The 72,089-nt window shown below is 38.4% G+C and overlaps 1 protein-coding gene across 1 annotated transcript; it reads left to right on the forward strand.

Moving 5' to 3' along the window:
• The first annotated feature begins 12,919 nt into the window (after nt 1-12,919).
• Nucleotides 12,920-47,832, forward strand: FZD6 (frizzled class receptor 6). Its single transcript, XM_053559345.1, has 7 exons — nt 12,920-13,043; nt 13,973-14,307; nt 33,641-33,837; nt 39,943-40,960; nt 43,633-43,781; nt 44,959-45,387; nt 46,356-47,832. The coding sequence occupies exons 2-7, from the start codon at nt 14,131-14,133 to the stop codon at nt 46,522-46,524; spliced, it is 2,139 nt and encodes a 712-aa protein (XP_053415320.1). The 5' UTR covers nt 12,920-13,043; nt 13,973-14,130; the 3' UTR covers nt 46,525-47,832.
• The last annotated feature ends 24,257 nt before the right edge of the window (nt 47,833-72,089 follow it).

Consider the following 72,089-nt stretch of genomic DNA (forward strand, 5'->3'; position numbering starts at 1 on the left):
TGCAAACAGCAAGAGGATTTTATTCCAGCATGCTGGGGCTTGACTCGCAACTCTTTTAGGAGCCGAGGAGTCAAGCCCTGAACAGCAGGTTTTACATGCTTATAAAGGCAAAAACCATAAAGTAGGGAGGGGTAGCAGACATAGCAGGGGCTTTAGGGAGGGGTAGCAGACATAGGGGCTTTTCCAGATAAGAAGAACTCTGGTTCATTACTCATCTGTCTTAAGACAAGATCAGCAGTTAAACATTTGCTTAGCTTTTTTCTTTCAGAACCAGTTACCGATTATCTGCTTCAGCTCGGGGCTATTTCCTAGGACAGTTACAAAAGGTCACATTCTTATGGTAGGGGGCGAGGGGTGCTGCTACATATCTGGTCCCCCCCCCTTTTTGGATTTGGTAGTACTTTCCTTCACTATTAGCCATATTATAATACCTCTTGCTGTCTGATGTAAAAGGGCAGACTGTGCACAGGGACTAGAGTTATAGGCACAAAACCTGGTAGTTTTAAGTATTTCCTGATGATCTTCACAGGGCTTGGAGCCTGGGATGTCACCAAAACCTTTTCTTACTGTCTCTTTCTGGGGACTTTCACTACAAAGCTTGGAACTTACAACCTATGCTTAGGGGAAGTATTTTTAAAAACTCATTACCAAAAATATGGGAGCAAGTAGAAGAAACACCACTTTTTCAAAACAGAACCAGTTCTCCGAGTTTCCATCCCATCCAAAATTGGAAGTATGTGTAAATTGGGTTTAGAAAAACATATGGTATGTGCTTATCCAAAAGGCTTAGGCAGGGAATCAAATGCTAAATAAAATGATAAAAACAGATTTAGTAATCATGCCTAATGTCCAAGACAGGTCAGTTTTTTTTCTCTTAGATTATAGTTTTTCTACAGCTCAAGATAATTATAAAATGTCTAAAATCACTGTTTTTCTTATTGAATATAAAACACTGCCAATACTCAAACCAGTCCACAGGAAAAAAGCCAAAGAATGTGTCTATTCCAACATTTTCTGCACAGTCTGGTAGTGTAGAGCTCTCTGCTATGAGACCTCTTAAATGGGAGCTCCATTTGCCAAACTGGATGAAACATACTCCAAATATATATGCTTTTCTAAAAATTTCTTCTGCCTTGTCTAATTTTCCTAATAGAGTAGGTAGTATTACTCATTTCCCTACCATTGTATTGCTGCTGTTGTTGTTTTCCAGACATCTCTTGGGCCCTGGTGCAGTGCCTCCCCCAACACACAAAGTATAATTTAGTAATTAGTGGCTTAATAAATGTGGGACAGTGGGAAGTCCCTATCACCCCATCCACTGCCTAGGATTTGACCACTGCTTCTAGGAAAGTAGTGTAACTGCCTATGTATTTGCATACAGACCTTCCTTTTATTTCACTCATTGTCTGACCAATGTTTTAGGACACTCCTGTAATCTCAACTCCGTCTTACCTATAGCTTTTTAAAGCCCTGATAGGGCCCCCAATCACTCCCACTTCTTCAAAGTAACCACCGGGCTCTCAAAAGCAAGATACCACTTTTTTTTTTGAGACAGATCTCACTTTGTCACACTGGATAAAGTGCTGTAGCATCACAGCGTGCAGCAACCTCAAACTCTTAGCCTCAAGCAATTTTCTTGCCTCAGCCTCCCAAGTAGCTGGGACTACAGGCACCTGCCACAACACCTGGCTGTTTTTAGAGACAGGGTGGAGGGAGGGTCTTGCTCTGGCTCAGGCTGTTCTCGAACCTGTGAGCTCAGGCAATCTACCTGCCTTGGCCTCCCAGATTGCTAGGATTACAGGTGTGAGCCACTGCGCCCGGCCATGATTCTACTCTTATTCTGGGAAGTTTTCATTAGAACTTGTTTCCCTCCCTGCCTCATTTCCTTCCTTTGTTTCTTTTTTTTAATACACTTTAATTTTTAGAGAAGTTTTATGTTCACAGCAAAACCAAACATAAAATGTGGAGATTTCCCACATCCCATCTGACCTCACTTATATACAGTCTCCCACTGTCAACACCTCCCACTACAGTGGTGCATTTGTTATAATTGATGAACTAAAATTGACACATCATTATAACCCAAAGTCCATAGTTTACATTCTGCGAGTTTTGACAAAATGTACAAAGACATGTATCCACCACTGTTACAGTATCCAATTAAGTAGTTTCATTGCCCTAAAAATCCTCTGTACTTGGCTACTTATCCCCTGGCTCCTAACCCCTGGTAGCCACCCATCTTTTTATGCTTTCCATCATTTTGTCCGTGAATAGTTTTGCATATTTCCAGAAACTCACATAGCGAAAATCATACTGTAGATATTGGACTGTCTTCTTTTATTTAATAATATGTATTTACATTTCCTCTGTGTCTTTTCATGGCATGATGGCTCATCTCTTTTTTAACAAATAAAATTCTATTGTCTGGAGGTATCCCGGTTTATCCATTCATCTACTGAAGGACATCTTGGTTACGTACAAGTTTTGGCCATAAATACCCATGTACAGGTTTTAGTGTTAATAATAAGTTTTCACTTCCTTTGGGTAAATACCAAAAGTGCAATTGCTGGATTACTATTATGATAATATGTCTACTTTTGTATGAAACCACCAAACTGTCTTTCAGTGTGGCTATACTATTTTGCATTCCCACCAGCAATAAAGGGGAGTCCCTGTTGCTGCACACCCCGACCTGCCATTGGTGTTGTTGATATTTTATATTTTGGCCATTGTAATAGATGTGTAGTTGTAGCTCATTGTTTTTACCTTTACATTTCTACTTCATTTTCCCCTTTTGCTCCTGTATATACACTAAACTAAAATTTTCCCATTTTCCTTCAAAGTGTTTTTACAAAAGTAATGCATACTTGATGTGAAAAGTAAGAGTCCCTTTTGCACACCAGACTGCCTTAGTTTCCACTTATTCCGGTCATCCACATGGGACCCAAAGTTAACATTTTCTTACACTGCCTTGGAAAGAGATCTTTTCTCTCTCCTATCTCTACCCTCCCACCATATCCAGGTCTTGCACAATTCAAGCCTAGCCCTGACAATTGTGGGGTTTTTTGACCAAGTAAATTAATTTATGAAAACATCCTGTGACTTTCATATTTGTCTCATAACTACAGTAAGCCCATACAATGACTTGTATAATCTTAGATGTCTCCAGTTGTTGAACTTCTCATGTAATTCTCTTATTGCCATTTATGCTATCATAGATTTGGTAAATCAAATTAAAATATAATATTTATTCTATTTGGAGTTTTTACTAAAATGGAAATATCTTATTCAGAAGATTCCTATTCAAGCCATTTTTTAAGTAAAATATTATCTTTAAGAGTATACTCTATTTAATTTGAGCAAAAGTATAGTAACTTCAGCCATGTTTTACAGCTTTAGCCATGTTTTACAGCTAAAAATGAAAATGATCATCCAAAATTATATTTTAAAAGAGACAAAAATTGACCCACATTTTTATTATGGTTTTAGTTGTTCATTAATACAATTACTTGAAGGCTGAATCCATGTTGAGGATAACTCAATTCTACTTTCACACATTGCAGTGTGGGGAAGTCCAACTGCAGGGGAGAATAATGAAGAAGGCCCCAGAGTGAAAAGAATTCTTCACCATTAATGGAGATTGTGAAAGGCCAGGCCAAGGAATAGGAGAGAAATGTCCTTTTCCCAAGAGCTCTCCCTATGGAAGCAAGTCTCTCTAGATTGGAGGAATGGATGGAGGGGCAGACACTGAGGGGCTTACCTTGGTTCAAAGATCTCTGTAATGAACATGCATGCACATGGACTGCCCAGTGTTCCATCTCCCCCCAAATAAATAAAAAGCTTTAAGTTTTGTCAAATTTGTATATACAAAAGTTGAGTAGTTCTACAAGGCTTATTATTAATCAAAAAATAGCATCCCCCTCTTCCTAATGGAAATCAATTAAACTCTTCTAAATGTTATTAACTGCCTCAAAACTCACCTGAATTCATCCATTTCTTTGATCTCTATTTTCCACTTTTCAAGTGGAGTGAATTTTGGCCGTGAGGTTCTTAATGGTACACAATTTTAGGGATTTTTTTTTTTTTTTAACATAGCCCAAGTCATAGAAGCCTATAGGAACACTTTTAAAGAAAAAGAACATAAGATTTCAAAATATCAAATGAGAGCCTCGGAAAGGTCCCTGAAACTTAAACTTTAATAGTCATAGTAAATTTGCCGCTGCCTTCTAATGCAAACATACAAGATCCATTGCATTAAGTATTCCATCGCTCCCTCTGGACTGTCTCCCAATCCACATACCATGTCAGAAACACCAATTCTTTCAATAATTTTACATTCAAGTAGTTCCCAAAGCCCATTTCATCTATAATTTTTTTGACCTGCAAAATAGTAATATTTCTTTAATTCCACTTTCTCTAAAAATTTAGTCCAATGTTTTCTTTCCTTCACTTATCAGCCTATAATACATACTCATAGCATGTGTGATTTTAATTTTGCATTTCTTTCCCCCCAGATATACTGAGGTAGAATTGACAAATAAAAATTGTGTATTTTCAAGGTATACATGTGATGATTTGAGGTACATATGCATTGTGAAATGACTACTACAGTCAAGTTAATTAACACAATCATCAACTTGTGTGCATGTTGTGGAGGGTGAGGACATAAAATCTATTATCTTAGCAAATTTCAAGTATACAGTACACTATTATTAACTACAGCCAACATTTCTACACTAGGCCCCTAGAATGCATTCATCTTATAACTGAAATTTGTACCGTTTGGTTAACATCTGCACATTTCCCTCATACCCCAGGCCTTGGCATGGTTGAACTTGGAGGACATTATTCTAAATGAAACAAGCCAGACAAAAAAGAAAAACTCTGTATAATCTCACTTACATGTGTAATCAAAAAAGTCAAACTCATTGAAGCAGAGAGTAGAAAAGAATGCATACAACTTAATAGCAAAAACAAATAAACAAACAAACCCAAGTAATACAAATTAAAAAATGGGTGGGCGGTGCCTGTGGCTCAAAGGATTAGGGCGCCGGCCCCGTATACTGGAGGTGGCAGGTTCAAACCAAACCCTGGCCAAAAGTTGCAAAAAAAAAAAAAAAAAAGAAAGAAAGAAAGAAACCACTTTCTTTGCTGATCCGTAAGAAGCAGCTCCTTATCCATTCAAGTTTGACCATGAGTTTGCAGCAATTCAGGCACATCTTCAGACTCTACTTCTAATTCTAGTTCTCTCGTTATTTCCACACCTATGATTACTTTCTCCACTGAAGTCTTGGACACTTCAAAGTTACCCATGAGGGTTGGAATCAACTTCTTCCAAACTCAGCAAGGCATGGTGGCTTACACCTATAATCTCAACACTCCGAGAGGCTGAGGCAGGTGGATTCCTTGAGCTCAGGAGTTCGAGACCAGCCTGAGCAAGAGAGAGACCCTGTCTCTAATAAAAATATAAAAACTAGCCAGGCATAGTGGCACACACCTGCAGTCTTAGCTACTTGGGAGGCTGAGGCAAGAGGATTGTTTAAGGGCAAGAGTTTGAGGTGGCTGTGAGCTATGATGATGCCAGGGCACTCTACCCAGGGCAAAAAAGTGAGAGATATGCCACTCATCCTTTCATTTCCTTGCCACCTTACGGTTACTAACTGGCCTAATTTCAATATTGTTTTGCCTCAGAATAGGGAGGCATAAGAAGGAGAGCGATGGGGAAGTGGCCAATGGAGCAGTCAGAATACACTCAACATTTGTTGATTACATTCCCGCCTTCCATGTGCACCATTCTTGGTGCCCCCCCAAACAATTTAATAGTAACATCAAAGATCACTAATCACTGATCACCATAACAGATATAGTAATAATGCAAAAGTTTAAAATATTGTGAAAATCACCAAAATGTGACCCTGAGACACAAAGTGAGCACAGATTGTTGGAGAAATGGCACCAATAGACTTGTTTAATGCAGGATTGCCACAAACCTTCTCCATTTATAAAAAACATAGTACCTGGGAAGCATAATAAAACAATGAACAATAAAATGCAGTATGCCTATACTAATTTACATTGCCACCAACAGTTTGGCAAGTTTCCCTTTTGTACACATTTTTGCCAATACTTATCTCTTATCTTGTGATAAAAAACATCTTTAAAAAGTGGTATCTTGGCTCGGCACCTGTGGTTCAAGCGGCTAAGGTGCCAGCCACATACACCTCAGCTGGCGGGTTCAAATCCAGCCCCAGCCTGCCAAACAACGACAGCTGCAACAAAAAAATAGCCAGGCATTGTGGCTGGCACCTATAGTCCCAGCTACTTGGGAGGCAGAGACAGGAGACTCACTTGAGCCCAGGAGTTGAAGGTTGCTGTGAGCTGTGATGCGACAGCACTCTACCCAGGGTGACAGCTTGAAGCTCTGTCTCAAAAGACAAAACAAAACAAAGAAAGTGGTATCTTATTGTGGTTTTGATTTGCATTTCCTAATTAGCTATGTTAAATACCTTTCCATTTACCTGTTGGCCATTTATATGTATTCTTTGGAAAAATGTCTGTTCAGGTATTTTGCCCATTTTTTATTGGGTTATTTGGGTTGGTTTGCTTGAGTGCTTGCTTGTTTTTGCTGTTAAGTTGTAGGAGTTATTTTAGATATTAGCTCTTTATCAGAAAGACAATTTCCAAATATTTTCTCACACTTTGTCGATCGCCTTTCTAGTCTGTTGTTTCTTTTGCTGTGCAGAAGATTTTTAGTTTGGTATAGTCCCACTTATTTATTTTTTCTTTTGTTCCCTATGCCTTTGGTGTCATGTTCAAAAATATCATTGCCAAGACCACGTCAAGGAACTTTTTCCCTGTTTTCTTCTAAGATTTTTACAGTTTCAGGTCTTACATTTAAGTCTTTAATCCATTTGAAATTAATTTTTACTGTACTCCTACTACCATGGAAGACTGAGCTGGGAGGACTGCTTGAGACCAGGAGTTAGAGATCAGCTTGATCAACGTAACAAGACCGCTCTTGAAAAAAAGAAATTTAATTTGTATATGGTATAAGGATCCAATTTCCTTCTTTTGCATGTGTATATTCCGTTTTTCCACATCATTTATTGAAAAAGCTATCCTTTTCCCTTTGTATTAATATATTCTTGGTATCATTGTCAAGTTTCGTTGACTGCACATGGGAGGGCTTATTTCTAGGCTTTTCCCTATTTTGGTCTATGTATCTGGTTTTATACCAGTATCTTCCTATTTTGATTGCAATCACTTTGCAATTCAGTTTGAAATCAGGAAGTGTGATGCCTCCAACTTCAGTCCTTCTTCTCAACATTGCTTTGGCTCTTCAGGGTCTTTTGTGGTTCCACATAACTTTTAGGATTATTTTTTCTATTTCTGTGAAAAATGCCATTGGGCTTTTGATATAAATTGCATTGAATCTGTAGATTGTTTTGGGTAGTATGAACATTTTAACAATATTAATTCTTCCAACCCATGAAATTATCTCATTTGCTTTTAATGCACTTGTTTTTTTTAAAGACTCATGGCATCATTAGCAGCTCACAATGCAGAATTTGATGTAAAATTAGTTTTTCATGTCTAAATCACTAAATTTCTGGCAAGAAGCCATTTTCTAGATGCTAAAGCTTTGGGAAGAAAATTCTATTTCTAATATTTGACTTAACATGGCCACTTTTCTAGTAAAAAGGATAAGATATTAAATACAAAAGATGACCAGATGGTAAGTATTGAAGCCAGTAGAAAGGAAACTCAGCAGGATAAATGTAACATAAAATAAAATATTAGTAGAGCTGAGGCTGTTTTTCTTTAGCATTGTGAATCTCTTTATTTGCAATGACAATTCTTATACATCAAACTGTCATTAAAATATGTGGCTCTTTTCTGCAGTGTCATGTTACTAACTGCACTGAAATTTTTATTTTTCCAGTAATACTGGAGATAACAATTAGAAGGTCTATTATTTCTGGCCAACCATAATAGATACAACCACAATGAACACAACCCAAAAGTTAATTGCTAGTCTACAACACTGCAGCAATTAGCTTTTAGAGCAGGGAGTAAAAGGTAATGTACCTCAAGTGAAAGTTAGTTTTTAAGTATAGACTATCCTTCATATCAAATTCATAGACTCCTCTAAAGGCAATTTGTGATCAAATTCACCAGTGTCAGTTGGAGGGACTGGAGTCATGAATAGAGCTTTCAAGAGCTAGGAAAAAAATAATTTGACTGAGGACTTGAGGAGCAAAGGGGCCCGTGCTGCCTCCCAAATCCTCTCTTTCCTTCTTTTCTCAAGTATGCCTCTGCTCACCCCCGCCTCCTGCAGCTGAGGTCCCTGACTGCTGCTTGCTCCTCGAGCCCCTAATGCCTCAGCATCAGGTCAGTGGTACGGGCCTACCCCAGTATGTGGGCAAGGCCCAATAAGAGTAGAAAGGAGGACCCCATACTGTATGTCCACAGAGTTAAAAGTCATATGTATATCAAACTAACCAACTGTTACATATGCTCTATCCTCCTACCTTGAAAAAAAGTCCTATGTGAAAACAAAAAATTTTAATGTGCAAAGCTATGTTTTAATAAGTAGGCAAAATATCATAGATGATTTGAATCAAGTCAATTACAACTGCATGTGTCTCTGCATAGTCTAATGATGATGGGCTGGAGATGTTTGGATAAACAATAAAATAAAAACTCACATATGTTTAGTCCATAAAATCTGTTTTCTTCCTTTCATGTCAGCAAAATCATTTAATTACATTATTATAGTCAAGATTTTCATATAATCAGTATTCTATGAAGAATATGGCAAATTATGTAACTTTCCTAAGGTATTACAGCTTACAGCTCTTCGGATTTTCAATTTAATTTTAACTTGGAGAAACTTTGCTCTGCTTAGGCAGCAGCAACGGAAGTTGTCAACAAAATTCGTAAAGTAATGTTTATTTTTAAAAATGAGAAATTGGGATTTCTAGTCTGGCATGTAAGGAGCTTAGAAGATGCTACTCTGTCCTAACAAGTAATTAAGTTAAACAAACTAAAAATCAACAACTCTTCTCAGATCTGTTAGAGAAGTGAGGCCACAGGGCAAGCACTGCCCCCAAATTAGAGAGACAAATAGGCAGAAAAAAAAAAGAGAGAGAAAGAGAGAGAGAGAGAATTACAACTTATCAGAGCAGAAACCCAGGAGCAGAAATCTCCAGAGTAGGAAAACCAGAACGATGACTGATGAATTCCTGGAGGCTCAGTGTGGACTCATCTGAGAGTTTAAAATTCCAGGAGGCCTGGTCCTCAGAGGACACACCCACATTTTTGTGAATTTTACTTCTAGGAGGTCTTCTAGGTTCTCTAAATAAAGATTAGAGAAAAATCTCCTCCTACATCTAGCAGGAAGAAAAGTCAGCATTTTGGAATTATCAAAACATTCTATTCTTCCTAAAAAGACCTGCGCTCAAAAGAAACTACTTTACCAGAGCCTAACTAACTTGGGGGAAGGGAAATATCCAACCCCAGTCCTCTCCAGCTATCCTATCCCTCTTTAGGGGGGTTAAAACTTTGTAAAGTTCATAGCAGGTGAACAGGCTCACTAAAACTGAGGCATAATCATAGGTTTACAGTATGTTCCCTCTCCGGCCACACTCCTAACACCACTCACTAAAGCCCTATTTACCCCCACATATTATACCCAATACATCACATCTGGCTTTCAACAAACAATTACAAGACACACTATAAAGCAAAAACACAGTTTGAAGAGACAGAGTAAGCATCAGAATCAGACTTAGAAATGGCAGGGGAGGAATTATCATACCAGGAGCATAAAGTAACTATGACTGATGTGTGAAAGGTTCCGGACCCAAGAATAAAAATCATTCTGAGACGTGAGATGAAAGGAAAACAGAGATCCAATTCATGCAGTTAAAGTGGCCTTTATTCCCTAGAGTACAGGTGGAGTGAGATTCCTGACTGGGGAGCAATCCACACTCGGGCTATGGAGGACAGGGATTTAAAGGGTTAGGGTAGCCACAATTGGTGGCATTCCTATTTCCTGGGAGGGACATGAGTTTGACCCTTCCTGGGTGGGTCATGAACCTGACCCTGCCTGGGCGGGGCAAGTTTACTTGGGCAGTTTACTCCCGATTCTATCTATATGCAAATGACTATAAAGTGAAAAGTAGACAACATGAAAAAACAGATGAGTAATGTAAGAAGAAAGATGGAAAATCTAAGGATTAACAAATAATAATTATTAGAGATCAAAACCACTGTAACAGAAATGAAGAATGCCTTTGATGGGTTATTAATAGACTGGGCATCGTTGAGTAAAGAATCTCTGAACATGTCAATAGAAACTTCCAAACTGAAAAGCAAAGAGAAAAAAGACTGAAAAAATGGAATATAATACACAAGAACTGTGGAACATAATATACTGTTGTGACAACTACAAAAGTATAATATATATAAGTATATAATAGGAATACTAGAAATAGAAGAAAGAAAGGCAAGAAGAAATACTTGAAGCAACAACTGAGAATTTCCTCAAATTAATGTCACACATCAACGATGTTTGACTAATTCTCTGAAATCTCTTCAAGAAGTTAGAAGCAGAGGGAATACTTCCTAGCAGCACTTCCCAAATGCCAAAAGCAGACAAAAACATTACAAGAAAACTACAGAACTGATATCTCTTGTCAACAAAGATGTAAAACATCCATAACAAAGTGTTAGCAAATGAAATCCAACAATATATAGAAAGAATTGTACACCAGGATTCATCCCAGCTATGCAACATTGGTCCAACATTTGAAAATCAATTCATGCAACCCATCTCTAAAGAAAACATTTTTCTTCTAAGAAAAATCACACAATCACATCAAGAGATATGGAAAAGGCATTTGACAAAATCCAACACCCATTTATGATAAAAACTCTCAGCAAAGTAGAAACAGTGAAGAACTTCCTCACTTTCCAAAGAACATCTACAAAAAACCTACAGGTAACATCATAACTTAATGGTGAGAAACTTAACTATTGAGGAATAAAGATAAGAATTACATCCAATTTCTTCTCAGAAACCAGGCAAACAAGAAGAGAGTAGAGTGAAATATTTAAAGTGTTAAGAGAAAAACCTACCAACCAAGAATTCTGTACCTTGCAAAATTATCCTTCAAAAGTCAAAGTGAAAGTTTGCTTCCTCAGCTTTTAGTTTACCACTATTTCCAACCATCACCTCAGAGGAAAAATAGAGACAGGAAATGGATAAAACTGCCACTGCCAGATAGTTGCATATTTTACAAATGAATGATGAGACTAAGGTAAAGAGGGGCTAAGTAGTTTGCTTAAGTTCACCCATGTAGCAAGTGTTAGAGCTAGGCTTTGAACCCAGAGGTTTTGAATTCCAAAGTTTGTGTTCTTAATCTCATACCATTAGGGTCAACTTTTTATATTGAAAGACAAGTGATGATATAGATAATTGCCTAAATGTTCCAATCTACCCTGACTCTCAAAAAAAAAAATCGTTCTAGTTCATCACTGCTCACCATGCAATTAAATGAAATTAAAAATAAAATAGACTTTATTTCTGTATAAATCCAGTTATGCTATTTTCCATGCAAATCATGTAACCTGTTTGTTTGAATGTCAAGAAGTATCATTTTAAAATGTCACTGCCTGGTATTCAAGCCCGGTCATAGAAAGATTCATAAAGTTTTTGAGAATTGGAGAGAAATCATCTTCCTCTGTAGAAACTTGGAAATTTAAGGAGAAAATATTCTTTCTACACAGAAACTTCCTATATAGAAATGTATTCTGCAATACATAAATTGTCCACCTCTTACTGATGTTAATATTTATTCATCACTACCTCTCCCCCAACATGGGTCCTAAGCTTTTGATAAAATCAGGAAGGAATTCCCCTCTCTAAATTCACCCCCTTCCCCCACAGATTTCAATACTCTTACTCAGATTATTCAGCGGTGTCATTCATTTCAGGTACTGAAATCTGACGTTTATTTTCTTCAACACGATGATTTATCTAATAAGAATATATCCATTTAAAAGTTAGTGTGCATTTTTCAAATGCAACAAGAAACTCGTGTTTCTACAAGTTCATTTGCTTCTCTTTATAATTCTGTCTACCTCATAGGAAGATCCTACAGATTAGATGTAAATGCATGTAAAGAACTTGGTGCTATCTGACTTACAGCCCAGGCTCAATAAATGTTAACCAACGATCTTCGTAGCTATTATCATTGCTACACTGTGAAGAAACTCAATCTCTGAAAGATTAGGGAATTTATCTGAGATGTGTGGCAGAGGCGATACTAAAAACTAGTTTGACTTCCAAAGCAATTCAACTTTCTGTTAAGAGTTTGCAACAGTGAAACTGTAGGACCCGCCAGGACTGAAATCCCTAGATGACCCGACTCCCAGAATTAATAAAAGGATTTTATTGTTTTAGAACAGTTGTAAAGGGAGTTATCCCCTTTCTAACTCAGATCTTGGGCAACAATTTTCAGAGCAAACTGGCCCCGTTTTAGCCTTCTTGGTTCCTGAAATCCGCAACTAAGTGGGTTCTTTCTTTCTAAATGGAGCTTTAATTTGAACATCACCAAGAGCTTCAAAAAAATCCTTGTAGGGTGAAGCCCTTTTGACCCCGAGAGAGGGACCGGTCACAGCCCTGTGCCTCAGGCACCTTAACAGACGGCAAAGTGGCGGAGATCTCCAGGCTACACGGCCAGATTTCGGCACCCCGCCACGGGTCACTGGGCCGGGTCCTGGGTGGCCCCGAAGCCAGGCTGGGCCGAGGCAGCACGGGCGGGGCCCGGGCCGAGAGCCAGTCCCGCCGCCGCCGCCGCCGCCGCGAGCCCGGACCTGCCCGCCCGACCTGGCGGCGCAGTCTCGCGGGATCCCTTAGCTCTCGCTCCCCGTGCGGCGGCGGCGACGGCTTGAGTCCGAGACACTCCGGGAGCCGCCTGAGGTCGCGGGGGAGACGGGGACGGCGAGGGAAAAGTGGCCCTCGACCGCCGTCCAAGGTGAGCCTCCGCCGGCCCCGACGGGCGAGCGTCCGGGTGGGTCCAGGGCAGTGGGGCGGGCCTGGAGGAGAAGGCGGCCGGCCCGGGCCGCGCCGGCAGCGGCAGGTGCGGGGAAGGTGGCGGCGGGACCGTCCGCACCAGCCACAGTTCCCTTCGCAGTGGGAGCCAGCTACTGAAAGGCGGTGCCGAGCCGGCCGGGGGCGCTGCTGCGGGCGGGAGGCCTGGGGCAGGTGCTCGGGTGTTAGGCGCTGGGAGACTGGGGGCGGGGAGGGGCGAGGGGCAGAAATTCGGGGCCCACAGCATTCTTCCCGCCGAGGACCTCCGTCGCCTTCCCGGGACAAATTGGCTTATTTTCTCTTTCGACGGTATCTATTCCTTCTAGCCCGTGAAAACTACTGTTTTGTCCTCCAATGGAGGAATCCTAAAGGTCTCCCTCTAGTTTGGCCTTTTGAAAAACAGGAAAAGAATATCCGCAGAAGACTGCTCCAGAAACTGGCGCTCTAGAGTCTTTTAGAGGTTCAAGAACTCTTTAGATCTTAAGGAATTTCCCAGGGCCCCAGTGTTCTGTGCTAAATAAGCTTTCCAGCAGAGGCCCTTAAGTTGTAAGATTCTACTAATCCTTTTAAACTTATTCCTAACCACCGGGATTCCTTTCTTCCTCCATTATTTTCATCCTTTGCTCCCTTTTTACCGTGTGTTCCTTTCAGCACCTGCCTCCAATCATCAGTTCCCTAGAGATGAGATTTCTCCAGCAAGTCATATATATTCTATTCCAGGCAGGAATAGAAAAATTATCTCTCTAGGACAGAATTTTTTATCGTTTTTCCAGTGTTATCTCCCTAGGATGAAAATCTTAACTTTGCATTTTGACGGCCGGATTTGACTTTATGAGAAATGTTGCTGATACACCCTCTTGATTGTTTTTACAGTAATTGACCCGGGACTCATTTGCAGGAAAGCAGCTTCCTTCAGAATGATAAAATAATGAAATGAGGAATTTGAACATTTTATCTTTGGATGAGGATCTTCTGAGCATGAAAAGAGGGATTAATCCAAGCCATGTGGTAAAATCAGGAATTTGAAGACCATGGAAGTGTTTACATTTTTGTTGACATGTATTTTTATACCCCTCATAAGAGGGCACAGTCTCTTTACCTGTGAGCCAGTTACTGTTCCCAGATGTATGAAAATGGCTTACAATATGACATTTTTCCCTAATCTCATGGGTCATTATGATCAGAGTATTGCTGCTGTGGAAATGGAGGTGAGTAGTGCTTCATACTTTTATTGATATAGATTATGCTGTGTTCTAGAATAAACTATTAATATCACTTTTATTTTTAAACAGCAGGGGATTTCTTCAAGTTGTGTACAATTCATATTTTGAAAAATCGTTTTTTCATTGTATTAAAATTGGCAAATCATTCTTTATCTGGACGAGGAAGCCATTTCTGTACTGGAGCAGAATATGAGAGATTCACAAGATGCAAATAGTTTGGTATCATCAGGGGCATGGGAATCTTAGCAATTGAAAAATCCTGTTGAAAATTAAATCCTCCCCCACTACTGACTTATGTTTTGTGGACACTTAGGGCCCTACTTATTGGGTTTGCTTAAGATAGGATTTGTTTTATAATGAAGTATGGTTACAAATGATTGCTAAATATCTTGTATCTAGAAAAAATTTTACTTTCCTGAGTCAAGTATGACAGTTCCTCTAGAAACTGAAATTCTGATTTTTTTTTTAATTCACTGAACATATAATCTATATAGCCTCTTCTAAAAGTTAAGAAATCTACATGTTTTTAATAGTAGTTGTAAGATTTTCACTTGGCACAATTCTGAAGCAAATTATTGGAATACTTGGAGTCTGTAGACAGGGTTGTACTAAAAAGTGACTTTGTTTTTTAAGCATAACAATTATTCTTTATAAGATAGTTGTTAAAAGAAACCACTTGTCAGGGGAGGAGTACAGTGACATTAAAGATTGCCTTAGGTGCCTCAGTTACCTGACTCTGGTTTAGAGATATGCAAATTACTAGGGAGGTGTGGGAAGAAGGAGCTACCTGTGGAGACAGCAGCCTGCCTTCCCAGATTTGTCAGGCTGATAAATCTCTTGAAGAAGACAAGTGTGTCATTTTTTGTAGCTTTTCTCCAGAAAAACTGTTCGATAAAGACTTTTTTCCCTCACATTATTGCTGAGAGATGAAACTACTACAAACGTAATATAGACGCTGTTTTTAAAACGGATTAGGTTTGATTTTGCAGCTTTGAAAGTCTTCCTTTGTTATTTAGTTGAATAGCTGTCTGACTACCTCATTGTCGACTCCTGTTTAGAATAGAAGCACTTTTTAGTACTAAGCAGTTGTGGATATTGCTAGTTATACAGGGTTTTAACCCTGTGTAGTTGCACACGATTTTAATTGCACACGAACTTTATGGCCACCCTGTCTATATATTATTGTAGTTTTTCAGCAGTTTTTCAAACCAGGACAAGATTGAACACTGAACAAATGATGCGGTGACACTCATTGTTTAATTAGAACCATTTTGATGGTTTAAGCTGATTAAAATATACAGTGGGAATATTGTCAAGCAGTAATTATATCTTCCACATTTTCTCTGATACGTGTTTTATAATTCATGTTTTAATAGTGTTCTTAAATGTTTTTAAAAATTGGGTTTCCTTTCTATGTAGTAGCTACATTTTAAGTCTGAATGCTAATAGTGACCTTATAAATTTACATTATTTAGACTCAAGTTCTTTATTCATAAAGATAGGTAAGAAATGCATCCCTGCTATTAAATTTCTGTAATTGTAAGAGGGTAACAACTAGCTTTGTTCCACGGATATCTTTTAAAAATCAATTGTTTCTGGCTAAATGAAAAAAAATAATAAATATTTTTTATTTACCTAGCTTCTTTCCCAGGTAGTTTTGTGTGTGGATATTATCTTGAAGGTTTTGTGTTCTTACCTCTTTTATTTGATTGCTAACATTACCAATCTCTTCATTATATTATCTTCTTTATCCACTAAACTTTCTCATGGCCTTTATCGGTGAAGTTCTTATTATATACTCACGCTTGAGTTGTTTAAGGATACACAAGAGAAGGCCATCAATCAGTTGCTTAATACCAGCATTACCCTAAGTCTATAATAAGGAGAAAGAGAAGGAAGGGGAAATGAAAAGCCAAAATAACACCAACCTGGGTCAGACTTTTAATATCTATCTACCTACCTATCTATCTCTGTCTATATAGTGTTGTGCATTTCCCACTACTCCAATCCTATTTGTTCTATGGTTTGGCAGCATTCTTTATTCCTGGATTGAATATCCAAAATCCTATAATTAGAGAATTGTAAGCGACCCTAAAGGTCATGCAGAGTTTCTTAACTTCTTTTGTGCCACTAACCCCTTCTCAGAATAAAATGTTTGAAAAATTCAACAAATTAAATGGGTAAGATTACAAAGGAAACCGTTGATACTGAAATGTACTTCTAGGTGTTGCTCAGTTTAAGAACCCCTGAACCCTTCCTTACATAGGTGAAGAAACTAAAGTCTTGACAAGCTATGATTTGTCCAAGCTTTAAGAACTATGATCTGACAGTCTTGTCTATGTGGACCATCACGTAGACAGAGAAAACTTTTTCTTTTTCTTTTTTTTTTTTGGAGTTTATGGCCGGGGCTGGGTTTGAACCCGCCACCTCCCGGCATATACCTCCGGCCTATACTCCTTTGAGCCACAGGCGCCACCCTTGGTGATCTTTTTAACCTTTGTTTAGCTCTACCTCCGTTCTTTTCCTCTCCTTGGTGCCTTGAATACAAAGTTTTGTTAGATCAAAAATAAAATCAGTAACCTTCAATCTCTCTCTTCTAGTGATGCCAAAGTACTTTTTTTAAGTGAAAATCCATGCAGTTCACCTTGGGGTTAAATTCTTCACCATTTCCCTAAAGCTGGAGAAATAAAGACCTGATTCTAGAGTAGCACCCAAGGCTCTTTATGTGGGACACAGCCTTCCTGTCCAGCCTCACATCTTGTCCCTTCCCACATTGCACACTCTGTGTCAGCCAGCTGACCTGTTTATAGAACTAATATCACTATTACTCTTTTACTTCTATACCTCTGCATATAGTATATTCTCTGGCAGGCCCTTCACTATCTTTGCACACCTGTTCAATTCCTACAGGTCTTAGTTAAAGCAATAACTATTTTTAGTGAAACTTTCTTTCAGCCTTTTCCCATGCATATTCAATCAGTTCACTCTCTACATCAGGCATCCTCAAACTTTTTAAACAGGGGGCCAGTTCACTGTCCCTCAGACCATGGGAGGGCCGGACTATAGTTTAAAAAGAAAACTATAAACAAATTCCTGTGCACACTGCACATATCTTATTTTGAAGTAAAAAAACAAAACGGGAACAAATACAATTCACACCGCCTCGTGTGGCCCGCGGGCCGCAGTTTGAGGACCCCTGCTCTACATTCTTGTAGTTCTTAATGTATACAACTCATGCTGTATTTTTGAAACTTGTTGAAGGTAGGGATGGTGTTCATTCATCTCTATCCCTCATGCTTAGTACAGTGCCTCTGAGCATGATCGATGTTCAATAAAAGCTAAATAAAGAAAAAGGTGTTTCTTATACATTAGCAAAGAGAATTTTCTCTTCCAGTTTTTACGTTCCATTTCTATCTTTTACAGTGTCCAAGTGAAAGACATCGTAATACTTTTAGGTGACGTTCAGGTCATTCTCTTGTTCTAGCTGAGTAGAAATGTATCAGTTGACATCCTCAATTTTCTTTCCCATATTAGCTCTATGCTTATTTGTTTTTGTTTTTTTAAAGAGACCACCTTGGTAAGTTTGTTTATTTATTTTTTTATTTTGCAGTTTTTGGCCAGGGCTGGGTTTGAACCTGCCACCTCCGGCATATGGGGCCTGCGCCCTGCTCCGTTGAGCCACAGACACTGCCCTCTACGCTTATTTGTTAGAATGTGCTTAAATGATTTGATTTTTTACCATTTCTATTTGTTTATATCAAATGAAGGAACTCATCTTTTGATTAGACCACTGGATTATAAACTATACCTGTCCTATTTTTTTCTAACATTGTACTTTAGTACTTAAGTTTATAGTCAAGTACTAAATTAAGCTGTGTGTACCTTGGCTTTTACTATAAGTGTGTTTTATAGCCTCTCTAAAGAACAGATTGGGTTTTATACTTATAAACTAACTGTTTTTGGTTCCTGCTAGTCCCTGTTGAGTTTCTAGTGTTCGCTGGAGTGTTAGGAGCAGGGGCTGAAGAATTGTCTGATGATTATGGTAACCAGTTGTATTTTTTTAGCCACCTAGAATTCCATATAAGTCCAGAAATCTCACCCCTCTTCTGTGTCTCAGTTTTTATTTTGTGACAGACTGTTTTACAGAATTTAGGTATTTGTGGTCATTGTCAATCTGTGATCATATGAGATGATTTAGAACAGTGGTTCTCAAAATTTATCTCATAGACCAGCAGCTTATGAATTTGTTAGAAATGTAAATTTATGGACCCCTCACCCCATCTGGCTGAACCATGGTCGCAGAAGATAGAGCCCAGCTGTATTTTATTTAACGAGCTGTCTGGGTGTTTCTTAGAATGTTAAAGTTTAAGACCTACTGGTTTAAAGCAGAGATTGCAAACTTTTTATGTAAAGGGCCGAATATTTTTGGCTTTGCAGACCATACAGTCTCTGTTACAGCTTTTGAACTCTACAAAAGTGGAGTTTTATGTAGCACAAAAGCCATCATAGACAATATGTCAACAAATGAGTGTGGCTGTTGTTTCAGTAAAACTTTATTTACCAAAACAGGCAGTGGGCCATATTGGGCCCACAGACTGTCATTTGCTTAACCTTGGTTTAAAGTACTTAAAAGTGATTTAAGGATAGTATAGCACATAATAAAAATTATTGTGCATTCTTATTAATATGTTACCTGAGTTACTATGTATATGTTATTTACTTTTCATATACATTTTTAAACTCAAATTTATATAAGCCAAAAGGATCTAACTGGGATAGCCCGGTTTTTTTAGTTTTGTTTCAGAGATTGCTTAAAATAAGGGACTTCTATTTTTACCTTATTTTATTATATGTATTATCTGAACCTGAAGTTATTTGTATTTCGAAGAAGTAATTTACAATTCTGAATAGTAGCTTGGCTTTGTAATGAAAAGGATGTTGTACAGTCTAACTCTTCCAAAAAAGGAAGGGCTTCTGGTTTTCCATTGGGTTCCTTTTGTTTCATACATACATGCCTAGATCATTTTCCTCAAATTGTGAGGTTGATGTCCCTTGAGAGACTGATCTAGGGAAAATGGAAACAGAAATAGTGTGTTTTTCTTTTTGAATTGCCTTCATTGAGATCTAGGCAAAGGCAAAGTCATATATTGTGTTTGGAACAGCATGTGGTTGTTCCACTTTTAAACTGTCTAAACGGAAGTGAGCAAAAAAAAAAAAAAAAAACCTTTTCCTTTCCACCTGTTAATTTGTACTGTTAAAATGTCTCTATTCAATTAAAAATAAGGGAATGGAGAAAAACTGGATAAATAGACTATTTAAGAAAAATTCCATTTCTGTTATGCAACATTTTTAAAGTTGCAAATTTAAAAGTTTTTAAACATTTTCATTTTTGGCTTTTAAAAGAGTTCAGTGAACCCCTCTTGCTAGTACCTTCCCTCTCTATTCTCTGCCTTTTATATCTCATACATGGGAAAGAAAATTCTTAGTGTGATTAACTTCTTTATTTTTTAAGGAAGACAATTTGAAAGTAAGATATTAATCTTATAAAATGAAATACATACTGAAAAGCGTTCCAAGTCAGTTGTGTATATAATGACTACTATTGTGTTTTAAATGTAGAAACCACAAGTTTAAACCCTCCTTTGTGATGCTGTGTTGAAGTATTATAGTAGAGAAAGTGCCTTGACTGCTTCCAGATTTGTAGAATAAGGACAGACCTGTATTTGAACAGAAAGGATAACATTTCTCTTGGGAGACTGCTGATAGGCACAAACTTCCTATTCCATTCTTTGGTGTTGCACAGTCTGGGATATTATTAGTTAGGCCCTCAGGAGAGCCTGTCCACAAAGGGACATGGTTCTTTAGACCGTAGGAAGACTTGTGTTGTGATTATTTCCTTTCCTTGAAAATGTGGCATATAGATAATGAAGCTTTATTACTTTAGTTTGTGCATTTGTAATGTGTTCATTAATATTTGCTGAATATCTAGCTTTCCCAAAATTACAGTTTTTAAAATCATAGGTTTTTCTTTGTTTCATTATATAGGTACATAATAATTATATATCTTTACTGGTACATGTGATGGTTTGATACAGGTATACAATGTGAATTAATCAAATCAGGGTGATTGGGATATTCATCATCTCCGGCATTTATAGTTTCTTTGTGTTAGGAACATTATAGTCCCTCTCTTTTAGGTATTTTAAAGTATACCCTAACATATTGTTGACTATAGTTGCTTTGTTGTGCTAGGAAATGTTGCTCATTCTAATTGTATTTTGCACCTATTAACCATATTCACTTTTTCCCTCTCTCCTATCTTTCCCAGCCTTTGGTAACCAACATTCTACCATCTGTCTCCATGAGATCAATTGCTTTTAATATTTTGTCCCCACATATGAGTGAGAACATGCAAGATTTGTCTTTTTTGTGTTGTTCCCCCACACACACCCCTCCGTGGCTATGTAATATCCCGTTGTATATATGTATCACAATTTCTTTACCCATTCACCCATTGTTCAACACTTAGGCAGATTGGAAATCTTGGCTGTTAGGGGTAGTGCTGCAATAAACATGGGAGTGCATGTGTCTTTTCCATATACTGAATTACCCTCCTTTGGGTATATATATAGCAGTGAGATTGGTGGGTCATACTGGTAGCTCTGTTTTTAGTTTTTTTGAGGAAACTCCATACTGTTTTCCATAGTAGTTGCACTAATTTACATTCCTATCAGTATGAGGGTTCCCTTTTCTCCACATCCTCACCAGCCTTTGTTATTGCCTGTATTTTGGATGAAAGCCATTTTAACTGGGGTAAGATGATATAGTAGTTTTCATTTATTTGCATTTCTCTGATGACTAATGACATTGAGCATATACCTATTGGCCATTTGTTTGTCTTCTTTTGAGAAATGTCTATTCAGATTCTTTGCCCATTTCTTAATAGGATTATTTGATTTTTTTCTATTGAGTTGTTGGAGCTCCTTATATGTTCTAGTTATCTAATCCCTTGTCAGATGGAGAGTTTACAGATATTTTCTGTCATTTTGTGGGTTGTCTTTTTACTTTGTTGGTTGTTTCCTCTGTCGTGCAGAAGCTTTTTAGCTTGATGTGATCCCATTTGTCCAATTTTGCTTTGATTGCCTGTGCTTTGGGGGGTATTACTTAAGAAGTCCTTGACGAGACCAATGCCCTGAAGCATTTCCTAGTCTTTTCTTTTAGTAGTTTCATAGTTTTGCATCTTAGATTTAAGTCTTTAAGCCATTTTGATTTGATTTTTGTGTATGGTAAGAGGTAAGGGTCTGGTTTCAATCTTTTGCATGTGTATGTCCAATTTTCGCAGCACACTTTATTGACGAGATTGTCTTTGGCAACTTCATTGAAGATAAGTTCACTGTAGATTTGTGGATTTATTTCTGGGTTCTCTATCCTTTTCTGTTGGTCTTTGTGCCTGTTTTTATGGCAGTACCACCACGCTGTTTTAGTTACAATAGCTCTGTAGTATAAATTGAAGTCAGGTAATGTCATTCCTCTAATTTTGTTCTTTTTGTTCTGGATGGCTTTGGCAATTCTGGGTCTTTTGTGGTTCCATTTAAAGTTTAGGATTTTTTTTTCTATTTCCATGAAGAATGCCATTGTATTTTGATGGGGGTTGCACTGAATCTGTAGATTGCTTTGGGTAGTATGGACATATTAACAATACTGATTCTTCTAATCCATGAGTATAGAATAGCTTCCCATATTTTTGTATCTTCTATTTCTTTCATCAGAGTTTTACAGTTTTCATTATGGAGATCTTTCACTTCTTTGATTGTTTGTTGCTAGGTATTTTATTTGTAGCTATTACTTTCTTGGTTTCTTTTTCAGATTGTTTAATGTTGGCACATAGAAATACTATTCATTTTTGTATGTTGATTTTGTATCCTGCAAGTGTATTGAATTTGTTTATCAGTTCTAATAGGTTTTCTGTGGAGTTTGTAGGTTAAAGTTGTAAGTTTTAAATTAAAAGATTGATTCTTTCCTATAGAGATCCTTTGGAGTATCTGCCAGTTAGTATATACATTTGTCTAATTTCCAAAGGAATGCTCTTTTGGAAAAATAGTTAAAAATTTCTTATACTCCTTGCCAAAACATAGTTTAAAAATAAGTTTTCCTTTATGGAAATAATACAAATTCCTGCTTTTTATTCTCTTGTATTCCAGACTTCACTTTACATTTTTAAGAGAAGCTGATTGCCTGAGATTGATCATGTTTGTGAAAATAAGCAGTGAATTTTGCACCACTTCTTATACAGTGGTCCAATGGCATTCTTAAAGAATTTACTCTAGACCACTTTTGATATTTGCTCTGCAAAGGCAACTGAAGATGTTTATGGAGTCTTTCAGACTTTAGTGAGTCTTGTTTCACTTTGTTTTTTTAATCACTTTTTAGATTTCATGACTTTCAGGGAGTTAGTTACTGTGTACGTTGGCATGAGTAGAAAGCACAAGGTCTGAGCTCAGAATCAGATAGATGCCTGGCAGTCATTTGTTCTTAGTCACTGATAAAGCAGCTTACTTCCATGTCCCAATGAGATTCTGGTTCATGCTTCAGAAAAGTGACAAATGTTTACATATTCTGTATTTTTAGTACTAAGGGAAGCAACCACAGCCAAGGTATTATTATAGGACCACTCTGCTTAGGCTTAGCTTTAATATTTATTTTAAAAAATCAAATACCTTCTTCTTTTGATGTCTCCCAATTAAAATTCTAGCCCAGACATCCTCTTCAGGATCTTACAGTGCCATCAGTCCAAGGCCCACGTCATGGTTCCTTCTAATATCATATCATTATAGCATGGGGAGCTTGCTGGTTCTTTTGCTGTATGTTACTGAGACCAACAAGTGTTTATTTCTTCAACAACTATTTGAGTATCTAAACAATTACGTATTTGAGGCATGATTCAGGTAATAGGCATACAATAATGAACCAAACATAACTCCGTGCCCTCATGGAATTTATATTCTGGTGGAAGAAATGTAAGACAGCCCATCTATTTTTGTCATTTTACTTTTAAGTTCTATATAGTTTTGGCAAAAACTTACTTTCTTAGGTTTCTTTTTTGCCTTTGTCTACTCATTTCCAGAAAACACTTTTAGACCTATTTTAATATTATTTTCTCTTATATAGCTCTTTAATTATTTTAACTCTGAAAAAGGAGCTTACTTGCCTTGTGTCTTGACTGATTTTCTTCTTTTTCTGTGCACTTCCCACCTCACATCGGGTACCTAGACTTGTTAAGCAGAAAAGGAATTGATTAGAAGAGTCACAGGTGACTCATAGAAGCAACAGGTAAGCTGGAATTCAAGCTCAGGCTTGTAAGGAAATTAAGCTGCAGGCAAGACCCTGACACAGGAGTGGTCTACATAGGAGTGTTGTGAGCAGAGCATTTCAGCAAGGACAAATCTTGGGTGGAAGGGATCCAGGGCACTTAACCTGACACTAAATGGATGATCCCCTTGGGAGTTTGGCTTAAGGTTGGTTGCTGCTCTGCTTCTGGTTAACTCCTCAGCAGGAGCCAGATCAATCTTAGGTAGGAGAGGTCTGGGTTGTTGAACCTGGCACTCCTTTCTGCCATCATGCCCCTGTGCTTCTGAGTCTATTGAGCAAATGCTGGTGTTACTAGAAAAAAGGCTTATTGACACCCACACAGTGGATTATCTAGTCCACATATTTAAGAGCTCCCTCTGTATTGGGATCTTTTGGTTGCATTCACATGTATCAAAAATATTTTCACACTATGGGCTCATTTCGGAACAGTCTTGCCATGTACTGCTTTTTCAGATTTCTGATCTCCAATTCTCCAGTCTTGCTCCTTTACAAGTTCCTGTCTGGCTGTACCATTAGCTATAGCCTATGAATCAGTATAACTTCTTACCTCAGACCATCTTTCTATAGGACAGTGATTAGGCTGGGTGCCCATAGCTCAGTGGTTAGAGAGCTGGCCATATGCTCTGGGGCTGGTGGGTTCGAACCCGGCCCAGGCCTGCTAAACAAACAAACAAAATAGCCAGGCATTGTGGCGGGCACCTGTAGTCCCAGCTACTAGGGACACTGAGGCAAGAGAATCACTTGAGTCCAAGAGTTTGAGGTTGCTGTGAGCTATGACACCATGGCACTTTACCAAGGGTGATGAAGTGAGACTTTGTCTCAGTTTAAAGAAGAAAAAAAAGACATAGCAATTAAAGTTCTGCCTACTGGGGCCACCTCTGAGTGGAGTTATAACATTACAGGCTTGGCTAGGACCAGCCTGTTGAAACTAGGCTGTAATCACTTCCTCAGGAGTCATTTGGTCAGCAGGAACTCTCCATCAAGCCATGGGTGTGTTTTAAGGAAAGGACAGCAGTATGGCAGAGGTAGGCGTTCTAAGAATGTCAGCAATACGCTCATGCCGCTTTCCAGTCTTTAAGGAATGCTGTTGGGTAAACTTGCCTTCCTGAGTAGGTGAGTTTGATAACTCAGTTCATGAGAGGTAGTTTGGGTTGATGATCTCTAGATGTTCTGTCCTTATATTCAGTCTCTACCTAGAGCTAGTAGCAAAACCAAAGGGAGAGGTCCCCTTTACCTTTTTATGTAGGGTTCATGTCCTCATTTGTACTTGTGTTTTACTGTGGCACCTGAGATACAAGTCTAAGGCCTCATCAGCTTTATGTACTCAATATGATGGGGTACTGTGATACCTTGTGAAATGCTGATATGATTAGGGTCTCTGACAGCAAAATTGAGGTACAGATCTGAAAGGCAGTGGTTCTCAAACTTTGGTATGCATCCTAATCTGAAGGGATTGTTAAAACACAGATCACTTGAACACCAGAGTTCCTAAATTAAGAGGGCTGGGATGAGATAGAGAATTTGCATTTCTAACAAGTTTCCTTAAGGAATGCTGATGCTGCTGTTTCAGGGACCACTATTTGAGAACCACTGCTGTAAGGCAAGTTGGTGAAAATGTGCTGTTCCTGCTGGATAAAAGCAAATTGCTTTTGGAGAAAAAAGAATTGACCAGATTAGAGCTGCATATGAGGACCAGGGTTGAACTGATTTGCTGCTGCAAAGAGACTGCATATTGAAAAGTACTTTGATTAAAGTTGCTTAAGACAATTTTCTTTTGTTGTTGTTGCAGTTTGACCAGGGCTAGGTTCGAACCCACCACCCTTGGTATATGGACCCGGAGTCCTACTCACTGAGCCACAGGCACCGCCCTGCTTAAGACAGTTTATTAAGAACATGTTCAGTTGCACTGGAAAGTTAAAGTGGAAAAGTGGTAGGAATTTTGGAGATTCACTAATCTCCGAAAATGCCCTTGGTCTACAGTAGTGCTTTTGAATAGTAGGGATAGAGCATGAGACTGTTTCTTTTCTTTTTTTCTGAGATGGAGTCTCACTTTGTCACCTTGGGTAGAGTGCTGTCACGTATAGCTCACAGCAACCTCAAGAGATCCTCTTGCCTCAGCCTCACAAGTAACTGGGACTATAGGTGCCTGCTACAATGCCTGGCTAAGACTGAAAAAGGAAATCTCTCAGATGAGGAGGGTATGCCTTGAGGGCAGCAGGTTCCTAACACCATGTGAATACTCTGAACTTTGCCACACATCCCCACTTCAGAACTTTGGGTCCTACTGCTTTTTAGACACCAACTCTCTTCTATGAAAGGGAAGTGAATTAAACTGATACAATTTAGTAATGTGCAGGATCAAACTTTGGTTTTCAACTTCTTGAGCCTGTGGGTTTTACTTCACACTTTGAGTTAAGAATTCAGAAAGACCTTTTATTCTCTTTCCAAATCACATAGTGCCGTTAGATGACCTTATCCCACAATGTTTGAATAATTCATGCTCTTCATATTAATTTTTGGTTGTCTGGAAGTAGCTACTCATTTTATCTCTCCATAACCTTGTCTTCACTAGATACATCATTCCAAGATATACTTAGAATCTACATGATTGCAAGGATAACTCACTTTGCTGTTTTGCTACTATATGCAGTTTTATATTCTCTAAAGATTTCTATCTCTAAATACTAACAGGATACTTACTGGTTTGGGCCAGAAACCCAGTTCTAGAAGTCTTCCCATTTTGCTTAGGTCACTTGCAACCCATTCTTTGTGAAATTTCCTGTGATATCACTGGACACTCCTGAACCGCTGTCAAAGGATGCTTATTTTGGCACTTCAAGGATTATTCAAATATTCTGACTATATCTGTTCTTTTACACAACCCTCTCCCCAGGAATCATTACCTGGAGTATACAAATGGCTAAGCTTCGAATAGGTGCCTATGTTTTTGTTGCCAGGTTACACCCCTCCATGCCTCCTTAACTTCTGTAGCATGTCACTTACTTTGGGATTCTGCAGAATAGGACTCGTAGGCAGACGAAAATAGTACATATTCACTACAGAGCTCAATGCAAGACAGTTACCTACCAAGGAGAAAATTTCATTATAGTACTTACAGTTGTTTTGAAATGTGTTTCCATCTCAGCTACTCAAGTCTGTGTTATTCTCTTCATGAACTTTTCAGCCTTAAGAGTGATTAGAGATCATCCAATAGTTTATTGTTCTCATTTATTGATGGATACCGAGACTCAGAGGCAGAAAGTTATCTGACGGAAGTGCCATAGGTAGTTAATTAAATAAATAGAATTAAACTATTAGAATTAAATAGTAGTTAAAATTTAGTTAGAATTAAAATGCTGGCATTATTTCCACAAAAGATTATATAAAATACTCAATGTATTTTGGTTCTCATTATCCATGTATGTTACTGTTTGGCTTGGGCTATTTTTCAAAATAGAGGTATGAATTGCCTTCTTAATTGTCCTCTTCTTCTGGTACTCATATAGTTCTATTTCTAGGGATTTCTGCCAGGGACTGACCATTTTCTTAGAGGACCTTACTTTTTATTTCTCTGAGTACTAAAAACTGTAATTAACCATTTTGATTATTTTTGAATGGTAGAATCTCAAAAGCATTGTAGACACTTTGTGGCTAGTTGTTAGACAATTCTTTTGAGAATAAAACTTGAAAATGAGGAATTTATAATGAGATCATAAAGGCAATGGGTTACTAAAAGATTTGAAGAAAGTGTGATACTAACTGGGAGAAAAGAGAATAGGACAGTGCCTTTGGCTCAGTGAGTAGGGCGCCAGCCCCATATACCCAGGGTGGCAGGTTTAAACCCAGCCCCGGCCAGACTGCAACAACAAAAAAATTAATTATTTAATTAAAAAATAGCTGGGCATTGTGGTGGGTGCCTGTAGTCCTAGCTACTGGGGAGGCTGAGGCAAGAGAATTACCTAAGCCCAAGAGCTGGAGGTGCTGTGAGCTGTGATGCTACAGCACTCTACCAAGGGTGATGTAGTGAGACTCTGTCTCAAAAAAAAACAGATAGAACAGGCCAGGAAGTTTGAATATTTACTCAGTTCACAGATTTACACTTTAATTTATGGGTTTAATTTACAAGTTTGGCACTTACTGTGTTTAATACTAGTTTAACAATGTGATAGAAGTCAAAATATAAAATTAAGGATATAAGAAATGTCACAGTGAGTTAGATTAGCAGTCTTTCCATCTGAAGGTTTGGTTTCTGGGAACGGTAACCTAGAACATTTTGTACAAGAACATAAAAGATTCCTGTCAAGATTTTACTTCAAAAGATTAGGGAAATATGTTCATCCTATTTGTGTTCTCAACTGGTAAGTATAATGAATTCAATAATAGGCTGACTACATATTATATTTTATTTATGTTTTTAGAGATGGGATTTCACTGTGTTGCAGAGGCTTATGTCAAACTCCTGGACTCAGCCTCTTGAAGTTCTGGGATTATAGGCATGAGCTGCCACACCCAGCTGACTACCCATTATTTAAAATGCATTATTTGTTGTAAAATTATTTGCTCCAAAATTGCCTGCTTGAGGAGGTACATGCATCTGGAATTTGGTAAACAAAGCTTGAGGTTTTATAGTCTTTGATAGATGTCCTATGAACTTTTTTTTTTTTTCAAAATGAAGAGTTTCTTTCATGTAGAAGAGTCCTGGTCCTCGTCTGACATCCTTTCTCCCTTTATCCTCATCAGCATTTAGGAAATGGTGATTTTCAGGAAGAATTTGATAGCAGCATAGTATAAAGGTGAATGAGGACATACTCTGGAGTATGAGTCATAGGGACCCAGGTTCACATCCTGCTCTGCTTCTTACTACTATTGTGACTATACAAGTTGCTTAATCTCTCAGAGCTTCATTTACCTCTTCTGCAAGGTAGAGATGAGAACAGGGTTCTTGTAAAGGAACATAGTGCATGAAAGTGTATGAAAAAGTGCAGTGGCTAGCTTATGGTACATGCTGAATAAATTAATGCTCTGATTTATTATGAGTAGTTATAATATTGGTACAGGTAGCATTTGATCAGGAATAAGGCCACCTAGATTCTAATTCTGAGTAGATTTTGGAATTTCAGTAAGAAATTGGGCTTGGATTTGGTCAGTGGTTTTCAAACTGTGATCTCTGGAGGTGCTTTGAAGTCACGGTAGTGAAGGGGAGCTGTGCACGGTATCTCAGCAGGGAGGGCTTCCTTCTCTACCAGAGAGCCTATGCCTTTATTTATTTTATGTATTGAGCTTCTTTGTAACCTCTGCTCTAAAGAAAATGTTGCTTGGCAAAATGCACATATGTGAGTGCACAGGCACACACATAACTTTGAAAGTAATTAAAGCTTCTTGCAGGTCCTTCCCAGATCTAAAATTCTTTAAGTCCATTGGGCTGTAACAAAACTTGGAAGTTGGTGGCCCACACTGGATCTAACCTGAAGATGTTTGTTTGTCCTGCACAGTGTTTTAAATGTATATATTAAAGTGCCAGAAAAGATTTCACATAAAAATCTAGGTTCAATTCTTCTGAAAAATTGCTATACGTAACAGATCTGTGTCCACATTTGCAAATAATAGTTTGCTGGAGTTGAATAGCAGCTGTTACACAACTACTTCCTATTGTCTTATACCCCTTTGAATCTACCTCTCTGGCCTTTAAAAGTATTTGAGTTTTCAACATTCAATTTATTCTTTATGTGTAGAGGAACGTCAGCATTATTGGATTAAGCAGTGTTGGCACTGGAGAAGAATTAAAAGAAGGGAAGTGACATGTTCTATTTGCTCTGTAAGAAAGTTTTCATAGAGCAAAGAACATGTGTTACTTTCATTTTACGTGCCCTTGAATTGAGTAATTAATTCTAATAGTTCTTACATTCTGACCATCAGTTTATAATGGCTATTGCAAAATGGCTTCTGAGTTAGAATAAATTCAGTGTATTTTAATTCTTTCCCTGAAAGAATCTGATTACCACTCAAAAAATTTAGGAGGCAGATTTTGGGGGGGGGCACTCAACAAAGAAGTAAATGCTGCCAGTTACCCATAGCTCCCCTTCTCTCACCTTAGTCCCAGAGGAAGATTCGTACACAGTCTGGGTATTCTCCCTCTCAAGATAGAGGAAATTTTGAAATGTACTATGCTCTTTTTTCTCCAACATTTTCCAGTTAAATGGCAAAGGGTCAGGTCTAGAGGCATCATTCAAAAAGAGAGATCTGTACAGACTACCAACCGTGGCAGCCTGTGCTCCCTCAGTCACTTTGCCCCATCAGGACAGGATGAACTTTCCATTGGCCCAGCATCCTGCAAAGCTCCCTCTAATTGTTGGGTGTAGGTTCTGTGTGTGCCCTTTAAATAGGACTTGTTAATTGTGGTGCTCTAATCAAATCTTATATTTACTTATTAATTTTTTTGCCTGCTTGACCTTTCATTTATTAAGAAAGATGTATTGATATGTCTCATTTTTACCATGGAATTATACATCTTCTGGCAGTTTTGTTGCTTTTTGCTTTATATATTTTTGGGTGATTCTATGTAGTCTGTACAGTGCTCAGCAATACATTTTAAAGCATAGTTGTTGCAGTTTATTCAGAATCTGAATGTGTTCTGGCAGGAGATATTTAGTTGGCCATACTGCTGAAAGAAGACCTCATTCCTTCTTCCAGAAATTTCTGAAAATTTCTAGTTTACTCATGAGAACGTTTTTAAAAATGCATCTATGGATTTCTTTTTAAATTTTAAAGTGCTTTTTCTCATTTCCATGGCATCTGGAAAGGAAGGAGATGCTAATATATATAAATTCAGCACATTGCCCTAGAATCAGAGTTTTCTTCTCTTACTCTTTACATAATTTCTATCTGTTATTTCAATGACTATTCTTAAACTGGTGACTTTCTAATCCGTATCTTAACCTGAAGTCTCTTACCTCCATAACTCTTATTTATTTAACCGTCTAGTAGTAGATACCCACACTCAGATGTCACACAGGCTCTCCACACTGTCCATCAGCTAGTGAATGGATAAAAAGAGACTACCAAGCAATTAAAAGGAATGAACTACTGATATGTGGAATAATATGTATGAATCTCAAAATAATAATATTGATTGAAAGAAGCAAGACAAAAAAATAAAACATGATTCCACTTACATAAAATTATGGAAAATACCATTCTGTAGTGACAGAAAGCAGACTGGTGGTTGCCAGGGAGTGGGAGGTTACTAAGGAGATGAGGAAGAGTGTGGAAGAAAGGGAAGAATTACAAAGGAACAAGAGGAAATTTCTGTTTAGTTTTTCCTGTTATCCTGATAGTTGATCATTCATTTCTCTTACTCTGTCACTTCTCCTGGCCTCCTAAAACAATTTTTGGTTAAATCAATAGTCAATGCTAGAATTATTAAGAATATCAAATATTGTGCACTGCTGAGTGAAGTGGTATGTTTTAATTATATTTATTTTTGTAATACTACTCTCCTCCTAACAATTAGTGCAATATTTGCATTTTTCCCCATTTACTTCGTTTTTTATCTACTTACAGCTTTTTCCAATGTGCTAACAGACTTATCAGACATCTAGGAACAATTTTCCCGGATGATCAAAATATCATATAATATGTAAATTCCAATTCCCTACTTCCATTCTCCTGGACACCTATTTCTTTCAGCCATTTGTCCTTCTATCAAATATGCTCTGATTGCTTTCTGACCTAGATTCAGTTGTGATGCTGACAATTTTTCTTGCTATTCTTCAGTGTTGAGTCAATTAATTCCAGGATCCTTTATCATTTTACTGCATAGTTTATTCATATATTCCTTCAGTATATCAGGAATATTGTATCTTCTAGTTGCTTCCTGAAAAGAGATGCATGAAAGTAATTTTTTTATTCCTTGCAGAGCCCAAAATATTATTTTATCCTCAACTAAATGTTTTGCTAGGTATAGAATTCTAGGTTGAAAGTTATTTTCTTTCATTAACTGAGTGTGGTGGTGGGCATCTCACCTCAGGAGGCTGAGGCAGGAGGTCTTCACTTGAGCCAGGAGCTCAAGGCTGCATTGAGTTATGATTGCAACACTACACTTTTCCAATCCTTAAGGAAAAAAAAAAAGATTAATTACTTTAAAAAATTTTTCCTTCAGAATTTTATAGTTACTTCTTCATTGTCTTATAGCCTCCGATAGTATCACATATTCACATTTTAATTTCTTTGCACACATCCAGAGTTTTTTCTCCCTCTGCAAAAAGGGAGAAATTTTCTGAATTTTTTCTAAAATTATCTAAATGCTCTGAAAAAAATTTTTTTATTAGATCATAGCTGTGTACATTGATATATTCATGGGGGCATCGTTCTGAAATTTTTTATTGACATCACATGTCATTTTGTTCATTCAGTGTTCTGGAGGGTCATTCATTATTCTATAAATATGTTTAGAAAAATCACTATATAGCAGACACTGTTTTAGGCACTGAAGATATAATAGTGAATAAATAAACAAAGTTCCTTCCCTCATGGGATTTAGTGAACAAATGACAAAGTTCCTTCCCTCATGCAATTTACATTCTAGTGGCAAAGGCAGAAATTAAATAAACTAATGTGTAATGAAATGTCAGATAGTGATAAGGGCTTAAAAGAAATACAAACCGGAAGAACAGGATAGAGACTGAGAATAATTTTTAGATAAGGTGGGCAGAAAATGCCTCTCTGAGGTGATAGTTGAATGGAGAGTCAAATAAATGAAGTCATAATCCATGTGGCTGTCTGGGAGAGGAGCTAGGAGAACAACAAATGCAAAGATTCTGAGGCAGAAATACATATGGAATGATGAGAAGCAAAAGGCCATTTTAGTAGCAATGGTGTGAAAAAGAGAAAGTAGTATTAATAGAAAAGAAAATTGGAGACATAGTCAGAGGCTAAGAAATTTAAGGCTTCCTAGGAGTTGGTAAAGTCTTTGAATTTATTTTATTAAAGAGTTCAAACAAGGATAAACTTGTATTTTAAAGAATCTCATTGGATAGAGTATAGATTGATATGGGAAATTGACTGTAAGATTAGCAAGCATGGGAAATAGTTAGATCTGTTTGGAGACCATTCCAGTAGACTAGGTGAAAGATAGTGGCTTAGACTGAGTGGTAATAGTGGGAAATGTCAGATTTGTAGGATGTTTTGAGGGGAAAGCCAATAGGATTTGCTGATGGATTGGAAATGGGGTGGAAGAGAGGAGAGTGAAGAATGAATCTTGAGATTCTTGGCCTGAAGGCCTAGTGATGATAGCTTCATTTACTGAAATGGGGAAGACTGAGGGAGTGTTTGGGGATAGGAATGCAGCGAAACTGAATTGTGTTTTAGATACGTTGGGTTTGAGATGCCTGTTGACAACCAACTGTATTTGTCCAGGAAGCTGATGTTCATTCAAGTCTATAGGTTCACAAGAGTGATGAGGCCGGACAAGTTTCTTCTGGATAGTGAGTGTAGATAGAGAAGAGGTCTGGGGCCTGAGCTCTGGAGCATGTCAATATTTAGAATTGGGAAATAGAAGAGGATCAAAAAGTAATAGCCAGTGAGACAGGTAGAAATCCAGGAGAATTCATATCCTAGAAGACAAGAGGAAAAAATACCTCGAGGAAGATAAGATCTACTGTGTCAGTTGTTTTGTTAAAAGTTGAGTAGAAAGAAGACAGAATATATATATCATCAGCTATGACAGTATGGATTTCATTGGGACTCTGACAAATGGTTTCATGGAGTAATCCATAGCTTCTGGAAAAATGTATTATGGAATGAAATAATAGTATTCCACTATGTATGAAGTCTGGTAGAAGGTGATTTAAAGATTATTTTAGAGTGTAAGTGAAAAAGCATTAAATGAATTAATTTTATTCATTTGTTATTAAAATGTTTTCTAACCTTAACTTTCTGTTTTTCTTAATAGCATTTTCTTCCTCTTGCAAATCTGGAATGTTCACCAAATGTTGAAACTTTCCTTTGCAAAGCTTTTGTACCAACCTGCACAGAACAAATTCATGTGGTTCCACCTTGTCGTAAATTTTGTGAGAAAGTATATTCTGATTGCAAAAAAATAATTGACACTTTTGGGATCCAATGGCCTGAGGAACTTGAATGTGACAGGTAAATTATGTTTTTCACAGAAAACTACTAAAGGCATTTTGATATTGGTATTAGCTGTTCAGAGTGTTAGCAACAGGCTTTCATTACTTAGTAATTCAGTAAATGTTTGTTGCATACTTAATATGTGCTGGGCACTGTGGTGGTAAATTATTGCAGACACAAATGTGAACAAAAAGCAGACTTAGTTCTTGCTCTCAGGGGACTCACAGTAAGGTGGGAAGGAAATAAACTAATGAAAAAATAAGTGTAAAATCACAAGTGTGATAGATACAATAAAAGAGAAGTCTGGTGCCTTTGACCTAAATGTGGGGAGAGGGAAGGAAATGGTTCTTGAGCTAAAATGAAGGGTAAGACAAAGGTAAGTAGGCAAGGAGGGGGAGGGGGGAGCATTTTGGGTAGCAGAAATAGCTTGTTTGGAGACCCTATGGCATGAGGGCACGTAGCATATTCAGAGAATTAAAAAGCCAGCGTGGCTGGAGTGATGACAGTTAGAAAAAATGTAGTGCAAGGCAAGAAAGGAGAGAGAAGCAGCAGGCAGACCATTCAGGGCTCATCTTGCATGTTTTCATGCTAAAAGTGATGAGACAGTCTTCAGGCATTTTAAGAAAGGAATGGGTGGCCCCATCCTACCAGCTTCTGTGTAGCATGGCCCTGGTGTCACAGTGTACAGAGGATGGGGTGGGGCTCCTTAGCAGTTCCTTTAGGAATCCAGGCCGCTTCCATCTGTAGCTCTGAGAGCCATGTAGATGGGAGAGGGATGATGCAGACCCACACCTTTTCCTGACTACCTCAAACTGGAAGTATCATACCTTTACCCTTTTCTCCTCCTGGCAAGATGTCAGTCTTGTGGTTACAACTGAACTAAGAGGGAAAATAGGAAACTTGTGTCCAGAAGGGAAGAAGGTATTCAAGTCAGAGTATGTGTCGGGTGCTGCAAGTTGGAATGAGCATTATTACTTACTGTTTCACTGGGGTGATTGAGGCAAAGGACAGATTGCAGCTGGTAAAGGGTAAGTGGAAACTGAAGCAAGACATAGAGTTCTCAGGAAATTTGGCTCTAATAGAAGAACCTTTATGAGTTTAATGGGAGAGCACCGAATGCTTTTAAAATTCCTGGGAAGAAGGAAGAGGCAAGCAATTGTGGGGTAGAAGAGATTATCAGTTTTCTGAGAAGGAGGTAGGATCCCAAGCACAGATAAAAATATTGGCTATGGATAGAAGGAGCTTCTATTGTCACAGTAGGAAAGAGGATGGATTGCTGTGGATATAGATAGGTTTGTAAGGTTGGTAAGGGTTGTTACAAGAATTCCTATCCCGTGGTTTTTATTTCCATTGCAAGGTACTAAGAGTCACGGTCCTCTGATGAGTCCAGGGAACAAGGGTGTAAGTCTGAAAGAAGTGGTTATGAAGAGTGGGACATTTTGGGTAAATGAAGTGAGTCTGAATTTGTCTCATTGGGACCTTCTCCAGGAGTGGTGGGATACTTGGTGCTAAGCAGAGAAAGCAGATCTTTGCTTCTATGGTTGGGGTTTTGTCACATGGATTCAGCGCAAATATAAAGGAGCATTATAAAATAAAGGGTAACAATGAGAAGAGTGTTACAAACAGTAGCCTATGAAAGTGTCAGTAGATGAGGACTGAAATGCAGAAAGGACAGGACTGATGCAGGGAAACAAGCTGGAGGAGAGTCCAGTGAGGTTTCTAAAAAAGGCAGAGGCTGCGCACAGTGGCTCACAGCAGCCTTGGCAACAATAGCAAGAGCTGGTCTCTAATAAGAAGAAAATCAGGCGTGATGGTGAACGCCCTGTATTCCCAGCTACCCAGGAGGTAGAGGCACAAAGATTTACTTAAGCTCAGGAATTCAAGATTACAGTGAGCTTTGATGGAGCCACTGCACTCTGGCTGGGGCAATAGAGCAAGACCTTGTCTCTTAAAAAAGGCATAGTGAGTATGTTTTAATAAATGAGCTTTACGGTTAGGAATTTGCAGACCAATGGCAGAATGCTTGAGTTGATTTTTTTTTAATGCCCAACTTGGTCCCTAACTCCTGACTTCAAGCAGTCCTCCTGCCTCAGCCTCCCAAAGTGCTGAGATTATAGGCATGAACCTCCATGCCCAGCCCTGAGTTGACTTTTGGAGACAGTGTACATTTACAGGTTGTGTAAGTACACTTACAGGGTTACAAGAGGCTAGAGTATGTTGGGGATAGCCACTGGAGATAAGGCTAAGGATCTGGGAATTCAGACTGTCAATGGCTTGTCCTTGGCCAACTCACCAAGGATGATGACAGCAAAAAGAATGAAAACCGGTGATTCACTTAACAAATTTTTGTTGTACGCTTACCATATGCCAGGACTGTTCTAGGCACTGGAGCTGTAACAGGCAAAAATTCTTGCCATTGTAGACCTTATATTATAGTGGAAAGAGAGAAGATGAAATAAATCAATTATATTTGTATTAGAAGATGATAAGGCCTATGGAGAAAATACTTGCTCTTCCTTTATGGGATTGCCTACTCAATTTCAGAGCAGAGGAAATTATAACTCCCCAAAATTGACACTGGCAGCTATGCTGTATTTCCCAACTCTTTCAAAAGAGTTTTATCTTTGTAATCTGTTTTTTGGGTTTTTTTTTTTTTTTTGAGAAATGAATACTTTTTCATAATAATTAAGTCAAATCAAATTTATTTTATGTTAGAGAATGCTTGATACATTGAATTAGGAAGTAGAATCTATTTTTTAAAATTATGTAAGCTCAATTACACATAATTCTGTCCATGCGTAGTGGCACACGCCTATAGTCTCAGCTACTTGAGAGGCTAGGACAGGAGGACCACGTGAGTGCAGAATTCTAGGACAGCCTGGGCAACATAATGAGACCCTGTCTTTAAAAAATATAAAAATTCTGGCGTGTTCTCTATACCACAGAAATTTTCTTCATTTCTGTAAATAAGAGATTTAAGCTTTTGTGAGGTCTTATTTTCTTTCTTTCTTTTTATTTTATTTTATTTTTGTTTTTGGGGATTCATTGAGGGTACAATAAGCCAGGTGAGGTCTTATTTTTTTTTGAAAACACTACACAAGGAAGGGAACCAAAATTCTAGCTTGTCAAAAGATTTCTAGCATAACGAAAGGTGTAGCATGTTTAGCTCTGTGGTAAAAACATAAAGGCAGCTTATGTTATTTGAGAAGCAGCAGAATTGTGTGGTTATGGCACACTATGGCACGTTAGGCTCTTGGTTACCCAGGAAGGTGACTTTGCCATTCCACTGCCTTTGCCTTGAAAGTAAGGTTAAAAGGACAACATTCATTCTTTGAGGCCTGTAGTTTCCTCAGTTTATCAGAGCACGAGCACACTTTTGTAGGTGAGGAGTTTTGCAGCAAACTGAGCTTCCTTTTCAGCTCTGGCAGCCATCCTCTGATAACTTACCAGTAGATTAATCCTTCTCATTGTGACCTGCTATACCTCTTCCCTTTTTTTCCCCTCACTCTTCATTTCCCATGGCAATATAAATCTACCACACCACCCAAGAGTCTATGGTATCTTACTGTCTTCTGTTATACTATTTTTCTTTTAATCACATTCCTACCTTTATTATAATAGTCCAACTTTTTCCCCCTCAAAGATCTGCCTTGCTTTCATGAAAACATATTTTTTAAAATAATAATTAAACCAGATAAAATTTACTTCATGTTTGAGAATGCTTGGTACATTGAATTGGGAAGTAGAATCTATTTTTAAAATTATTTAAGCCCTGTTTTAAACTGTAGCCCTGTGTTAAATTTTAAACTGATGTGATTTATCAGTAGGCCTTTGCATTCCTTACCCTCTCAACTGCAACAGATGTTTTAATTAATAAGTGCATTTCAAAATGAAAATTGTGCAAAAGTATTTAACAGATGTTTTTATAACATGAAATATTAAGGCCAAAATGCTAATTATGTTTTTTTTACCTACACCTCCAGACCAGGGTTAGTGTAATATTTTGAAAAGATGAATGATATTTATTGGATATAAAAATCTCAGGCGTAAGCTGGGCGCAATAGCACGTACCTGTAGATCCAGCTACTCAGGAGGCTCTCTTGAGCCCAGGAGTTTGAGTCTAGCCTCAGTAACTATCTATCCTATCTTCAAAGGAAAAAAAGACCTCATGTATATACTTATTTTCTCTTAAAAGAAATAATTTTTCCATCTGGACCTTCCTATGATAGCAGATAAATGTGGTAAATACTGGTTGGCTTGATCATTTGCAATTAGAGTTCAAATGGAAAAAATAGGATTTTAGGCACAGTTGACTCGTAAATGAATTTATCAGGTTAATCGTATTAGTCTTGATGAATTACTTTTTTTCCTGTCAGGGGTCCTCAAACTGCAGCCCACGGGCCAGATGCGGCGGTGTGGTTGTATTTGTTCCGTTTTGTTTTTTTACTTCAAAATAAGATATGTGCAGTGCGCATAGGAATTTGTTCATAGGTTTCTTTTTTTTTAAACTATAGTCCGGCCCTCCAACGGTCTGAGGGACAGTGAACTGGCCCCCTGTTTAAAAAAGTTTGAGGACCCCTGCGGGTTTGTAATTTTAAATAGTCTACTGATAACAGTGAGACCTCATACAATAATTGTGAGGCTGGCCAGTGTTTTCATTTTTTTATTTGCAGGCTGAAAAAACTATAGAAGTTTTGTGGAACTCAAATATTTTTGATAGATGCATAATCATTTTAGGAGAACTGAGTGGTATATAATAAGGATACGGCTGATATCCTACTATATCCTAGGAAATCTCTTTCTATAGGAACTCATACACAAATAAGGAGTCTAGCACAAAAATATTTATTATAGATTATTTCTGATTCTTTTTTTAATGGAAAAAGATATAAAAGTTTACTGTAGAAGAATGATCAATAAATTGTGATGTAATTACACTGGAATATTACCATGCAGTTAATTAAATGAATCCACATGACCCACATCTGCCAAGATGGATAAATCTAAAAAATATAGTGTCAAGTTTAAAAATAGAAATTATAGCATGATATGTACAGCATGGCATCATTTATATAACAATGGTATGTAAGGTTATGATTAACACAAAAAGTAGTGAATGTATTTTTAAATGCTTAAGAATAAAAACCAAATTTTTAATAATGAATACTTCTGAGGAGAGAGAAAAAGGATTAAGACCAGAAAGGGGTCCCAACAGTATTTGTAATGTTATATTGCTTTATTTAAAAAGATATAAAGTAAAACTGCCATAATTTTATGTTTTAATAAAGCTGATAGATAACGTAAGTTCATTTATTTCATTTTTTGGACATATATTTCATCATTTTCTATTATTTAAATACTTTCTTGTTAAAAACCTCCACTACTTGTTAAAAAATTTATTTATTATTAAATCATAGCTGTCCTCCACTACTTTTTAAACCATATGAAGCCTCCAAAATAATACTGGTATATACAAACTCAACTCAGTGATGGAGTTCCACACGTGACAAAGATATACCACTCAGTTCTGTCCATAAAGGAGGGAGTCAAACAGCCAGAGCGAAACAAAATAGTGATAGGAGTTAAGCTTGTCCTCAGTCCACCTCTTGGGTGGTATTCTTGCCCTTCTTTAAAAATATGAACCCTGTCCTATCAATCTGGAAGGATCTCATTCCAGTCATTTTAATTGTCATCACTCTAGTCATATGGTTGGTTTACTTTTATTATGGGCATTAAAAAATAAAAGTGAATTTCTGTAAGACTTATATGTCATATTCTATAAACAGATAAGCCAACACTTTTTTGTCTGGAGACTATTAATTAAGATAAATTTATTCTTAAATATTTAGTCTTAAAAGCAGAAACGATTTTGAAATTAATAATTGACTGAGTATTCCCAAATAAGTGGATTTTCACATTCACTTGCCTCGTATGTAATATATATTCTTGCTTGGGGGCCTCATTAACAACCACAAGTTTTTAGTCAACTTCAAAAGTTTCTACCCAACTCTAGCCTATAATCCATTTCAGTTTGTATGTCTTCCCATTTATTATGAGTGCATAAGATAATCTTTTATAGTTGGTAAGCATAGCATTAAAATTTAATTTTTATAATCTTTACAGATTACAGTACTGTGACGAGACTGTTCCTGTAACTTTTGATCCACACACAGAGTTTCTTGGTCCTCAGAAGAAAACAGAACAAGTGCAAAGAGACATTGGATTTTGGTGTCCAAGGCATCTTAAGACTTCTGGGGGACAAGGCTATAAGTTTCTCGGAATTGATCATTGTGCACCTCCATGCCCCAACATGTATTTTAAAAGTGATGAGCTAGAGTTTGCAAAAAGTTTTATTGGAATAGTTTCAATATTTTGTCTTTGTGCAACTCTGTTTACATTCCTTACTTTTTTAATTGATGTTAAAAGATTCAGATACCCAGAGAGACCAATTATATATTACTCTGTCTGTTACAGCATTGTATCGCTTATGTACTTTATCGGATTTTTGCTGGGCAATATCACAGCCTGCAATAAGGCAGATGATAAGCTAGAACTTGGCGACACGGTTGTTCTAGGCTCTCAAAATAAGGCTTGCACTGTTTTGTTTATGTTTTTGTATTTTTTCACAATGGCCGGCACTGTGTGGTGGGTGATTCTTACCATTACTTGGTTTTTAGCTGCAGGAAGAAAATGGAGTTGTGAAGCCATTGAACAAAAAGCCATGTGGTTTCATGCTGTTGCATGGGGAATACCGGGTTTCCTGACTGTTATGCTTCTTGCTATGAACAAAGTTGAAGGGGACAACATTAGTGGAGTTTGCTTTGTGGGCCTTTATGATCTAGATGCTTCTCGCTACTTTGTACTCTTGCCACTGTGCCTCTGTGTGTTTGTTGGGCTCTCTCTTCTTTTAGCTGGCATTATTTCCTTAAATCATGTTCGACAAGTTATACAGCATGATGGCCGGAACCAAGAAAAACTAAAGAAATTTATGATTCGAATTGGAGTCTTCAGTGGCCTGTATCTTGTGCCGTTAGTGATACTTCTTGGATGTTACATCTATGAGCAAGTGAACAGGATTACCTGGGAGATAACGTGGGTCTCTGACCACTGCCGCCAGTACCATATCCCATGTCCTTATCAGGTAAAAGCCATCATTTGGATTATGTCACTACTTTTAATGTAGAAAATTTTCCCTTGAAATATACTTGTATTAGTCATAGACATAAAATTAGATTTGGGGTGAGAAAATCCAACAGATACAGGAAGTGATTTCCTGTCAGTAGAAACTGAGGTTAATGTCCTAAAGAGTTCTTTCTTCAGGCTTTAGCTTCAGTTACAGTAGTAAAGAGCCTCCTTTATTCTTTTAAAAATTAAATTGAGTTGCATAGTAGTAATGAAGAGCAGAGTCAGGAAAACTCTGTCATAAGGAGAAAAAGAGAAGCAATGTCTGCTCAGTTGGGAATTGGTTTTTTGGGATTTTTTTTAGAAACAGAGTCTCATTTTGTCAGCCTCAGTAGAGTGCTGTGGCGTCAAAGCTCTTGGGCTTAGGCGATTCTCTTGCCTCAGCCTCCCAAGTAGCTGGGACTACAGGCACCTGCCACAACGCCCAGCTATTTTTATAAATATAAACTAATGCTAATGGCCCGGGTTTGAACCCGCTACCCTCGGTATATGAGCTGGCACCCTACTCACTGAGCCACAGGCGCTGTCCCTTGGGAATTGTTTTGAATTCTTCAGTTAGTAGGAAAAAAATATATATTTGGGTATATTTAATTTGAACATATTATAACTTTTGTATAAACAGTACAAAAAACATAATTTGATTTTTGACTAATTCATCCTGTAATTTCTTAACTAAAAAAGACACTATCGAAACAAAATACATTTTGTGTTTCTGAAGCTTATGATCAGTATAATGGTAGTGTGTTTAAGATTAAAAAACTTCTGGGCTTGATGCCCATAGCTCAGGGATTAGGGCACTGGCCACATACTCTGGGGCTGGCAGGTTTGAACCCAGCCCAGGCCTGCTAACAGCAATGACAACTACAACAGAAAAAATAGCTGGGTGTTGTGGCAGGTGCCTGTAGTCCCAGCTACTTGGGAGGCTGAGGCAAGAGAATTGCTTAAGCCCAGGAGTTTGAGATTGCTGCGAGCAGTGACACCATGGTACTCTACAGAGGGTGACGTAGTGAGACTCTGTCTCAAAAAATAATAATTAAATAAATAAACTTCTGAAAATATAAAATTTAAAGTACTTTAGTTGAAGTTTTAATAGGAAACTAATGCTAATGGTATTAACTGTATTGAATGTGAGTGCCATCGTCCTAGTGTATCCAAGCAAATGAGTGAAGACTAAATTATTTTATAGGAAAGTTACTGCTATATAACATGATGAGACCGATTTTCTGTACTGATATGTGGGGATAATCGTTTTGCTTGCCTTACGCATTGTCCCTAGTCTGTTATCTCTGTTTTTACTAAACACATCATGAGCTCATCATGTTCCTGCTGTATTAAATGTCTTCTATAGTCCTCAGCTTTCTGTCAAGGGGTGGGAGTACAAAGCTTACATACTGCTAAAAAGCTAAGATCTATAGTTTTTAAAAATTATGTTTTATGTAATCATGTAAGAAACTATAAAATATTAGAAAATAGAATGGGAAAATTATAATTTTTAAGTAGAGAAGGACTTTATAAGTAGGGTATAAAAGAAATGATATAAAATAACTATAAATGAAAATATTGCTAATTTGACTAAGTTAGAAAAAATTTTTAAGATTCTGTATGATAAAGAAATAAAAATCTATAATCAAGGTCAAAAGACCAAATGAGAACATGATAGTTTAAGGGCTAATTTCTTTAATTTATAAACAGTTCTTCCAGACCCATAAGAACAAAACCAGCAATCTGATATAAAAATGAGAAAAGGAAAGAAAGAGGGTTCAAAGAAAATAAAAATTGAAAGAGTTTCAGTTAGTTCAGCCTTCTGTGGAAAGCGATTAGACAATGAATGTCAGATTTTAAATGCACATACTCTTTGTTCCTGCCCTTCTGGGAATCTATAGGAAGATCTCATTATTTGCAAATGGCAATGGGTTGGAAGTAAATGTCTATTAATAGGAAGTTGAATAAGTTATGGTTCATCCACACAGTGTAACATCCTTTAGAAAGAATTAAGAGCTCTATTTGTCTCCAAGAAACATTAGTAAGTGCAGAAAGCAAGATGTACAGAATATGTAATATTTTTTGATACTTGTGCAGCACTTAAAAATAATTATTTGAAGGTTTATGCTTAAAAGTATGATTTTAACTTTTATGAAATGTCTATTTTCACATTTTACTGATATTTATTTTCCTTTAACCAGCCAAGATTTTTATGACATACAAACATTAATAATGCATAAGAACTGTAAAATATGTATTGTTGTAATAAGTTTAAATGTATTTTTTTCATACTTTTTTTTAAGGAAAACGGGCAAATATTTGGAGGCAAATATTTTAGCAATGTTTAGAGGCTGCCGTACTCATGGAGAAAAAATGCCAAGAAATCAGGAAATTTCAGAAATTGGTCCTAAATATATTTTAGTACTTTCCCCTTTCTAGACATTTTGATGCACAGATAGGGATTTTTTGCTCAAAACTTAAGTAAAAAATGTATTGCATTTAAAGCAATATTCATTCTGTTATGTTATTTCAAACCTTTTATGATAAAACAATTGAAGATTTATTATTTTTGTTCAAGTTTTACATTGACAATGTAGACTCTTCTCTCCACTTTAAATGTATCACTAAAAAGTCACTCTTTCTTTGTAGGCAAAAACAAATTCTCGACCAGAATTGGCTTTATTTATGATAAAATACCTGATGACCTTAATTGTTGGCATCTCTGCTGTCTTCTGGGTTGGAAGCAAAAAGACATGCACAGAGTGGGCTGGTTTTTTCAAACGGACTCGCAAGAGAGAGTAAGAACTTACAGTGTTTTATAATAAATAGATTAAAATACCAAGGAACTATTCAAATCATCACTGTATTGGAGTTTCATTGTATCAACTGTTATTTCAATTTGATGAGCCAAGTGGAGTTTGGAAGTCTTTTTCATGGAAGAGAGATGCTTTATTTTGGTATTTATTATGATAGTCTTTGACATATACTATGCTATTTGAAATATGAATGCAAGATTATGAAATGCCTTTGTTTCCATGATTTATAATACATCCAATATTATTACTGCTATCATTGGATTTATTATTTTGGGTACAGTCTTTTAAATAATTTTATCCTGTTATAGCAATGATAAAAGATGAAATGGGATCATATATAAGGAAATTTATAAAGTATGATTCAAATATAAGTGATGTTTTGTCATTATTTACTACATTTAAATTTTATTACACACAGTTCTGACCTAAAACATCACTTATTTGCCTTGCCTAAGAGTTTAAAAATTCAAACTTACGGAATATTCTATAACAATATAGATTTACATTTATGAACAAATAGTTCATTTTAGTTATGTATATGTTGAATACAATGTACTATAGAGTTTTTAAAATTGCTTCCCATTGATTTGATTAATGAACATTTTGTGGTACAAATTTCAGAACTGTAGACCTTTTCTCAAATTAGTTTTGGAAGTCTTAAGAATTACATTTAACTGGATTTTTTTTTTTGCACTATTATTATGCGTCTATCCCTTAGTTATATACTCACCCTAACATCAGAGTAACTTGCTAACATTAATGTTAGAAAAGGATTACATTTAAAGAAAAAACATTAATCATATTCTTTTTCTTCTGTTTTACTTTTACATTTGATGCATTCATATATGATATAAATTAACTGGTCTCTTACTTTAAGTTGATTTGAGTTTCCTTACCTTCATCCTTTAATTTTTGCCTATTTATTTCCAGTTTGCTATTTATGCTGACAAAAGCAACTGAGTATACATACAAAAGATTTCCCTTTATGGATATCTACTTGGGTAATAGTATGTATAATCCTAGATTTTATAATAATATAAATCATAGAATTTTTAACTTTAATGAATGAGGATATTGGCAAAAGATGTGATTTTTTATGGCTTCTACTATGACACTTAAAATTTATTCAGTAAATCTTCTCTTTGGATTTTTTTTCTAGTCCAATCAGTGAAAGTCGAAGAGTACTACAGGAGTCATGTGAGTTTTTCTTAAAGCACAATTCTAAAGTTAAACACAAAAAGAAACACTACAAACCAAGTTCACACAAGCTGAAGGTCATTTCCAAATCCATGGGAACCAGCACTGGAGCTACCACAAATCATGGCACTTCTGCAGTAGCAATCACTGACCACGATTACTTAGGACAAGAAACTTTGACAGAAATCCAAACCTCACCAGAAACATCAGTGAGAGAGGGGAGAGCAGACAGAGCAAGCACCTCCAAATTAAGAGACCAGGACTGTAGTGAACACACCTCCCCAGCAGCATCCAGCTCCAAACTCTGTGGGGAAACGGCTGACAAGAAAGGCCAGGCAGGTGGTGTGAATGATGGGAACAGTGTATCTGAAAGTGCACGGAGTGAAGGAAGGTGAGATTGGATTTTGTTGTCTAAGATCAATATTTTAAACACTGCATTATACATTTTTTATTAAAGCATACCATATCTAGAAAGAAAGCATCTTATGATGTATCTATTTTTTTAACGCAGGAAGTTTGGGTCTGGCTTATAAATGCACTATTTAACAGTTTAATTCTTATCTTTGAGAAGAGCCTTAACATATACTATATTGTTCAAGTAGTAAAATAATGTTCATATCTGTGGTAAACAGTTGCTTGTACATTTATGTAAATGTGATTCATCTGAAATGTAGGCTAAGTTTTTATGATACTGTCTAAAATGTATAGTTTTAAATAAAAATAATTATAAAATTATTTTAATTTTCAAACATGAAAGGATATTGACATACCTTTAATGAATTTTCCCAAATGGTCACAGGTGACCAAAATACAAGTAAATATCAAATTAAACAGAATGCTAACAGCTAATTACTTTCAGGTCCTAAGGTTATCTTACCCAGCCCTCTCAGACTAGACTAAGTGCACCTTCTCTGTGCTCCCACCTTAGCATCTGTATATATCTGGATACATGCTTTTATCCTCCACTAAATTTGTAAACTTCTTAGAAATCAAACTGTAGTTTTACACATATTGGCATTCCCAACCAATTACACACTGTCTACTGTGTAGTGGAAAATCAATAAGATATTTGCTAAACTGAGGGTAGGAATCCTGCCTTATTAATTGTATTCCTCATAAGACACCTAAAATGGGCAGCACTTGAGAAATTTCTGAAGTCAGCAAAAATTACATTTAAAAATATTACTTGTTTTTTGAATCGTTAAAGTATACTTAAAGAGTTTTAGTTAATTATCCTCTGATAAAGGTCAACACTGGTTGGGGTAAAACTCATGAACAATGGGTAGCAAGCCTAAGGACATCTAGCGTTGTATTTGTGCTTGTGGATGTATGTATGTCAACATTTTTTCTTTTATCTAGGGTAAGTCCAAAGAGTGATACTGCTGAAACTGGCCTGATGCAGAACAACAATTTGCAGGTCCCCAGTTCTTCAGAGCCAAACAGCCTCAAAGGTTCCACATCTCTGCTTGTTCACCCAGTTTCAGGAGTGAGGAAAGAACAGGGAGCTGGTAGTCATTCAGATACTTGAAAAACATTTCATCCTGTCACTTAGAATCAAATTTACGTTACACTGGAGATAACCAGCTGCACTGTTTTGTAAGAATCACTGTTACGTTCTTCTTTTGCACTTAAAGCTGAGCTGTATTGCCTACTATTTTATTGGAAAAAGTAGATTGTGTGAATAATACAGTTCATTTCACACAAAGGATAATGACAACAACATACCTGAAAATAGAAATGTACAGGTTAATAATAGTTTTTAGATTGTGTGGGAGGGGAGACTTAGAGGAATCTTCCTTTTCTATTTATGAAGATTCTACTCTTCTTAAAAGTATTTTAAAATATACTATTTTACTTTTTTGATATAAAGCCAAGATTTTTCTTTACTGAAGTATTTAAAACATTGTTATATCTTTTTTATATATATTTGAAAAATAAGCTTATATGTATTTGAACTTTTTTGAGAAATCCTGGAAAATCTATTCAGCTATTTTTATTATGTTATTCTGATATTTTAGCACTACTTAGGTAGCTTTAACACTGAATTGCTAAGAAAATTGGAAAATAAGATTCTTTCACAGTATAAGAATACCTATTTGACATACCATAAGATTTTGTAAAAAAAACTCAACTTCAGAAACCTTCTTAACTCTACTTTACCATCTAAAATGTGGGGATTTTATAAAGTCTTATTGTTTTAGGAATTTCACAGATGTATTATGCAACCGAAACAAGGTGCTTACTGAAAGGGTCCAATGTTGATTGTATTGTGCTGCTCACCAGTTCTTCTACATTTTAAAAGTAAAATGTTCTGGAGGATTAGTAGATGAAATGTTAGTCTTTTATAAATTAATCCAAGTGCAATTGATTTCCTTTTTTTGTTTGTTTCCTGACCACTTCAGGTTGTATTATAACCTTTTACAGTTGATTATACTTTTCCTTTGTTTTAATTTTTGTTTATTTAGAATATCTTTCTCAAACATTATGTAGAATTTATTTCTGCAGCTCAGTAGGATTTTGCTGAACGTTCAAAAAGCGTGATAGCAATCTTAGTGCCAATCAAATGGGAAAAAATGTAGTCTGGATACACAAAATGTATTTTGTAACAATATTCTTTAAAATATTAAGAAATTTTCTTTATTTTGTTTTCCATTAAGTATTATTCCTTAAGCAAGGTATTCTGATACTTTTGGTTGTTTCTCCAATTAGTATCTTGCTCTTGGTTTTTTTCTATTTACTTTCTGTTACAACATAGAAAGAAAATTATGTACTGTAAGGAAAATGTTGTAAATATTTGCTTTTCCACATTTTTAAACAATAAGTTTGTATACAAAAACTTTTGTGCTACCTTTTCATTAATAAAATTTTCTTTGTGTAAAAAATTGTGCAGTATTATGTGGTTAGTTATAGTTGTCCTGACCCAGGAAGAAGTACAGTTTTCAAATGAGTAATTTTATGACTAATAAGTCAGAAGCCTCTTTTTAACTGGGGAAGGAGAAGCCAGGACTCTGTTGTCACAGTTTCTTCTCAAATGTGTAAATTATGCAGCCATATTTACTATACCTTTTTAAAGCTACTGGGATACCTAGGGGGTGGAGTGAAACATTAGGGAATCCAGAATCCTGCTTCCACTCCCAACAGTGGATTAGGTAATTTGGACAAACCTCTCAAAAAATAAAACTAAAAACAATATTATCCCCTAAACATTTTTTATAGTGAGGAATTGCCAGGTTGAGATCTGAGAGAAGACAGAAATTTATACTGCCAAGTCCAACATTTGGAACCTCTTTTGCCCAGGGAGCAGTTGATAATTCGGAAAAGGCAGCTGGGAAGTTGACCAGCAGTTGACCAGCTGCATGACCTTGACAGCCTCCAAGGTCTGGAAGACAAAATGAGAGACTCTGCAGCCATCCTAGGCTTGGAATTGTGACCTCAAAGGGCTGCATCCTAGGAGTAAGTTTGAACTTTAAAGAAAGCAACCTTGTTTCAAGTTACCTAGGTGAGCTAGAAAAACCCCAAACTCTGAAATTCAATGAAGGTAGATCTGGACTAGTAAAAGTCCTAACCACCAGAGGCAAATGAAAGTCTCTGAGAGAAGAAAATGTTATTTTATATAATCTACAAATACTTTTAAAAATGTAATGTCCAGGCCTGCCTTGGTGGCTCGTGCCTAGAATCCTTCCTAGTACTCTAAGAGGCCAAGGTGGGCAGATTGCTTGAGCTCAGGACTTGGAGACCAGACTAAGCAAGAGTGAGACCCTGTCTCTACTAAAAATAGATAAACTAGCTGGGCGCTGTGGCAGGCACCTATAGTCCCAGCTACTTAGGAGGCTGAGGCAGGGGAATCTCTTGAGCCTGTGAGTTTGGGGTTGCTGTGAGCTAGGTTGATGCGACAGCACTCTAGCCTGGGGCAACAGAGTGAAACTCTTTCTTAAAAAAAATAAATAAAATACAATGTCTATCATATAATCAAACAATCAGACATGCAAAAAAAAATTTTTTTTCTTACCAAAAAATGAATAAGAATTGACAACAAGCAAAAGAAAATGGTCCACAGGTATCCCTGAATTATCAGACATAACATCATGTAACAAAAAAAATATGCAAGGAAAACAATAATAATAAGATAACTATACTCCTATTAAACTGGTTAGAATCCAAACAACTGACAATAGCGGTTTTTGGTGAGGGTGCAGAGCTACAGGAGCTTATTTACTGATGGTAGGAAGGCAAAATAGTAGAACCATTTTGGAAACTGACAGTTTCTTAACACAGCCTACACATGGTCTTACCCATGACCCAGCCATCTCACTCCTAGGTATTTATCTGGTTTATTATCGTGTAAATAATCTGCTCTTGATGGGAAGCATAACTCTCTGCTCCATACTTCTGGGCAGCACATAGTGACTTCCTTCCAAAGAATACAGTACGGGGGTGTGGGAAAGTAACTCACTGTGGAGAAACCTGACAAACACCACCTCAGCCAGAGTTAACTACTCAGAAGGCGGCCACAGCCAACATCAACAGTACATGTTGAGATTATGTACCCTTCAAATAATAGGATGAAAATGGCACATTACCTCTGTGATCATCCCCAAACCCATATCCTAAATACTACTCATGAAAGAAATACCAGACAAATCCCAACAAATGAGCATAACAAAAAACCTAACCGGTATTCCTCAAAAGTAGTCAAAAACCATCTAAAAGAAGGTAACTTTGAGAAACTGTCACAGCCAAGAGGAGCTGAAAGAGACATGACAACTAAGTATCTACAAAATAAAAAGGGCTTTCATTAAAAATTAAGGAAATCTGAATAAAGCAGATTTAAATTTAGTTGTTTAATTCAGTCCTTCAGTTCTATGAAATGCTCTTTATATGGTGATAATTTTCTTCCCTCATTTGCTTTTTCTCACTAGAACTCCCTTTAGTCAGATATTGGACCTCCTGAATGGATCCTTTAATTTTCTCATCTCTCTCCTCTCTGAATTTTTCTTCTCTAAGAGAAGTTTATGAAACTTGTTTTTTAAATAGCTGTTGATTTTTTGTTTTTGCTATCATTTTTTAATTTCACAGAGCATTTGTTTTTATAGTATCTTCCTGTTCTATGATTCTTTTCTGTATACTATATTTGAAGATATATAAATTACTTTTTAAAGGTCATATAGAAAACATTAATTTATAATATTTACTTTATAACAGATGACTTTAATAAACTTCCTTAATGACTAATAATTTTGCAGTTGATTTTCCTAGATTTTCTAGGTAGATGATCTTTTCATCTCAAATACTGGTTATTTCATTTCTCATCTATTAATTAGAACTTCTAGCCAGTTATTTTTGTGACAGGGTCTAGCTTTGTCACCTAGGCTAGAGTACAGTGGCATGATCATAGCTCACTGCAGCCTTGAACTTCTGGGCCCAAGCCATCCTCCTGCCTCAGCCTCCCAAGTACCTGGAACTACAAGAGCATGCCACCCCACTTAGCTAATTTTTAAAAATTTTTTTAGACATGGGGTCTTGCTATGTTGCGCCAGAGTAGTTTTAATCTCCTAGCCTCAAGTAATCCTCCCACCTCAGCCTCCCACAGTGCTGGGATTACAGGTATGAGTCATTGTGCCTGGCGCTGTTTTGTTAGGCTAAAAGTTGGCTGAAAATCGGGACCATAGTGACTCCATCTTATGCACCCCACCTTGCCACCACCAGGTTAGACACTCAGTTGAAATTTCCACTGAGCACCTGAAGCTGCTTGAGCTGTCTGAGCTCACCGCAGAAACCGCCGTGTTCCGCTTCTGCAAACAAGCTTGCTCCGCTTGGTTGACACCTGGAGAGTCCTGACACCTTGGGCTCAAACCCCCAGTTGCACCTCCATCCCCTTAAGACCCCCAACCACTAAGGCTTGGCTGCTGTTCTCCGCAGTCTTGCAGACTTGGGGCAGCCAATCGATCTAAATAAAGGAGTGTATCATCTTTTAAATTTATCTGAAGTGCTTTTCTTCTGTGGCTCAAATTTTATGCACAACAGTTCCTTTATTTTAATAAAAATACCAGTAGTACTGCATCAGGAAAACAATGTTGGCATTTGATAACAGGTATTTTCAATGACTTAATGAAGAACATGCTCCATTTTATAATTTTAAAAAATTCACAATAGGTATTGAATTTATGAAATGCCTTTTTGCTATCAAGATTAGTCAGTATGAAGCTAACTTCTATAACAGACAGATCTCTAAATCTTGGTAGCTGAAGAAACTTATTCATGTGACAGATGCAAATGTTCTTGAGGTAGCCTTCCAAGTTCAAGCAACCATCACTACCATCTCTGTCACAGAGGAAGAGAGAGTAAATGACTGCACAGGAAAAAGTTTCATAGGCCAGAGTTGGAAGTGACATGCAACATTTCCAGCTATGAGCTTGGCACTCATAGCACAGTGGTTATGGCGCCAGCCAAATACACCAAGGGTGGCGGGTTCGAACCCGGCCCAGGCCAGCCACAACAACAAAAAAATCCGGGTGTTGTGGCGGACACCTGTAGTCCCAGCTACTTGGGAGGCTGAGGCAAGAGAATCCCTTAAGCCCAAGAGTTTGAGGTTGCTGTGAGCTGTGACGCCACAGCGCTCTACCGAGGGTGACATAGTGAGACTCTGTCTCAAAAAAAAAAAAAAAAGACATTTCCAGCTACATTTCATTTGCCAGAACTCAGGCACAAATCCACCCCCACCAGCAAGAGTGGGAGAGAAATGTAGTTTAGATGTCTGTCTGACAGGGAGAAGAAACAGGTGTAGTGAGCCTTTGGCCAGCATATCAATCTACTAATGTGATGTGTTAAATAACTTTCCTAATATAATGCCTTCATTTAATTCTTTGAATAACCCTACTGGATCATGAAATATCATTTACATTTCTGTCCACCTCTATTCCAAAGGATTTGTTATCAGTAAACTTGAATTTTTTTTTTTTTTTTGTAGAGACAGAGTCTCACTTTATGGCCCTCTGTAGAGTGCCATGGCCTCACACAGCTCATAGCAACCTCCAACTCCCAGGCCCAAGCGATTCTCCTGCCTCAGCCTCCCGAGCAGCTGGGACTACAGGCGCCTACCACAACGTCCGGCTATTTTTTGGTTGCAGTTTGGCCAGGGCCGGGTTGAACCCGCCACCCTCAGTATATGGGGCCGGCGCCCTACCGACCGAGCCACAGGCGCCACCCGAGTAAACTTGAATTTTTAAAGTATTTTCAATAGCAAACATCAAAAGCCTTATCTAATTCAAAAGAAAACAGCAGCTTGCTTTCTCAGAAAACATTAATTTTCATAAGAATTACATAGCATTTTTCCTTACATAGCAAGGAAGTTAAATTATATAATACACGTATATTTACATTTAAAATTACAGAGTTGGCACAAGCAGTGTGCAGCTAACCCCAACAACAATAAAGTCTGCCCCAAACCCTCCACAGAATTTTATGGAATGCCTTCTTTCAAAAAGACTCAGAACATCCCTGGGATTCATCACTGCTGTGCTCTTCATGGGACTAAAGGAATCATCCCTAAACTTTGCCTGGTAAAACAAGACCAAAAATAGAACGTAATTGCCATCCATCATCAAAATCACCGTTTCAAGCCTTCCTTGCTCTCGTCATCTCAGTAATGGGCCGCTGGCGGGTGCTTCCAGGTACTACTGCAGGAAAGTTTTAACATTGCCAAGGGAGGCACTCACTGGTGCTTTCAGGAAATGAAAGATATAATTTGTAAAAACCACAAGAAGCCGTTACTTTTCTGCATGGAAAGCATAATCTTTAATACCTCACTGCTCACACAGCACAAGTCAAAGACTTAAATTCCAGATGGTGAAGGCTTTAACAGGGGCCCCTGTGATCTGTCATGTGCAAAAGAAACAAACTTTCATTAACTCACAGTTGCAATGTGTCTACAGAGGGAGCAAGCAAAGATTAAAAGGCTGAGGCCAAATGATCAAAGACAGAGGGACCCGAGCCAGGGGGTGGTGGAAAGGGGTGTAGTAATGCTCATTAGGAATATTACTGCAGGAGGGGAACCAAAAGGGAGCGGGAGGGAAAGAAACACAAGGATCTGAAAGCAAGGAAAGCTGTCTAATGGTAAATACTAATTAGAAAGAAAAATAAACAGAAAATTATTGCTTAGTAAATTTAGTAGCCCAGTCTGAGATTTTTATTTTCTATCCCTAGAAGGAAAAAAGGAAAACACAGGAGGATCTTTGAAGAGTAGGTTTTCTGATTTTTCACCACAAAAAGAGGATGTGAGAGAGAGTGAACCTATTACATCTTGATAGAGACATCTTTGAGGAAGTTTCTCGAATGATTTATTTTCCAAAAGCACGTCATGGGTCATCATCATTTAAATCAGACACACTTATTTCCTGCTTCACTTGTTTTCACTTACACTGGGTTTTTAACATGACTAGTGTAGAGTCTGTTAAACCCTACATTTAATGCCTCTATTTATGAATATACCTTTATACTATTACATTTAGAATGCATTGAGAAGACAGATACAAAATCAATAGAGACTAAGAAAGAAGTTTTCTAAACTCTGAAGAAAATGAAATCTCTTAATATTTGCTTTATCTTTTTTCCAAAGGGCTAACTAAGGTAAAACTGTCTACTTTGCAAGTTTATTTCCTTAGGGGCCTACCCCAGGGTCTAATTAGTTTCACTGTCATGAAGTACATAAATATGAGTATATGTAGACTCCACACTATCTAGAAAAATTCCCAGCAAACTAAGAGCTTCCCTAGTGGTTTTCGTCCTTCCTAATGGCCATCCAGTGGCCCCCATGAAAACATTTATGAAACAGAAACCTCCAGGCCTGTATGTAAACACAGTTGACCACGGGCAAACCCCCCGCCTGGCATTTCCAGCCTCTTAACTGCCACCTCCATTCGTCCAGGCTCCATGTGAAAAACAAAGCCACCCTGTGCTTCTGGAGCTGACCTTGTTGGCAGGCTGCAGGCAAATAAAAAGTACAGTAAGACAAAACAGGACTGTTTCCTCCCCTGACAGCCATCCCTGCCTCTCTGTCGCGGGTCCTCACACTGGGGGCGGGACTTCCCCGACTTAAGCACAGACACTGAGCAGTGCAAAAGTGTTCTTTTATGACAAGAAAGACCACGGAAGTGGTGTATGACACATTCGAATTTGCAGAGGGTGTCTCAGGGGCTTTGGGGCAAGGCGGAGTCTGCACCCTCTGATGAGACCAAACGATATAAAAACATGTTTTCTTCAATCCACAGGTGATAGGGTGCTAGAAGATCCTGAATTCACTCTTGCAATTTAAGGACTTAGCAGTTAAATAGTATAAAGTCTAATGACATGAAAGCATCTCAAGGGATTTTTAAGTGCAAAAAAAAGTTGCAAAATTATACTTGCAGAATGATATCACGTATATAAACAACCCTCACCACACAGAACTGTACTATATATTTTCTGTGTTATATACACACGTACCAAAATGCATAATGATACCATCCGTGTGTGAGCAGCAGCCACCCACAGAACAATGCGACATGTTTTCTACAATTACGTATGTATGTATGTATGTAAATGCACAGGAAAAGAAAAGGCAATAACACTATCTCTGTAGAGATGAGCATTTTAGGAGATAATCACAGCAGACTTTATCCTGAACTGTCATATTTAAATTTTTATAACAAGAATCTATTAATATATCACATAATGTAATTAAGAAATGGGTTTTTTTATAAAAGAAAATCTGCTAAGCACATATCTAGCTAATGGTGACACAGGGGTGCAGCCACCTCTGCCTGAGAGAGTCTGGGTGTGAATGTGGTCACGGCATCAGTGGTGTGAGCCACACCCCTGCAGGCCAGTGAGGAGCAGCCAGGGCACACTCCTCCGCAGCCTCTCCTGCCCTTCTCTGCCTTCCCTGAAACCACAGTCTCTTTAGTCGGCAATCACCACTTTAATTGGGAACTTCTGTGCCCACTTCTTTCTCTTCAGTTCCCTTCCCTATACTTCAAATCCCTACCAATAAAGCCTAGACCTGCTGACTTGATCCCAGCTCCAAGAGGACAGAAAAGCCTCCCAGGGCGGGATGTTGGGGACACAAGCAAAGGAAGCAAGGCTGCAATGGGCTGCCCTCAGCAGAACACCAGTGATGGCACTTTCTTCCTACCCACCACTCCCTCCCCACCAGCAGCCCCTCAGTTTGCTTCTATATTCTGCAACCTCAAGAAATTGCTCAAAAATGAACACAAGGGTGTGAGATCTGAAATCAGGGAGAGCCTAAGGCATTCACAGCCTTCTGCAGGAAGCAGGCAACTGTTCTCTAGAAGCTCCACCAGCGTATTAACCCAATACCTCTCAGAGTTGTGCAGCCGGCCTAGGCACTTGATCTCTAGATGAAGGCACAGGAGCCCAGGGAGCTAAGAAGAAAGTTAACTGTTTACACATGGCTCTGTCCTCGTAGCCATGGTAGGTGTTCTTGGACCCCCAGTTTTGATCCACAGTTCTCAACCTGCTGGATAATTCCCAACATAAGCTGAACTGCTGAACTGTGAGGGGAGTAAGTGTCTTGTCTGTATCTGCCTACTGCTGAAGCTGCTGAGAGATTAGGATTTGATTTTAGAATTTGACTTAGTCCCTTCCCTACTGAACAGATGAGTCAACTTTTCCTCTTAATATGTTCACCAAGGGCAAAATTAGCATTCCTAACTACCTGACACTTAAACCAAAAAGTCATTATTTTTAACCAAGAGGACAATGTTCCAAAAGAAATGCAATATACATGTATGTCAGAAGAAGACAAGGGCCAGTTGTGACCTAGTACAGCAGTCCCCAACCTTTCTGGCACCTGAGACCAGTTTAACAGAAGACAATTTTTCCACAGTCTGGAGAGATCAGGGGACCCCGACAGGAGGCAGAGCTCAGGTGGTAACGCGAGCTATAAGGAGCGGCTGTAAATACAGAGGAGGCTTGTCAAGCTTGCCTGCTGCTCACCTCCTGCTGTGCAGCTCACAAATCTAGTACCAGTCTGTGGCCGGGGCTTGGGGACCGCAAGCCTAGGAGACTATTAGAGCCTTGTAAAGAAATTCTCCTATCACTGCTAGATCTGCCATTCAACCTCTGGAATACAGCCAAGAAAAAAAAATGTATGCCATATTTTGTCCAGACAGCATACACACTATAAACCTTGAACTCAGTGACTCTCGTTATTATTATTATTATTATTATTATTATTATTATTATTTGGCATATTGTGGGTTGGCTTTGTGGTTTCTGAAGAACTAGAGGCTGGTGGTGTTCAAATTGGATTGTGTTCCTCCTATGAGCTAAGGGAGGTACTACAATCCCTCCCCATCATTTTCCAGCGGTGGTAGGAGGTGACAAAGTTAGCTGTGTCTGTGCTTCAAGCTACAGGCACGGAACTTGAGATGTACCAGGGAGGCAGAGGTCAAGGGGGATGCGGAATGGGTGAGTGAAGAAGGCAGCTGGGATATCAGCTTAGGTCTCAGACCTTTCCCCGCATTCTACCACTACGTAGGTAAAAAGCAATAGTCATGGCTGTTTGAAGTTTTAGGTTTCAGGAGATTAGGCATTATTTCAACAGTAATGCTGACAGTTAAAGAATCTATGTTACTCTTATCTAAAGGAAAAATGACTTTTTTAAGGCATTTTTCTATCAAGTAGTTCTTGCTGTGCAGCTTCCAACGCATTGGATCAATCAAGGGGATTCATCCTGTCACGGGAGCATTGGATACAGCCAAGAGCAGACAGGTCAGGGAATGCGAGTGACCAAATGTATCCTGGCTCCCCACACCCCATACCGCCAGAGAAGTTTAAAGAGGAAAGAAGCCAGTGTGGGGGTCGAATACCTAACCTGAACTGGTTCCTAGCTTTCAGACAGGGAAGATTCCAAAGCAGGCGTCCTCAAACTTTTTAAACAGGGGGCGAATTCACTGTCCCTCAGACCATATATAAAAAAACTATAACAAATTCCTATGCACACTGCACATATCTTATTTTGAAGTAAAAAACAAAACAGGAACAAATACAATTCACACCACTTCATGTGGCCCACGGGCTGCAGTTTGAGGACGCCTGTTCCAAGGCATCAGAGAAGCAGACTCCCCAACAGGAGCTGCTTAGGCAGGAAGGAGCTTTAAGGGCTGAGAGAGGATGAGGCTAGAAGTATCAAGTGCCCCTTAATTTTCTGCATCACTGACAGGATTAAGAAATACCTAAGTTCTCCCAGTAACAACAAAAGATACTATCTGTCAGGCACTGACCCAGGACCAAGGATCTAATGGGGAACTTGGGACAGGCCCTTGCTTTAATGATGCTTACATTCCAGGTGGTTCTTGGCAATAAACAAGTTACTGAATAAACGAAATAAATTCATATGGGGTTTAGCATTACCCTAGAATATTAGTAATTGATATTAGAGTTTAACATTGGACTAGAATATTATTAATTGGTATTAATGAAAGCATCTAAAATACGTAACTAATTGTATAATTTATAGTAGAATACTGTGAAAATATTATAAAACACAAAAAGGAACCAGAAGTGTTCATAGAGAAAGATGCCCAGGATGCATTGTTATCATAAAAAAGCAAGTTATAGTATGGGGGTCACTACAAAAGTTTTGAGATACATGAAAATCAGGAAACGTAAAATCTGTATGGTTGGAAATAAATGAAGCCTTCCCAGCAACATGGATAAGATCAGCACATTGAAACTCGCACGGGTGAATCAGAGAGGATGCTGTCAACTGCATTTCTTGAGAGTGAAATGATGGACCATAACACAGTCTGTCTCAAAATTTCTGTAGTGGCCTACATAACATGTACATGATAATCGTATTTAGTTTATATTCAATACTGTCATGTGTGTGCATGTGTCCATGTATAATGACTAGAAATATACACATACCAAATAATGAAGAATAGTTGTTTTAGTGGGGTGGGACTATGGTAGAGGTTAATAACAGGGAAAACTGGTAGGGTAATCCATGGAACCACACCTACGGTGCATCTTTCAAGGGTACATGTGAAATTTACTAAATATAGAATATAAATGTCTTAACACAATAACTAAGAAAATGCCTTGAAGGCTACGTTAACCAGTTTGATGAAAATATTTCAAATTGTACATAAAACCAGCACAGTGTACCCCATAATTGCTAAGATTTAATTTTTAAAAAGCTATGATTTAATAAAAAAAAAAGTGGGGGGGGAAACATTTCTTTTCTCCTTTACACGCTTTCCTGTTGTTTGATTTCAAAATGAGCATGTGCTATTCCCCACCCGTCCCCACAGTTGAGACAGAAAGGGAAATGGTAGTTCAAAGTGGAAGAAAGAACAGTCTTATTTTTCAAATTTCTGTGATTTGTCTAATTTGACATTTCAAGTAAATCAAGACATAGTACAGTTCAAGATATATATCAGGATATAAACGAAGTTAAGTAGCTTTGTGAATTTCATTATCTTCAATATTATTATAGAATTTTCAAAATTATTTCTTACCAGGTAAACATTTCACTTTTTATTTTCAATTTTGTAAAACACATATATGGTTGTTTCTGGAATATGCCTTGTAAAATTTCATTCATTCCATAAATGATATTAGTGTATAAAATACATCGTTGGTTTTACCTTCTACTATAACCTGGGTTAGAACTTAACTTTGATGAGTGCCCTATGTCTCTGGATAGAGATCTTAGAAATATTTGACATATTTCAGTCCTATACTGAATTTAAAGTTAAATATTTCAAGATGGCTTTGGTCAGCCAAGCCTGACTGCTGGTATGCAGACATGAGCACATCACTAAGAAAAATAATTAAAACCCTTACTTTGGATATGCAGCTTGGAAACCAGCGTATCTGTTGAACGTATTAACAATGACTCATAACCACATGAGTTAAATATACTGAGGAATTAAGTGTTTAGCTCATCGTTCTGGGTGTGCTGAGGTCTAGGATTACCGTAATTCCAATGGAAAATTGGGATTGAATTGGCTATACTGGACCTGACTCCTAACTTCAAGTCCAAGAGTGTGTTAATAATGCACCCGGTAGGGCTTAGCCAGGAGGGGAACCTCCCTGTCTCCTTGTGCCTTCTGTTTTCCAGGACTCTGTCAGGCAGGAGGGGAAAATATCTTTGTAGCAGCTCATGGTATGATTTGGATTCTTACTTTAGATGAAAAGTTCAAAAATGTCAGAACAAAAGAAGCCCTTAGTTAGGCTCAGTGGTGCACATCTGCAGTCCCAGCTACTTGGAGGCTGGGGCAGGAAGAATGCTTGAGCCCAGGAGTTTGAGGTTGCAGTGAGCTATAATCGCACTGTGAATAGCCACTGCATTCCAGCCTGGGAAATAGAGTATGACCCTGTCTCCAACTACGGGTGCATAATTCCATCAAGCAAACCTCAATTTTGGCTTATTTATACTGCAAGATGAGTAGCAAAATAAGACAACATAGTAGGATTAACCTGGTGTAAGGCTATCTGGGGATTGCTGAAGGTTAAGAGTAGCAGGGAAAGCAACCGCAGCCAGCCGGCTGGGGAAACATCATTTATGCTCAACATCAACTCTCAGTATAAAATCCTGGGAAATTCTGCTATAAACATGGGGGAACAGTAGCAGAGCAGGGTAAGTGATAAGCTGAAAGCTTTTCCCAGTCTGAGGGCTTCTGAAAACTAAGCAAACAGACTAGCCTCCTGGAGGTTGAAAGCTTTTTTTTTTTTTGGCCGGGGCTGGGTTTGAACCCACCACCTCTGGCATGTGGGACCAGCACCCTACTCCTTGAGCCACAGGCGCCACCCGAGGTTGAAAGCTTTTGTGTTATGCCCTGAGTTCCTCCACTCTTTGCTATTTAGAGAAATGCCACTATATGCTTTGCATATTGCCACAGTCAAAGTGGTTTTTGCAATGGTGGCAATGGCAATTCTGGAAAGTCTTTTCAAAGGATAACTCAGAGCCATGGTTTCATGGGGACCTTAGCCAACACTGTACTCTGCCATGCAATCCAATCACACCCATTGTTTTTAAATAGACTTTCTTTTTTTAAAGCAGTTTTAGGTTCACAGAAAAATCAAGCAGAAGATACAGAGTTCCTATGTGCTCCCTGCTCCCACACATACGTAGTCTCCCCCGCTATAAACACCCCCACCAGAGTAATGCATGTGTTATAGTCAATGAACAAATTGACACTAATCACCCAAAGTCCAGAATGTATATCAGGGTTTACTATTGGTGTACATCTGATGGGCTTGGATCAGGGGTGGGGAACCTGAGGCCTTAAGGCCACCTGTGGCCTTCTAGGTCCTTAAGTGCAGCCATTTGACTGAATCCAAATTGTACAGAACAAATCCTTTCATATTTATAAATTTTTGTTCATCTTTTGTATTTTTACTTTTTTTTTTTTTTTGTAGAGACAGAGTCTCACTTTATCACCCTCAATAGAATGCCGTGGCATCACACAGGTCACAGCAACCTCCAACTCCTGGGCTTAGGCAATTCTCTTGCCTCAGCCTCCCAAGTAGCTAGGACTACAAGCGTCTGCCACACACCTGGCTATTTTTCTGTTGCAGTTTGGCCAGGGCCGGGTTCAAACCCACCACCCTCGGTATATGGGACTGACACTCTACCCACTGAACCACAGGCATCAGCCTATTTTTACTTTATTTTTTAAATGAATTTATTTAAAGTACCAAAGAAAACAAGTTTTGATGAAATAATCCTTCCAGATTGACTGACACAATTAGAACATTAGTAGGCCATAAGGGCTAAATTGATGGCTGCTACACTCATGATTTAGTTCTAACTTCCCCTGCCTGACTGGCATCCCTACCACACAAGGCTGGTTGCTGAGAGTTTATGATGGTCAAGCCAGTTTGTTATCAGCTTTTATTTCTTTTTTCTTTTTTTTTTTTTTTCCACAAACTCTTTTGGAATGTTACCAGCTCTTAACAACGGTGAATGTGTTTCTGTTTGAAATGGAATTTGTGAATAGCTGCATAGCTTGACAGTTTTTTAAATTCTGATTGCTTAACAGACCACCAAGTCAAAAAGCAAGAGAACACTTAACAAAGAAAATATATTTTTTAATGAGGATTTGGAATTGTAATATTACCTTGTTTCTGCTAAAGATAAGATGATTTGCTTGCTTTGTGATATTGCAATACCAACATTTAAAAAAGTCAAAGCTTATTGGCATTATAACACTCTTAAGGACCACAAATATTTTAAGTTAGAAGGAGAGGGACAAAAGGTGTCTTGCAGAAATTAAAAAATGAAAATCAAAAAGCAGGCTTGGCACCTGTAGCACAGTGGCTAGGGCACCAGCCACATAAACCGGAGCTGGCAGGTTCAAATCCAGCCTAGCCCTTCCAAACAACAATGACAACTACAACCAAAAAATAGTTGGGCGTTGTGTCAGGTGCCTGTAGTCCCAGCTACTTGGGAGGCTGAGGCAAGAGAATCGCTTAAGCCCAAAAGTTTCAGGTTACTGTGAGCTGTGACACCATAGCTCTCTACCTAGGGCGACAGCTTGAGACTCAAAAAAAAAAAAAAAAAAGGCGGGCGGTGCCTGTGGCTCAGTGAGTGGGGCGCCGGCCCCATATGCCGAGGGTGGCAGGTTCAAACCCAGCCCCGGCCAAACTGCAACAAAAAAATGGCCGGGCGTTGTGGCGGGCACCTGTAGTCCCAGCTGCTCGGGAGGCTGAGGCAAGAGAATCGCGTAAGCCCAAGAGTTAAGAGGTTGCTGTGAGCCGTGTGACGCCACGGCACTCTACCCGAGGGCGGTACAGTGAGACTCTGTCTCTACAAAAAAAAAAAAAAAAAAAAAAGCAAAAGCAAAGCAAATTCTTTCAAGCAGCAATAAGACATAGAAATAATGTCACTGAAGCAACTTAGCTTGTACATAGTATACTTGAGGAAAAAGAGAAGCCATTCAGTGATGCAGAAATTGTGAAAGATGCATTGTCAAAGGTGTAGGTAGGATGCTTAGAGCCCAATAATGTTTTAAAGTACAAATAATTGCCTCTTTCAAGGAGAACCATAACTGATCAGCAGCATAAATTTGTCTTCAACTTAGCAACTTCATGCAATCCTTCAAAAGCAAAATATACATTAATTCAATTGCTTTAGATGAATGGACTGATCCTACTGACTCAGCGTAGGTTTTATGCTTCATTTGGGCAAGCACAGAAGATTTTCTTTGCTATGAAGAGTTACTCACTTCTGCCAACAGAACATGAGTAAGAGATATCCTCAACAATGTTCATGGTAAATGTCGTGAAGTTGGCCTGAATTTGGTAAATTTGGTAAGTGTATGTACACCTGGCGTACCGTTAGTTCTGTAACATGCTAAAGTTAAATGATGAAGTATTCAGTGTGGATTTGTCCTATGATTTAAAAATGCATTGGCTATCATCACAGTGACAGGTGTTAGCCAAAATTTTATCTCTGGAAGAACAGTCAGTTAAACCTTATGAAGAACAGAATCAGCACTGTGAATTACTGAAAAGAATGGAATATAGCATTTCTGTGTGATAGCACATCAGATCAAAATACTTGAATATTTCTTTGTAAGGTAAAATTAAGTCTGTAGATGACATGTGGCAAAAAAAATCTGAGCATTTTGGAAAAGCTATCTTTTTAAGCACTTCTTCAAAAGAAAATTTCAAATAAACATTTTATTAACTTAGCAAAGGTCATTGATGAGCGGGATGGTATATGTCAATCATTTGGAGATTACGAAGCTGTTGCAGACCTATTAATTGGAGAATACAGGGAAAGGCTCACTGACTTTGAGAATCATGACATCACGCTCAAATGATGTGAGCGTGACATGCCTCATCTATTGGACATCAGCAACGCACCTCAAGAACTGCAGATGGAATTGATTGAGTTCTCAGTAGATGACATTTTAAAGTCATTAATACTAAGAAAGGTCTAGTTGAAATATGGAAAAATGCAGTAGAATACCCACACCTTTGGCAACACGCCTGAAAAATGCTTTCTTGCTTTTCAATCCCTTATTGCTGTGAATCTACATTCTCCTACCTAAGACCCTTAAGAACCTACATTCTCCTTCCTAAAACACCCTGAAAGTGACAAATGACCAATACTCATCTAGAGAATCAACTGAAACTGCAGACCTCCATGCAGTTCCAAATAGTCAAATGCTTTCCAACAAAAAACAGACATAACAAAGTCATTAAAATGTTAGTTGGCCAGGCAGAGTGGCTCATGCCTATAATCCTAGCACTTTGGGAGGCTGAGGCAAGTGGATCGTTTGAGCTCTTGAGTTTGAGACCAGTCTGAGCAAAAGTGAGACCTCATCTCTACTAAAAATAGAAAAACTGAGGCAAGAGGATTGCTTAAGCCCAAGAGTTAGAGGATGCTGTGAGCTATGATGCCATGACACTCTACCTAGGATGACAGCTTGAGACTCTGTCTCAAAAAAAAAAAAGAAAGAAAATGTTAGCTAACTTTAAAATTAACAAATTTTATTTTTTGTTTGATTTATTTCATTTCATTTATTAAGTACATGGTCATTATATTTTTACAAATAATGTACATTTTTAAGTACATCTAATTGAAGTCTCTTGAATTCAGACTTAGTTCATTACAGCTAAATTATAATAATGCATCCTTCCAACATGAAAATGTTCCCCACCCTTGATCTGGACAAACGTGCAATCACATATATCTACCATGATAGTATGATACAGAGTAGTTTTACTGGCCTAAAAATGCTCTGTGCTCTGCCTAGTCACGCCTCTTTTCCCCCACAACTCCTACTCCCATCAACCACTGATTTTTTTTTACTGTCCCCACAGTTTTGCCTTTTCCAGAATGTACAGCTGGAATCACACTGTAGTATGTAGCTTTTTCAGATTGGCTTCTTTTACTTAGTAATGCGCATTTAAGTTTCCTCCATGTCTTTTCATGACTTGATAGCTCATTTCTTTTTACACTAAATAATATTTTATTGTCTGATGCACTACAGTTAATTTATCCAGTCACCTACTGAAGGACATCCTGGTTGCTTCCAAGTTTTGGCAATTATGAATAAAGCTGCTGTAAATATCCATATTGAAGTTTTTATATGGACCTAAGCTTTCAACTCCTTTGGGTAAATACCAAGAAGCACAACTGCTGAATCATACAATAAGAGTATGTTTACTTTTATAAGAATCCACCACGCTGTCTTCCAAAGTGGCTGTACCATTCTGCACTCCCACCAGGAATGAGTGAGAATTTCCGTTGCTGCACATCCTTGTCAGCATTTGGGGAGGTGTTGTCAGTTTTGGATTTGGGCCATTCTAATAGGCACGTAGGGGTATCACATGGTTGTTTTGATTTTTTTCTAAGAGACAGAGATGAGTGCAGTGGCCCCATCATAGCTCACTGTACTTCAAACTCTGGGGCTCAAGTGATCCATCTGCCTCAGCCTCCCAGGTGGCCCCGAATACAGATATGCATCACCAGGACCAGCCGGGTTTTTTCATTGTTTTAATTTTTAATTCCATAATGACACATTATGTTGTGCACATTTTCATATGCTTATTTTCAGTTGGTATATTTCCTTTGGTGAGGAACTGTTCAAGTCTTTTGCCCATTTTTTAAATCAGGTTGTTCATTTTCTTATCGTTGAGCCAAACTTTCACTTTCATTTTGGTGGCAGTTCAAAATAGGTTGACCTCTTTCTATCCTGATTCTATCCCTCTGTTCTATCATAGATGCTCTGAAACATCTATTAAGACAGATCTAGTCTCATTGGAGTTAGATGATATCTCAAAGTAGTTTTGATTTGCATTTCTCTGATGATTAAAGATGATGAGCATTTTTTCATATGTCTGAAGGCCGTGCACCTGTCTTCTTCAGAGAAGTTTCTCTTCAAATCCCTTGCCCAGCCTGCGATGGGATCCCTTGTTTTTTTCTTGCTGATGCGTTTGAGTTCTCTGTGGATTCTGGTTATTAAACCTTTGTCAGAGTTATACCCTGCAAATATCTTCTCCCATTCTGAGGGCTGTCTGCTTGCTCTGCTTACTGTGTTCTTAGCTGTGCAGAAGCTTTTTAGTTTGATCAAGTTCCAGTAGTGTATTTTTGAAGCTGCTTCAATTGCCCGGGGGGTTCTCCTCATGAAATACTCACCCAGACCAATTTCTTCAAGGGTTTTCCCTGCATTCTCCTCTAGTATTTTTATAGTTTCATGTCTTAAGTTTAAATCTTTAATCCAATGAGAGTCTATCTTAGTTAATGGTGAAAGGTGTGGGTCCAATTTCAGTCTTCTGCAGGTTGCCAGCCAGTTCACCCAGCACCATTTGTATCACAAAATCTCTAGACCAGAGATGTTGGCGTGGATGCGGAGAAAAGGGAACACTTCTGCACTGCTGGTGGGAATGCAAATTAATACATTCCTTTTGGAAAGATATATGGAGAACACTCAGAGATCTAAAAATAGATCTGCCATTCAATCCTGTAATTCCTCTGCTGGGCATATACCCAGAAGACCAAAAATCACAACATAACAAAGATATTTGTACCAGAATGTTTATTGCAGCCCAATTCATAATTGCTAAGTCATGGAAAAAGCCGAAGTGCCCATCGATCCACGAATGGATTAATAAATTGTGGTATATGTATACCATGGAATACTATGCAGCCTTAAAGAAAGATGGAGACTTTACCTCTTTCATGTTTACATGGATGGAGCTGGAACATATTCTTCTTAGTAAAGTATCCCAAGAATGGAAGAAAAAATACCCAATGTACACAGCCCTACTATGAAACTAATTTGGGACTCTCACATGAAAGCTATAACCCAGCTACAACTTAACAACAGGGGGAAGTGGGAAAGGGGGGGGTGGGTAGAGGGAGGGGAATCGGTGGGATCACACCTGTGGTGCATATTACAGGGGTATTTGCGAAACTTGGTAAATGTAGAATATAAATGTTTTGGCACAGTAACTGAGATAACGCCGGAAAGGCTATGTTAACCACTGTGATAAAAAAGTGTCAAATGGTTTATGAAGTGAGTGTATGATGCCCCATAATCATATCATTGTATACAGTTATGATTTAATAAAAAAATTAAAAAAAAAATAAAATAAAAGACAGATCTAGGATTCCATTATTTAGCATCTATTGCGTGCCCAGCACATGGTTTTAAGTATTATGGAAGATGTAAAGGAATGTCAGATTCAGTCCCTGCCGTCTTGGCAATCTTTGAGAAAAACAAAAATATAACAATGAAAGACTATTGGACACTAAAGGACATAAAGAATTGATTGTCAAATGTCAAAATTTTTAAAAATCTAATTAAAATACAAATTTTCTGCATACATATATTGAAAAGTTACTTTTACGAAAGCTGATGGAAAATTAGACAGGTAAACCACTGAGATATTCTCTAGAACTGTTGCTCTATAAACGTACGCAAACGCATTTCATTCTTATTGGTATGCTGAACTATAGCAGGAGGAATCTAAGAAAGAATGGAACAATCGCCTTACACTTCTTCCAAATAGATAAACTGGTGGAGGACCATATGCGTGGAGAAGATTTATCACAAGGACTCACACTTTCATCTTTGAAGTGGAAATAAAGACCACACTACTGAAAATAAAGACCAGTGTGGAAATAAACAACCAGTTAGCTAAAATGCAATCATATTATTATAATAGGGGTATGGTAACAATCCTGAATAGCAATTTGGAAACAAATGCCTAATAATTGACTTTCTGCCAAAAGACCAATACTTCAGGAACCCGAAAATTGTAATGAGTCTAGGAAAGAATGTGAGCATGGTGAGCAAGCCTAAGTTTCATGTGAGGAATTAGCAAGAGATAAGAAAACACTTGTGGAAAAATGACTGAGCAGAAAATCCAACCTGCCAGTGATATTTTCCAGACATAAACAAGGCTTCCCAGTAAGTGGGGCCCCAAGTGTGATCATCCCAAGATGAAGAAAAGCACATTCCATCAAAACTAGAATCCTGGGGAGGCAGGAAATAAAGACATCATGGACACGGCCCTGAGTAAGTGAAGAAATTTATGTAAGCTTCTTGGACTTGGCATAAAACATGCATAAAAATGGATCTTTTTGGGAACATTCCATTGCAACCACAAAACAAGCCAGGGTTACTTAGCTAAAAGCAGAGTTGAATTCTCTGATTAGCTTTTGTGTGCTAGAAAAACTACTGGCACAAGAAGAGAGTGGGTATCTGAGGTTAACATCTATAAATGGTACCTTCTTAACGTCTATAAATGGTACAGCCATTGAACTTAGGGACTGATGCTTTATCCAAAGCCTGCCTCCTAGAGATCTCTGATTTCCAAAAGATACCTAGAACTGAAATAACTGAAGGGAGATTGGATAAACAAACAAAATACCTCCCTGTGGTTGACAGCAAGGGAGAAATGATAAGAGGTTCCCTGCTAAGACTCCATTTGTGGCAGACACTCTAAGTTGTGTGCCTAGTGGTCACCACTGTGCCCACCACTCACCCTTCTTTCTTCCTTGCTAGTAGAACCCAGTTGTTCCACATCCTCCAAGCAGCCATGCTTCGTGGGAGCCACTGTCTCTTTCTAGCCCTGTGCCAAGTGATTTAAGTAACAGGCATGTGAGACAATCCTGGCCAATGAGATAGGAGGGAGTGTCTGCAGAGAGGACTCTGGAAAGACTTTCCTCACTCTTGAAAGGGAATGCACGACGCCGTCATTCCGTGTTTGGAGAAGGTCAGGAAGGAGGAAATGCATGCCGTAGTCAAAGGCAAAGAGGCATGGAGCTAGGAAGGAGAACAGCATCAGGGTTCCAAGAAAATCAACTAACTCCAAAGCTCAAGAGATCGCCAAAGAATCAGAGGAGGATGCTGGGCCAAAGTCCTGGGCTGAGGAACAGAATGAACAGGCTAAGAAACTGAGAAGACCAACAGATGCTTCAATAGGGTGGGACTTGTGATCTGGAACTAAGGATGTTTGCTCTCTGCCGTGATTTTAATAACATCCTTACACAGGCACATGTGCACCCATCTGGGTGCATGTGGTAAGAGAGAATGTGAGTCGTGCCCAGGTGGGATAATCCTGACTACATCACAGATCAAGGTTCTGCTCCTATTACAGGGCCCTCTCCTGGTTTTTCTCCAACTTCTCTGACCTCATCTATGGAACTTTTTCCTTATTCTGTCCACCCCCACAGTCTTGTGTTCTCAAAGTGTGGTCCAGATACCCTTGGGAATTCCTTAGACACTTTCAAGAGGAATGCAACATTAAAGCTATTTTCATAGGGACACTAAGATTTTTACTTGACGTTTTCGCTCTCATTTTCTCGCACCCGCATGGTGGAGTTTCTGAGAAGATACATGACATATGAAATGGCAACAGATTGCACATAGAAGCAGATATGAGAATTCCACTGTCTTCTCTCCATCCAGGTGTTAAAGAGATTTATACAGTGTAAAATGATGCCACTTTTCTCGTTACATTTTTTCTTTTTGAAAACATAGCTATTTTTCATCAAAATATATTATTTATTCCAACATGTAATAGGTTAATTAACGCTATTTCCAAATGGAAGTTTTTTTTTTTTTTTATTTCTCAGGTTTATTTATTTATTTATTTTGAGACAGAGTCTCACTTTGTCACCCTTAGTAGAGTACCCTGGCATCATAGCTCATAGCAACCTCAAACTCTTAGGCTCTAGCGATTCTCTTGCCTCAGCCTCCCTGGTGGCTGGGACTACAGGTGCCTGCCACAATGCCCAGCTATTTTTTAGAGATGGTGTCTGGCTCTTGCTCAGGCTGATCTTGAACTCCTGAGCTCAGGCAATCCACCAGCCTCATCTTCCCAAAGTGCTACGATTACAGGTGTGAGACACCATGCCTGGCCCAAATTTCTCAGTTTTAATTTCTAATGTATAGTCCCTGGACCATCTTCATCAGAGCTTATTATAAATACAGATTCTCAGGCCTCTCCCCAGACCTATTGACTCAGAAACACTGGAGGTGGGGCCCTGTTTGACTAGCCCCCAGGTGACATTCAAGCACATGGAACTGCTCAGAAACCTCCTCTCTAGTCACAGAGCACTTAAGCTTACAGTTTGCTGTATTCAAATACAAATGTTCCTAGGGAGGATTAATACCAACTGCTTTTCCCATTTAATCACATTGCCTTCTCTCTGGCTGAGATTACACCTAAGCACATGGAGGGCCACTGCTATAACACCTGTCCTCCACCATCCCTCTGAGGTGAGCAGAAACACATTCCCAGGTCTTCTGAACATGGAGCCTGGAGATGTTGTGGTTCTGTTCTGGGTTATACACATGTTGGAATGCCAGGGCTGCCATAATAAAATGCCTGTTACTGGGTGACTTAAACAACAGAAATTTCTTTTATTCCGGTTCTGGTGGATAGAAGTCTGAGGTCAAGGTGTCAGCAGGTTTTGTTTTTCTGGAGGCGGTGATAAAGTTAAAATGAGGCTATTAGGGTAGGCCCTAATCCAACATGCCTGGTATCCTTATAAGAAAAGGAAATTTGGACACAGACACCTGGGATGCTTTTGTGCAGAGAACAGACCATGTGAGGACTTAACAAGCAGGTGGCCATCTACAAACCAAAGAGAGAGGCCCCATCTCCAAATACAGTCACATTCTGAGGTACTGGGGGGTGGTGGGGGGGCAGGGCTTCAACATACAAGTGAGGGAGAGGGAAATGAGCCAATAAAATCACCTCACTGTGAATACCTTTTTTTTTGCTACGTGTGGAGGAACATCCAGGAAACTACAAACTCTAGAAACATCCTGCTCAGAAACCTCCTCTCTAGCCACAGAGCACTTAAGCTTACAGTTTGCTGTGTTCAAATACAAATGTTCCTAGGAAGGATTAATACCTATTGCTTTTCCCATTTAATCACATTGCCTTCTCTCTGGCTGAGATTACAGCTAAGGAACTAGGAATTTGGGTCTGATATAAGCTGTAAAATAGAATAAAGTCAGTTCTTTGTGATGGCAATTTGGGGATGAAGTGGGGAGAATGCATGAGCACAATGGAGGGGATCCCTGGGAGAAGGTGGGAAAACCTCAGAGGGACTATTTGGGCTCATTGATTAGATGGCCATGGAGCAGGAGAAAGGGCAGAAGTGAGGGCAGCTGGCTTGGGTTTTCCAATTGTTTCTACAAGGGGTAGGGGGCATGAGAGCAGGCATGTAATCAACTGACACAGTAGGTAGGAGTTGGACATTGCATGACATGTGCCTTTTCAGACAGGACCAGGCTCCCAGTTCCCATTGGCCATTGTGTCTGTACATTGACTTGTTAAATTTCCATCATCCCAGAACTCTGGCCTGATTTGTATGGTGGTTTATATCCATACCAAAGTAGCATACTTCCATACTTGGGCATCCACTCTCTGGGATGAGGCATCTAATCAGGCTCTGTAGTCTCAGTGTCCCTAGTGGCCCATCTGCCTCAGTCACCTTTCTCATCCTGGTTTGATGACCATCCTATGCTGATGAGCTCTCCACCATGCTTCAGAGTTGTTTTTCCAGCTGCCTTCAGGACAACTCTACCAGAATATCCTTCAATCACCTTAAACACAACAGGTCCAAAATTCCATTTGTTTATTTATACCCTGAAAATTATTCCGTCTGATATATTTTATATCCCAGTTTATGACATCATAATCCATGAATTGTCACATAACCTAGACATCCAGAGAGAGCAGAAGACCATTAAGACCTTCTCACTCTCTCACCCCACCCCTTAAATTCAATCACCAACTCCTCCGATTGCATTTCCTAGATTTTTCTCATCACCCACTCAGACCCTCAACTCCTTTAACAGATACCAGTGGGCCCCAGTCTCTTCTTCCTCAGAATCAAAGAGTCATGCATAACCACAGCAGTTGTGCACAGACTTCCCATAGCCATGGTCAGGCAGCATTGATAAAATAGGCTTCAGATCCCTAGAGGCTGTCCTCAGAGTGATCAGCACTAGCATGATGGCTGAGTGCCCCTAGCGTGCAGGGCAGCAATAGCTTTCTAAACAATTTTCCTGGATATAGCCTGGCTCCCTCAAGTTCAGCTTCCACATGCAGCCAGAAGTCTCTGCCTAAACAAACTCGCCCAGGCCAGTCCTGGTTACCAACCATCCAGATCTTCCCACAGCGTACAGGACAAAACCCAGTCAGCTTCACAGGGAACACGGAGCTCACTGTGGTGCTCAAATCCCTGCCAGCCTCACATCTGGACACTCCCTGCCTTATACCATAAGCTCTGGTGACCCCAACCTTATAGTTCCCTAAACACAGGGCTGTTCCTCACCTCAGTGCCAGTCCTCATTCTGCCACCTTAACCCAATGCCCTTTCTCCAAATCCAGTGTCAGTCTTTGCCTGGCTAAATTCAAGCTGTTCTTCAGAACAGCTGGAGTCACCTCCTTTAGGAAGCCTTCCACAATCTCTTCTTTTCTTCCATCTCTCCATCTCAGGCACCCTGTACTCACCCCTACCACAGCATTAACCACCCTGCTCTGCACTCATCTCTTTAGAAATCTGACTTTTCCACTAGGCTCAGAGCTCTTTGAGGACAGAGACTATATTTATATCCTGTGTCTACCACAGGATCCAAATTCATAGTAGATGCTCCATAAATGTTGACTGCGTGAATGAATGAATGACTTCCAGGAATAATGGAGATACCTCATGCGGCAGAGTCAGCAGGGCACCATATGTCAGAGAGAATTCAAAGGGCACAAGGTAGTGAACACAGTTTCTAGGCAAGACAGGGCTGGGTGGGATATCTTCACAGTGCAAAGTCCCAAGATAAAGTTGAGAGGAAAAGGGTGTGCCTGAGCCCTGCATTTTAAAGCACAGTGTTCATTCCCCATAGCCTGCTGTGCTTTAAGACTGTTTCCAGAAGAGGCATCCAGTTTCAGTCACTGAGATATGCACCACCTACTAAACTCAGTTTCAGGGATTTAGACGTTGCCCATTCATTTGGTTCTAAAATGTAATCTTTCAAGATCAACTGCCATGGCCTTTCGTGAACTACCTCCAAATAGGAGGCCTCACTAAGGTACCACTGCAAGTTCAGA

The sequence above is a fragment of the Nycticebus coucang genome, chromosome 13, assembly GCF_027406575.1.
Source record: "Nycticebus coucang isolate mNycCou1 chromosome 13, mNycCou1.pri, whole genome shotgun sequence".
Classification (NCBI taxonomy): Eukaryota; Metazoa; Chordata; class Mammalia; order Primates; family Lorisidae; genus Nycticebus; species Nycticebus coucang.

Excerpts from the sequence above, each read along its gene's own strand:
- FZD6 (XM_053559345.1), top strand. The coding sequence starts at position 14,131 with ATGGAAGTGTTTACATTTTTGTTGACATGTATTTTTATACCCCTCATA. Across the intron at positions 40,961-43,632 it reads ATATCCCATGTCCTTATCAG|GCAAAAACAAATTCTCGACC; the intron begins GTAAAAGCCATC and ends CTTTCTTTGTAG. Across the intron at positions 43,782-44,958 it reads AAACGGACTCGCAAGAGAGA|TCCAATCAGTGAAAGTCGAA; the intron begins GTAAGAACTTAC and ends TTTTTTTTCTAG.